General features: G+C 42.7%; 1 protein-coding gene across 1 annotated transcript; it reads left to right on the plus strand.

The window, feature by feature from the left end:
• Positions 1–10208: 10208 nt before the first annotated feature.
• On the plus strand, positions 10209–35463 carry NDP (norrin cystine knot growth factor NDP). Its single transcript, XM_047715222.1, has 3 exons — positions 10209–10514; positions 24788–25171; positions 34895–35463. The coding sequence occupies exons 2-3, from the start codon at positions 24998–25000 to the stop codon at positions 35120–35122; spliced, it is 402 nt and encodes a 133-aa protein (XP_047571178.1). The 5' UTR covers positions 10209–10514; positions 24788–24997; the 3' UTR covers positions 35123–35463.
• Positions 35464–72089: the final 36626 nt, after the last annotated feature.

Here is a 72089-nt window from a genome sequence, read left to right on the forward strand (position 1 = left end):
CTCGAATGCCTTATCACAGCTACAAGGCTCTACATGATTTAGCCTTGGCCTCACTCTCCTCTACTCTTGCTCTGTTCCCTCTGCCTAGAATGATCCTCTCCCAACATGACTCTCTCTTAACTTCACCCATATCTCTGTTCAAATACCTCTTCTTCCTGAGTGCATTTCCTGGATGCCCAGTCTAAAATAGTAGTCCCCCTCACCCTGGATCACCTTATTATTGTTCTGGTTTGATTTTCATCGTTGCACTTACCATCACCTGAAAGTATATAGTATATTTGTTTCTGAGCCTGTTGTCCATCTCCCTAATGGGATTTCTGCTCCATGGCTACTCTGTCTCCAAGGCTTAAAACAGGGTGTGACCCTGCTCATAAATGATCTGTTGACTAAATGATTGAGTGGGACTGAAAAAGAGGTCTGAAAATCCTTTCTCAGAGATCTAGGAAAATCAGAAGACATTTCTAAAAACTAGAAGTATTCACTGATTCAGTAAGAAAGGCAGGGTCTTCTGCACTTCAGAGGTATATGAAAAAGACAGATTGAATAAATAAATGGATAAAATGAAGCTGCCTTTAGTCGTCACATGGAACAGCTATGGAATACCTCTATGCCGGTTATTTTTTCTTCACTCGAATCGCCAAGTGTGTTTCTTAAAATTAACTTTTAATTGAAAAACTCATAAATTCGGGGAAACCGTTCAATATGTGAAAAAATTCTTTTGGGGAAAATAAAGAAGTGTCAAGTATGATGAGTGGTATCATTTTGTGTGTGGGGGGGAGATCAAGAAATATAATCTTTCTTTGAATATCCAGTCGATGATTATTCATCCTTCTAAAAGTATACATTAATTAGAAGCTGTCAGTGCAAACTCTTACAATAATTCCTTCTGTGAGAATGTGACCTTAAGTGAGATTGAAACTGACCTAACGTGAATTTGTTGAGCTACTAGTGAATGTACTTTCTACTTCATCAGTGAGACAAGCAAAGTTAATTAAAAATATATTTCTAAATGAATGTCGCATTTGCTACTAAAGGAAGTGACTGTTCCTTAATACTGTGAAATCTGAGAATTTGAGAAAATAAGATTTGACAGCAGAGTCTCTTACTTTATAGCAAGAACAAAAGAAGTTCAAGCATGACTGAAGCAGTTCAGTTTCATTCTGTAGAGAAAGTTATTACTTCCTAGCCTGCCAGTGGTTTTATAGGCGTTGTAATATGGAGTCAAAGACCTTGGGCCTGTTTATAGCTGGGTCTGAGTTCACTACTTCCTTAGGTGTTCTCTGGCAGGGCAACGACACGCAGCGATAATCTTTGAAATCATGTCAGTTCAATGTCTCAACTAACCTTCACGCCAAGCCTCTTAAATTGTTTTTCTTGACCCATAAAACAGATGAAGTAACTGAGGTTGTAAGAAGTTAACGACTTTCCCCAAACTGCTGAGCTAATGAGATTTTCCAGGCTGGGGCATCTGTGGTGCAGTTGAGTTAAGGATGCCAATAATGGTGGGGCCTCCGCGGATAATCCGTTGTGCTTGGTACCCCAGTGAGGGGAAGGGGGGCAAGGGGATATTTAAGTGGTGATTTTTTGGGACTAGGTGGCAATTCTTACTCTGAAGTTCAGAAACTAGGCTAAGAACAGAAAGCGACCTCGAGGTAACATGGGAACCAGGAACTAAGGTCATTCAGGTGGATGTTAGTGAAGAGCGTTGTGGCCATGAAGGAAAAGGACGCCAGGGTAGGAGTGGATCCTAGAGCACGATGAGGACTGCGGGAAGAAAAATTTTAAGAAAGTGTTGCTCATTTGTGTCAGATACTTATTGAGGGCTCCTGTGGAGTGAGGAATAAGATCTTTGAAATAAAATGGCAATCGAGGTCCTTACCTCTAGCATGGAGCCCTTCAGACCAAACTGTGGCGCATAGTACTAAGCGATGATTTTAGCTCTCTTTCTCACCTAAATAAGGAAGAGCTAATTTTAGAACCGTAATGAAGCAAGATGACACATCTTTTTAGAGGATTTGTTTCCTCTCTAAATATGTCTTTTTTTTTTTTTTTTTTTGAATGTTCTTCGGACTGCTTTAAATCTTTGCATTGCTAATTTTGGGTAGAAAATAATTTTTCATTATCTTTATGGAGTAACTCACAGATAGAACAATGTATTTAAAAAGGACTAGATAAAAATCTTAGTCTTCTTATTGCATTCACAATGTTGTCCTTAAAGTGTTTTATAAAGTTCAAAAGGTGCTTAAATTTAGGGCTCAGAATCTTTTTCCTTTGCCATCTTTTTATAAACCGAACATTGTCCTGATTTATGCCTTTGATGAGCTGTACAGTATGTTGTAAGAAAAAGATATCGTCTCAACGCTTTGAAGATGCTCATAAAATGGTGAAAGAGATGCCAAAAGAGATTATTCACTAAAATTAGTAAACATACCCAGTGGTTCTTGAGCTTGAAATTTATGTTGTGAATTTATGTTTATTGAATTGATTGGGTATTTTTGTAGTGACTGAGGACTGGTCCCTAATTCTAACTGTGCTTTAGAATTGCCTAGGGATCCTTTTTTCGCCCTGAAGCTGTCTGCTTCATTGGATACTATTTTGGGGGGGGGATGGGAGGATGAGGAGGGGTTGTACTGTGTTGTTGTTATTTTTTTTAAATAGACTTTATGTTTTAGAGTAGATTTAAATTCACAGAAGGATTGAATGGAAAGTACGGAGAGTTCCCATATTTCCCCTTCCCCCCCCATACAGGCACAGCCTCCCTCCATATCACCATTTTCACACCAGAGTGGTACATTTGTTATAATTGATGAACCTATACAGTTTTCAAAAAGGCTGACTCTTGGTGCTGGCCATTCTGTGGGTTTGGACAGATGTATATCATTATAGTACCATACAGACTATTTTCACTGTCTTAAAAATTCTCTGTGTTCAGCCTATTCAGTCCTTACCTACACCAACCCCTGGCAAACGCTGATCATTCTACCGTCTCTGTAGCTTTGCCTTTTCCAGAATGCCATATAGTTGGAACCATACAGTATGTAACCTTTCAGATTGGCTTCTTTCACTTAGTAATATGCATTTTTAGAAGTGCAAGTTTTATTGAGGCGTTATTGACATGTGAAATCGTAAAGTCATATGCACTGATATGCTTGATCGCTTGATAGCAAGCATATAAATTTACATATAAAATTAAGTTTTATATGTATTTGTATATAAATAATTTATAGACATAAAATTTGCATATAAATTGCATATAAAATCGTAGAATAATACGCATTATAGCTTGTGAGCTCGTTTTCTTTGAGCACTGACTAGGATTCCACTGTCAGGATATATGACGGTTTGTTTATCTGTTCACCTACTGAAAACATCTTGGTTGTTTCCAAGTTTTGGCAATTATGAGTTAAGCTGCTATAAATATCCATGTGCAGGTTTTGTGTGGACGTAGTTTTCAACTCTTTTGGGTAAATACCAAGGAATGCAACTGCTGGATCATATGGTTAGAGTGTGTTCAGTTTTGCAAGAAACTGCCAAATTGTCTTCCAAAGTGGCTATACAATTTTTGCATTTCTATCCACAATGAATGAGAGTTCCTGTTGCTCCACGTCCTCGCTGGTATTTGGTGTTGTCAGTGTTCTGGATTTTGGCCATTCTAATAGGCATGTAGTGTAGTTCACTGTCATTTTAATTTGCATTTCCCCAATGACATACGTTGTGGAGCATCTCTTCAGACACTCATTCACCATCTATATGTCTTCTTGGGTGAGGTGTCTGTTCAGGGCTTCTCCCCATTTTTTAATCAGGTTGTTTGTTTTCTTAAATTTGAGTTGAAGGCTTCTTCATATATTTTGGATACCAGTCCTTTATCTGATGAGTCTTTTGCAAATGTTTTCTCCCAGTCTGTGGCTTTTCTTTTTATTCTCTTAACACTGTCTTTCACAGAGCAGAAGTTTTCGTTTTAATGAAGTCTAGCTGATCAGTTAATTATTTAAAGAATTGTACCTTTGATATTGTAAGGGAAACTTTAATTTATTTTAGTTAATTTATTTTTATTCCTTCTCTTCTTTTTCTTCTCCAGCTTTGTTGAGAGGTTGACATATAACATTGTATAAATGCAAGGTGTACAATGTGTTGATTTGCTGTACATGTATTGCAGAAAGATCACCTCCATAGCCTTAGCTAACATCTCCAGCAGGTCACATAATTATTCATCTTCTAACTGAAATTTTGTACCTTTTGACCAACATCTCCTCATTTCCCCCACCCCTAGCTCTTGGTAAGCACCTCTACTTTCTGTTTCTAAGCCTTCAGCCTTTTAAAATTCCACATGTAAGGGAAATTATATGGTATTTGTCTTTCTCAGTCTGACTTATTCCACTTAGTATAATGCCTTCACGGTCCATCCAAATTATTGCAAATGGCAGGATCGCCTTCTTTTTCAGGGCCAAATAATATTCCTGAGTGTGTGTGTGTGTGTGTGTGTGTGTGAGAGAGAGAGAGAGAGAGAGAGAAAGAGAGAGAGAGAGAGATATCTTCTTTAGCCATTTATCTGTTGACAGACACTTAGGTTGTTTCCAAAACTTGGCTATCGTGAATAATGCTACAATGAACAGAGTGTACATGTCCTTTTTCAATATCCTTTTTTCATTTCCTTTAGATATGTACCCAGGAGTGGAATTGTTGGATTATACAGTAGTTCTAATTGTAATTTTTTGAGAAACCAAGAAGAGCTTTTTTTAAAAAGACTTTATTTATTTATTTGAGAGATAGAGAGTATGAGCGGGAGGAGGGCAGAGGGAGAGGGAGAAGAAGGCTCCCCACTGAGAAGGGAGTCCTGATGTGAGGCTTGATCCCAGGACTCTAGGACAATGACCTGAGCTGAAGGCAGACACTTAACCAACTGAGCCACTCAGGTGCCCTAAAGAACCTATTTCTTAATAAGGCTACATGCTGAGGTTCTAGAGTTTAGGATTTCTGACATACCGTTTTTGAAGGGGACACAATTCAACCAATAACAAAACTGAAACTCTCTACACTGGCCAGTAAAACTTTATGTGATATATACAGCTCCCCCTCTCATCTCTGAGATATCTCTTACCACTTGCCCCTCTCTCTCTTTCCAGCCACCTTGGCATTTCTGCTTAGCAAGTTTACTCTCAGCATTTAATTTCAATTATCACCCCCTCCCCCCACTGAGAGACCAAGTCTGGTCACCCTATTCACTCAGCTGGGCTAATTCAGTTGACCTTTATCTCATTACTGTTCTGTTTTCCTCTTAGCATATGTCACCCTCTGAAGTCACCTGGTGTGTCTCACTGTGGCCGATGTTACCAGTTGTCTACGCAACCATTGTTCATTCTCTGTTATCACGAAGAATCTGACTATGTCCCATGGGCCATGCTCCCAGCTCGGGGCACGGACCATGATGACACCAAGCCAGTCACAACCACTGTGCTTCCCTTTGTAGAGATCACTGTTGGTGGGGGGGGACAATGTGGCTACATTCTGGTCAGTGGGATGCAAGGGTAGCCCCTGGGGCTTCTGGAAAGATTTTCCTTCTGACTAAAGAAGCAGGCAAAGAGCAAGCTCGTTTTTCCTTTCCTCTTGATTCCTGTCCTGAATTTAGAGGTGATTTCTAGAGCTCCACTGGCTGTCTTGTGTTCACAAATTAACCTGTGGGAGCACAGACACCAACAGTGCTGAGCCTGATGGAAGTGGAGGGAGCTTGAGGTTTTGACGATACTGCGGCCATTGTACCCACCCTAGACCTACCTGCTTCTTGATGAAGGACCATAACTGTCCTTATGTTTAAGCTACTGAGACTCAATCTTAAAATAAATAAATAAAAATAAAAGCTAACGTTCTGGGGGGCATCTGGGGTGGTACAGTCGGTTGAACAGCTGACTCTTGGTTTCGCCTCAGGACGTGGTCCCTGGGTCATGAGATCAGGCCCCGTGTCAGGCTTCACACTCAGCCCGACATCCGCATGAGATTCTGTCTCTCCCTCTGCCCCTCCTGCTCGTGCTCTGTCTTTCTCTCTCTCTCTCTAAATAAGTGAAATCTTAAAATAAATAAATAAAATAAGCTACTGAGACTCAAGGTTTTTTTGGTTTTTTGCCTTGAAAGTGTCTTAACTGACATACTCCTCCACCATTACCATAGAAACGTTTCTGTTGTATCTAGTCCTGGGATCCCCAGGTTGAGAACATCTGGAAGGTAGAAGACGCTCAAAGAATAGTTGTTGGGTGGACATATGGATGGATGAAAGTGCCCATTTTCTATGTACCTTGGAGCCTCTGTCTCTGTCCTTTCCTTTGGTACACATAACTCTTCTTTTGTCCTGGGCTGCCTTTCCATTCTAGTCTCTCCTTCGGGAACTCGTCTGGCCCAGCTCTGAGCCTGCCTTCTCCTCTGTTAACCCTGTCTCCCCAGACCATCACAGCATCAGATTAGGCCCAGCCAAGCTTCTATGTGCTCCTCTACAAACCCACGTTCATTCGTCCTCTGGTTCCCACTTGGTGCCTTCAAAGCCCAGACCCAGTGGACTTCTCCTGGACGTACCACCACCAATCTTATTGTACCTATTGTGGTTTTTTTTTGGCAGCCAGGGTCCCATTCTACCTGGCAGTGTTTTCATAAGCAAACATTTCTCTTTTCCCAGTAGTATCCTAAATGCCCAAAGAACCAAATCCATTTCTTTTTGCTTTTTAAGATTTTATTTATTTATTTATTTGACAGACAGAGATCACAAGTAGGCAGAGAGGCAGACAGAGAGAGAGGGGGGAGGAAGCAGGCTCCCCGCTAAGCAGGGAGCCTAATGCGGGGCTCGATCCCAGGACCCTGGAATCATGACCTGAGCCGAAGGCAGAGGCTTTAACCCACTGAACCACCCAGGCGCCCCCCAGATCCATTTCTTGCTTTGATTTGTACCTCTCACAAATAGCAGGTCATAACTATAAAAACTCTGTTTGGTGAATTTCTGTTAAATGGGGGCAGGATGGCTTGGTGGTTAAGCCATCGCCCTTTGAGGACAGGAAAGCCAGAGCTTGTATCTGCTATTTGCTTTTGCTGTGCCAACCACAGGGAAGTCACCTAACCTCCCAGAGCTTCAATTTCATCATTTATAAGAGAGAATAATAGTATTTACCTGACAGATAAATACGGTGTTTAAGAGAGATACTGTGTATCTCTCCAAAAGAGAGAATACATACAGAATATTTGGCTCAGAGCCCAGGGGAGAGTACACACCCATTAAATAGTTATTATTATTGATAGGTATTTTTGAATGAATGCTATCTATCATATTCATGAGGATGGTAAAATTACTATTCTCATAGATAGTTATAAACCATGCCTAGCAGATTATGCTGGGATGTGGGATTTTAAACACACACACACACACACACACACACCTACCTTTATCCATGCAGATATGATATCAAATGTTATGGGTTTTCAGCGGGTACCTTGATAAGTATTGATATCGACATAAGAACTATGGGACTTGTTAGATGCCCACATAGGAATTTCCTACCTTTGAAATTTTACAACAGAGACTATAGCAGACCGACAATGAATCTGAAAACATTTGCTTATTTAGAGAAAGGAAGTAGGAAGAAGTAAAGGCCATTTGTATGCCAAGGATGTTGGTGTGCCTAAATTTGGAAAATGTAATGTTCAAGTCAGGACTCCTGGTTGCCAGGTTCAAAAAGTGTCTCTAGATCCTGAAAGCAGAAAGGAATTTATTGGCAGGATCTTGGTGGGTATGGTGATGGGGGGCAGTTCACAGAATCACCAGGAAAGCTGAAGATCCAGGCTCATAAAATGGTGAATACAGATGTAGCCCCAAAAAGCAAATTGCTAAGGATGCCTTCTCAGACCCTGTGTCCCCAGGATAACCATCATTGATCACATGGCTGGGCTCTGTGGCCGCTGATGTTGGCTGTAGCATCCTCTGGGTTCTCCATTCCAGTGCAACCAGAGAGAATGAGCCTTGAATGCCTGCACGCCTTGGCCACTGTTCCTGGATGGCACATTCGGTGAGCCAAGCTGGGTTGCGCCTGGCTCTCCAGCTGCCCAAAGTGGAGAAAGGGCATACCTGCTCCCCTCAGTTTCTACAGGGAGGAAGCAGGACCTGTCTTGGGATTCCTCATCCCTTCACGGGTGTTTGGCTGCTGGGAGACTCCCCTAAATTGTCCCTAGAGCTATGAAGAAAGAGAGAGCAACAACCTGAAAGCAATACCCGAAATGAAAGGCTCAGAAGGGATCCCTTCCAGCTGATAGACACCTCCTTCTCTACACAGTGACCTTTCTGCAAAGCATGATGATGTGATGAAAAGGGTTGCTGTTGCCAGATACCTACTGGTAGGCTCAGAAACGGGTCTTCTGGAGCCCGATGGGCGGAGGCAAAGGCTTTCTCTGGAAAGGGACAGCAGATGGTATTCTTTGCCACCCCTGAAAGAAAAACGGCTGGAGGAAGCAGTGGGGCTCCATCTGGGAGGAAGCCTGTCTTCTGTGGCCAAGCAGTCAATGTGTTTGCAATCCTTACACTTTCTGCGGGGTTCTCGCGGAAGGGCAGATGGTAGAAGGCTGAAAAATTGCAACCAGGAAGAACCGTACCTCTTCGCATTACTTCGGAACAGACAAAACAGCTCTGAGAACCTAAAGGCAGAAGATCATAGAGGGGAATGGGGGAACATATGCCGGGAAAGGCACAAATGATTTATTAAGGGAGATGAAAAGGTGGATGGGCATCAGGCTCTGATATTTGAAAATGTTGGTGGCCGAAGAGTTTATCCTGCCTCCCAATCTGACCCACAGGATTGAGCCAGAAAATGTGTTCATGACTGTTTCCATGGCTCTTAGTCAGCTCCAAGTCATTTCCCCTTTCAGATTATTTCCATTTTAAGGCCCAATTTCCATTTGCTGTTTGATCTTCTGCTTTTAAGACATTCAGCCAATATCACCATCGGCCTCGTGCCAGGTTTTCTTGCGAGGCTTTGAACTTGTCCTTTATCCTTTATCCTTGTAGGTGGACTCTGTAACTGTCAGCTCCCAGGTAGGCAGGGTTTCGCTGAAAAGGTGGAGGTCAGACTGAAAACCGGAAAACCCCTCTTCTAAACACCAGTGGCTGTTTGGAATAAAAAGTTCTGTGGCAAAGTAATGATGTGATAATCAATTTATTAATGACTAATAAATGATTTGCTACAGTTGAACATGACAGTTCCAGCATTAACAATTATATGGAGCTCCCGAGAGAAATTTATTCTTCAGTTTTAGAATTATATTTACTCTACCTTGAAATGCCTTTCAAAAAAAATATTCTCAGTTTAAGTCTTCACCAGTATTAATAAAAAAAATTATTCTGGGGTTGGGTCCGTCTGACATAAACCAAGCTATAAATGGTTCAGTGGTTCTTTGTGTCGTCCACCAAAATTGTTCGATGGTTTTCTGCCTCAATTTTCAGCTCTTGAAGGAATTATTTCCCTTTGTATTTTCACAGCTCATAAGGGCATTACTGGCTAGCAGGAGTACTTAACCCCCACCACCGCCCCCCCCTTCCCCAGTGACCTTTGCCACTTTTCTGCAAAACGAGCCATTTGGAGGTGGTTTGGCCTTACCTGTTAGGTTCACCCTCCTCTATTCCAAGGAGTCAGGGACTACACTTTCCCATTGTCACTTTTCCATTGTTTCTAAATCCTAGGGAGAGTTTGATTCTAAATGATGCAGATGACAGCACCTAGTAAAGTGCCCTTGTAGATTTAATCGCGTACGTGCCGCTAAAAATCACATAATGGATGAACAACACAGAAAAAAAGCTCTCGCCACCCACACAGGTCGTGATAAAACAGGGCAGCGTTTTGCACTTGCCTCAGCGGTATAGCCTGCGAAGCCGTTCTGACCCCCATCTTTCTCCCCCTTCCTTAAAATTTCAGCTTCATCTCAGGCAGCTGCGGAATCGTGAAACAGAATGCCACTGTCTCTGTGTTTCCCAAACTATGCGTCTTCACCGCGGACTGCCCATCTCGATGGCATGCTTGCCAAAGAATTAAACCCAGAATATTCATTTAGCCTCTTATTATTTCCCAAGAAAGAAAGAAAGGGAACTTCCTTGCCCTTGCCCTTGTTCCTCTATGCTGTTCCCATCGTAAGATGCTCCGTGGAAGGGAGCCGAGCGGTGGGCAGTGGCTGAGTCCCCGATAAGGAGCGCCTCACATTTCCCTGGCATTCCCATTTGCTAGAGCGCTGCTGCGGCCGCACGCCTGATTGATATATGACTGCAATGGCACTTTTCCATTTGACATTCTCTCTCTCTCTCTCTCCCTCTCCCTCTCCCTCTCTCTCTCTCTCCCTGTGTCGCTTAAACAACAGTCCTAACTTTTGTGTGTTGCAAATATAAAAGGCAAGCCATGTGACAGAGGGACAGAAGAACAAAAGCATTTGGAAGTAACAGGACCTCTTTCTAGCTCTCAGAAAAGTCTGAGAAGAAAGGAGCCCTGCGTTTCCCCCCAAAGGTAAGCAGGAAAACAAGCGCTGACGGCTTGCCTAGGAAATTACTTCTTTCCAAACCGAGCATTTCATCCTCCTCTCAGACAAAGAAAAAAACCTTTAAATACCACTTAAATTTGCATTAATTGAATTTGCATTAATCGGTAGTATGCTAGCTTTGTGGGTTTCTTTTTTTTTTCTTTTTCTTTTTCTTTTTTTTTTTTTAACGAAAGGGTCTTTGAAGTCTGTGACAGAGCAGGGGAGCCTCACGGAGAGGGTGGAAAATCCCTTTGGGTTTGACCGAAAGGGATTTCATTTTCAAACTCTCTGCGTAGTTCAATGTAACTTTGTAATGGTTCTTCTATTTGACCCAGTGAAAGGAAGACTGGGAAGCAGCATTGGACGACATGGATTCCCAAAGCCCCAGTTTCTTCCCCACTGCCCCCATCCCTGTTACAATGGGGGCACTATGAACGCGGGCAAGCCTGAGAGTTTAAAAGCGCACTGTTTACTTTTATTACTACTTCTGTATGCTGCTGATCTCCTGCCAGGGCTCCGCCGGAGTGCTTAGAATGACTTCAAACAATAGGCAACATTTATTTCTAGCTTTCTGTATCACGCTTTGCAGGAATCCTGTTCCTTTGCACTATCCTTCCAATGTGCAAGGACTTCACTTCCATAGACGCAGGCAGGAGCACTGGGGAGAGAGGAGGATGGGTTTACTATAGGATTTTGATTGGGCAAAAAGTCCGAGGAAATGCATGCTGTTTGCCTTGGCCTTATTGCCACACTGTCCAAACGGTGACCGAGAAAGGATGCTCCCACCGGCGCAGAGATGGGGACCTGTAGGAATGACTCCTACGAACACCTGAGGAATATTCGGGCAGGGTGGGGGGGGTGGGGGTTCTTTCTAGCTCCTGAATGCAAGTTCTCTCTTTAACAATTGGGCTGTAGGAGGCCTGGGCAAAACTCTTTCTTGGGGGACGGGAAGTTTGTGTACAGAATGTTAATGACTCGGAACGCCCTGTAACTGAGGCTCATTGTAATTCAGAAGCCCAGATAAACCTGCATGGAAGAGTTGACTCCCTTCTCCACTGAGATTCAGGTGCAGGAAAGGAAGCACTTTGGCAAGACGGGAGTCCCACTTTCTGTCCTTTGTAATTGTCATTGATAACAGATACGGATGCTGCGAAATGTCTCATTTCTAATAATAGTGTATTTTAATGACAAGGACCTGGCATCGGCAAATTGCTCCAACACAGGATATTAAATCCCCGGTGCGTTTGAAAACGTAGAGACGCCTAAAATGCAGTGTGGGCTGTGGGTGTCAACGAATGGGGGGCCCGGGGAGCTGCAGAATGCTTCTCAAGGGGGCCTTTAGACCAAATGAAAATATCGGCCCATTTTATTCTCACCGGTCTGGCTTCCGAAATTAAACTTGAGGGTCTTCTTGACCAGATTTCACTGTGGAGCGGGAACGTGGCTTATGGGGGAACCTTCCTGATCTCCTTTAATAACTAGCCTAAAGGGCATTGTTGAGTGAAAATCCAGCTTTTGAAAGAGTTAATTTACAGCCCCGAGATATTCACGATTTGAGAAAGCCCGAAAAGATACTATGGATTCTATTGCTATGCAATTTTGCAGTGACTTTTTTTTTTTTTTTAAACTCCTCTTTAAAAACTCCTGCTGTTAACAAAGCAGTGGGCTGAGTCAAAGCAATATTCTGGTACTGTTACTCAGATCATTTTACGAGAGTGTCTGAACCCAGAACGCCAAGTTTTGCATCATTTGCTTTAAGATATATTTGGTTCAGATAAAGGGGGAACTTGGTGGAGGACTTCTTGACCCTCTGTGTACCAAGCAGCTGACACCCCCAGATGGAAATATGCCTGTGGAGTTTTCAATCTTAATTCGAGTTCCAATGACGCTGTCAAGGGGAAAATAAATCATTTTTCAATACATTTAACAATTTCCAATTCATTTATTTTCCTGGGCCCTTGAAAAATGTGAATTTCTCGGCATCCTAGCCACCGATGGTGGCCAGCAATTTCTACTGTACTTGAAGGACTCACAATTCAAGCGCTATTATTCTTACTAGTGAATTATTCATGCCATCAACCTTTTAAGAAATGATGCTAGTCCTGCTGGATGTGAAGGTGACTGAGGTATTGTCCCAAGGCCCAGTTCTCGGTCTGTATGCTATCTCCAGTCAGATTTGGGGACTGACACGGACTTTGCCAATGGCTAAACGCGTCCATGACTGCCTTGTTACAAAGGCCCATTTCAAATATCTGCTGAGACCCCAATTTATTTGCAACGACTGTCGCTTATCAGTGGGTTTTCTTTCCATTTGTGACGAAGGGGTTCCCCTGAGGCCTTTATCACCGAATCTTGGGTACACATCACTCACAGCTAGCATAGCGCGGATCTTTCCCTCCTGGGTAGAGGAAGCCTGGAAAAAGGACAGTTTATCCTTTCTCTGTTCCCTTGAGCATACTTGGGAAAGGACCACGTGCTATCTCTATCAGGGATGGCTGTGAGTCACCTACACTCAGCAGCTGACATCAGGGCCACTGGATGAATCACTGAATTAGAAACATGCACAGAGCAAGATGCTATCACTGGCTCCCACCACTTACTTGAACCGCCCCCAGGATCCAAACCAGTGACCTCTGGGTCTGGCTTGAATTCAAGGGGCCCCTGGGAAGAAGATGCCGGAAGTCGTTCCCTAAAACCCAGGTCCCCATCAGAGCCACACACAGGGTTGCTTTCAAATAACGAAGTCTTCTGTTTTCTGGCATGGGTAGGTTACTGGGGGCGTTGGTGGTGGGGGGGGACCCTGAAGACAGCATCACCAGAGTCCTTGATTCAGCCCTTATCAGCAGATAATCCCCCGTGGTTGGATTAAAATGCCTCTGACTCCCTGGGGTGCCTGACTCACCCTAGCCAGCCTCGGCTTCTTGGCCAGCGGCCTTGAAGGCCAACCTCACCTCTTCCCATGAACGTCAGCTCCTGCTACTTTGTCCAGCCCCCACCACCCCCCAAACCCAGCAGGGCCAGTAAGGGCAGAAGGGATGGGGAGGCAGGTGGACAGATAGAAGTACTAGGGCAGAGGCTGGTGGCTGGGTGAGCTCCAGGGCCCAGATCGCTGTGGTCTGCCTTGGCTGTGATCAGCTGTCATTTCCTCTTCGTGTATGACACTGGGGAACATATTAAAATTTGTCTGGGATGGTATGTTTGGAATTCCTCTGATGCCCCACCTCACCAACTTACCCGGACAATAAAAGCAAGGTTGTAAGCCTTTGAACAGCTGGCCGGCTATATATTTCCCCGCTTTCTTTCGCATAATCTAATTCAGAAAAGAATCCAGTGAGACTGGCAGTGCCATGTCTGGGTACTCGCTCCCGGCAAGTTCTTCCTCCGCCACCTCCTTCCTGCCCGCCCTGGAATCTTCCTGGGTGGCATGTGGCTTTTATTTTCTTTGGCTTTCCACCACTCCCTTCCCCCACCACCACCGCGCGCCTGAGCTCCTTCCATTGTGAGCTCGCTCTTTGCTCTGCCTGTTTTCCAGACAGCCTGGGTCCCGCTCCATCCGGGGAGAGTGGCCCGTGAGGTCTCCCCATCTTCATAGTAATCTCAGGATGTCATTCTTGGCAGCGGCTCTGCCGGGGCTGAGAGGATCGGGGGGCTTTCTGGAGCCCTGAGCCTGAACCCACTCGCAGAGAGGAGCAGCCACATGGCTCGGCTGCCCTTCAGGGCAGGGCTGGGGTGACCCGGGTTGGCAGGGACGAGAGCATACCATCACAATGACCCGCGCGTCTCCAGCGCAGGGCTGGGGGTAGCAGAGCTCTGGGAACGCCTGGATGCCCTTCGGCCTACATTAAGAGAAATGTGGTTATTCTCTGTTTCAGGGGAGAGACAAGTGGCTTGCTGCAAAGCTCCCCGGATCCTCAGGCCCTGCTCCGCCCCCTTTCTCCATCCTTCCCACATCCTTACCTTCCCAAGGAAAAAGAAGGACAGACGGGGTTTTGAATTTGGCTAACTGGGGCCTGAAGGTCTTTTGGAAACCCATTTGGGGAGAGAGGGAGACGGGAGAAAACGGATCCTAGCCGGAGCCCAAGTACAAATGTGTGGGGCCGGAAAACTGGGGAAGACTTTTTCTTCCCTTTTTTTCTTTCTCTCAACAGCAGAATAGCCCATTGGTTTAGGAGTTGCTAATGGAAGGCACTGGGACTTCTCCGTTAGACCTTCCCATTTAAGAGCCTGGGGTCACCCGCTCTGTGCGGCATCATTAAAAGATGCCACTCATGTCCTTGGGACCAAAAGGTATCAAAGAGCCATCTACAATGCCGCTTCCTATCCCTTTTCTTCTCCTGGGGGTTTTCGTCGTCTTTTCCGAATTAGCTAAAGTTCATTAAAAGACCCAGAATGAGAAATTTAACACAGCTGAATTAAAATGAGTCTTTTCCTGTTCACTTGACAAGGGCGGGGGCGGGCAGGGGGGGGGAGTGGAGAAAGGAAAGAAAGAGAAGAAAAGAACCAACTCCCCTCCTCTGCCACTTCTTGGGTTTTAATATGAATTATTCCATACAAGTCCCTAGGCTAGAGGATCTATTTAAAGACGCCTGGCAGCATGAAGGGAGAGGGTAAAAATACAACCACTCTTTTGTCCGTCAAAGGTTTTCTTTGGGAGGACATTAAGAGCATTCCTATTTTCCTGTCTGCCCTGCCAGTGGCACCGTTCCAGCCGGTAGCACCCACTCCTCACCCGTCGGATCAGCAACCATGAACTTGTGTGTCTGAGCACCGCGGCCACAAAGGATGCGGAATCCTTCCGCCACCCCCGTGTGTGTGCGGGGGGCGGGGTGCGGGGAGGAAAAGGGGGCGCCGGCTCCGCGGTGCAGGTTTGCGTGCTGCACATTCAGACACCCACACATTCGAGTTTTTGAGGGAGACTGGGCCGATGGTATTCTGTGTGACGCCAGCTGTCCTCACATCTGCAAAGCTTTCTTCCCGCGTGTCTGGCAAGAGTTTGCTTGGGACCAGTCGTGCTTACTGTCCCCTCCATCAGAGGGTCTCAGAGTCTGACGGCTGAGCCTACAAGGCTGAGAAGTCACACCCCCCTAGACCCGTTCTCAATGGTCAGAACGTTAACACCCTGGATGGGGTTCATGGTCTGGAACAAATGCTTTTTTGTTGGAGACAGTGCTGACTCAGAAAATTCAAAGAATGGGTAACTTCAGTCCACAATATAGCCCCAGTGCTTATACTCAGGAATTCATCCAGTTTGAGGTCCTTTTCACCCTCATGTCAAGATCTGCACTTGAACGTTGACTAGTAGCTTTAAACTTGGTTCTATTAGATTTGCCATTGATGTATGTTTCTTTTTTCTTTCTTTTTTTTCTTTGTTTCTACCAAAAGCTAAGAATTTTTCAGACCATTTTCTCTCTTCCAAGGCCTGGCTCAATCCCAGCTTCTCCTTTTAAGCTGTGATCCAACCAGTTGTAATATCCTCTAAAAAATGAAAGGGCAACAGGTTAATACATTCAAGAAAGTTGATGAGCTGTCAGAAAATGCTCAGGGATAACCTTTCTGCAGTGTTGCAAACCAACAATAGCTCTAAACAGGGAGTCCCCTTCCATCCTGCCACCAATAGGGAATACAAATAGGTCACGGGAGAAATGACAAAAGAGAAGAAGGAAGGACTATTTTTGATGTTCCAAATCTGCTGCCACAAATTTTCAAATAGCCCACTTTCAGGAAGGGAAGCTTCCCTTCATTTCACCTGCTCTCTCCCAGGGAGGAGGATTTGAACCCTGAAGTTGCCTTCTTTACTTGGCATTAGAAAAGGAGGTCAACTCCTCCAGGAAAAAAGCATCCCCCTCTCCTCTGCTCCAAGTAAAATGTAGGCATCTACATGCCTAAAATGGACGTGAAGAATCAAAGTCCAATTTCTTTTTTAAACAGGAGGTGATGGTTCAGGATTTGATACATTTCTGTGATTTTTCCTCCAGAGGATGGGAAATTAGTCCTTTTCAGGATTTAAATTTTTCTTTTGAGGTTTGAAGTCCAAGGGCAGCAGAATGGAATGGTGAGAGGAGAACCAACAATCCAACAATGTAGCTGTAGTGTGCGGAGTTTAAGCGAAGCAGAAACGCGGACAGGAGACCAACAGCCCACTACGTTCAGAATTATGAGCAATACAGAGAAACGTATTTCTACATGATTTTATTTTAACCGTGCCCCTTTGACAGAAGTCTGAATCCCCAAGTCTTCTGGATTGCAATGGGATTGAATTCAGTATTCAACTTCCACAGTTGGGCAGAAAAGATGAATTGAATAGAGGCTGAGTTGGTTCCATTGTTTATGCCCCATTTCTAACTAAGGGCCCTACAGCTGTTAGGTGAGATCACTACCCACCATTCCAAAATGCTGTTGTGGCTGAGGATATTCAAATGCAGCTTTGGAAACACTTTGCTGGACACTTTGAAGAAAAGCCAACATACTCATTTGGCCCCAGGGTGAGAGAAAGCCTGTTCCCTGAACTGACACTAGTCACCTCTCTTCTCCTAAGGCCATACCAGAGCCAGCAGTCCAGGGGCAGAGAAAATATCAAGTGGCTTCAGCAGCAGGGTCCCCAGAACACCTGGCTACCTTTTCTTTTCCACAGGGAGAGAATGCATTCATGCTTTGGGGGGGGTGGGAGGGCAGACTGAGTCCCTGGGCTGAGTGGGTGTCTCACAACTCCCCTGCTTCCTTTCCAATGGTAAGTGGTAGAAATGTGTCTCGTCTGTGATGTGAGACCCCCTTCCTGGGAAAGACTGGGTAAAATGAAGGGAACCTTCCCTTTCTGAAATGGGGCCATTTGAATGCAGTGGAAGGGCAGTGGCAGATTTTGAACATAAACACATCCTTCTTCCTTCTTCTCTGTTACTTCCGTTATGGCTTCCCATCACCCTGTTTTCATTCCCTGTTGATGGAAGGATGGAGAGGGACTCCCTGCTTAGGGCTGTCCTTGATTTGTGGCACCGCAGAAAGACCACCGCTAAGCATTTTCTGACAGCTCATCACCATATCAGTCACAGCTCATAGTGGAATGGTAGGCTTACAGAAATAATCCAAAGCCCCAGAGGAAAAGACTTGAGCCGTCTCATGCTTTTCGGCACATGGGTAATCAGACTTCATCACTTCCAATTTATGCAAGGTTTTGTACTCTAAAAGTCAAGCATGAGGAACTCAGAGTGAGTCTTTCCTTAGCAACTATAGAACCCCATAGAAGCCCAGCACTAGATCCAAGAGCCATAACCATAACCAACAAGCAACTCTTATAGACCCAAGTCCCCACCTAGGGCTTCTGGAATGTACCTCCCTTAGCACAAAGGTTCTGTAGATGTTTTACAGAAACATCTGTAAGTTTGTAAGTTTGTAAGCAGAGTGCCTTGCTCTTGACAACTGGGACCTTATCTATTCCGCACCTGCAGAGGAGACAACTCTTCTAACCAATCTCCCTCTTCTATCCTGAACCAGAGTGTGGCCCCGCTAGGGGATGAGGATCTGTGGCTCAAACTCGGTTTAGAATTAAGGTCACTCATGGGGAAGATTCAGGAGGGCTAAATTCCGCTTATATCACTATCATCAAAAGAAAGATGTCTACTTCTACCATGACTGCTCACTATTAGCCTTTGTCCTCTCCCCAAGTGGTGAAGACTGGAAAGAAACACTATACATTTTAAGACAGTTCTAAGAGTCACAGGGACTGCGTAAATATCTTCGCCAGCCACTCCTTATTATCAACAGCATATTCTTAATTTATAACTATATTTGGTAACTTCAGGCACTGAGTCAATTGGTTATTAAGGGCTCTTTTTATTTCAGGCCACCAATATGGCTTCATCAAAAGGGCAGATTGTTATGGCTTGACCTTCGGTTTAGCTTCAGGCACCACATGATGATTTGTTTGGACTTTTCTGCAGTCATTAACTTCCTGAGGAAGAAAGGAACCCTTTCTGTAGTATTGCTTCAGGGAAAATGAAGCCCCAAAGCAGGTGCTGTCCTCTGAGAAGGTAGGAGAGAGCTAGAGAATGTCAGAAATGGGGAGAACCACACAAGCATCTGGACCAATCTGTTCATTTTGTAGATGGGAAAACAGAGTCCCAGAGAAGGCAAGGGACTTGCTCAAGATGGCATAGCCAATGATGGGAAGTGTAGGGCTCAGAGCTTGAGACTCCTCAGATCAGCCGTCCTTCCAGTAGAGCAGGCAACAGTAAAATGTTCTTCAGGTTTCAGAATGCAGTATAATAATTATCTACTATTTCTGACCAATGCGTGCAAAACACTGGGACACGTGACACTTAGCATGGGTTGGACATGGGTTTGGGGAAGAAGAGGTCAAAGCTGTAGGTAAGGGAGAGTTTGAATAACAATGAGAGGTTCTTCTGGATGTCCCGAAAATCAAGATTTGAAGTTTCAGTCAAGTCTCAAGGTCAAGTCCTCCCACACCAGTCCCTCCCAAGACAGTAAAACTATTTAATCCAAGGACACACACACAGGAGGAGCCATTGACATTGGCCCATTCTCAGAAATTACTTCTGTTCCCAGTTCTTCTTTTTTGCACCCTCATTTACTCTGGGGTTGTGATTTAGTGCTTCTCTCCTGGGCTGTATTTCTCCTGCCCTCTTTCTTCCTTCCCCCCACCCCCACCCCCAACCCCCATCGCTTTTCTTCCTCCATCTCCACCACTGCTGAGTCTAACCATGCTTGGCTAGTAATGCAGGCTGGGGGAGCACAGAGCCCTGTAGACTGGAGGACTGCTGTTGAATTGCAAAGATGTCACCTTCTCTCCCTGCTTAGGTGGCACTGCGGGGGCAGGCATGGCCACCTCTGATTGGAGAATGGACACCGTGAGCTGACAGGGGCAGGAGCCGTAGTCTCTCTAGTGACCTTGTGGCTCCCAGCCTTGGTATTGCTGCCTCCAGGTCAGCCCAGGCTTAGGTACTGGGCTGCCACTGATGTGCAGCCAGAGAGGAATAATATCAAAAACAATTCGTTGAGCACATGGGATGCTTGATAAAATCCAACATGCTGTTTACAGTTTATAAATTAAGTTCCTTGGGAAGAGGCATCTGACTTATTCTCCAAGGCATCTAGCTGACTAGATCCAATAGGAATTCTTTGAGTTCCTGAGAAGGGGCTACTTAGCACTTCACACTCTCTGATTAGACCTAGAATTTTTTCTTCCCTAAGCCTCGTGTGAAGCGTTATCTAGTGGCGAGCTTTCTTCCACACTTAAACCTTTGATTTTTATTTTTGGCGATTCCTTGGAGAGAGGTTCTTGGTTCTGCCCTCTCTACCTGACTCAGGCCTGATATGATTGTCTGAAATGAGAGTAAATATCAAATCACTCTTGTCTGTGACGCTGACACCATTCCAAAGTCATGATATTTTATCTGCTGAACTTGATCTTCTTAGAAATGATGCAGTGCATGTTGGATATGAATTAGGTGGTGAGGGAGTTTATCCTTGGGTCCAAAAAAAGTCACCCAGGAAACAACAGGCCAAGACTCTTTGCTTGTAGATGCGGTGAGCTGGAAGAAGGCACTAGAACAGGACCTATTTTTTTCCCCCGCTGACCCTTAACTGTTATCTGCTAGAGCAAAAGGAGACACTTAGTAAATGCTTACGGAATATGTGTTCAATAAATATCTGTAGAAAGAAGCCATGGGAGGCATTACGTGCATGTATTAATACTGAAAACAGCCCAGGGTGGGAATCCGGATACCAAAGCTCCACCCTCCCTTGCCTGGCAAGCGGGGCAAGAATAAGGCCATTCTTGGCACATGCCCCTGGTCTTAGCCTGTTGCTGGAATAACTTGCGTGAAACCAGCACTTTACCCTCTGCCAGGCAGAAGGTCAGCCCACGAGTGAGCTGCTCTGTGGACACAACACCATCTCTCACCCAGGAGGCTGAGCCCGCTATGAGCTCTGCTATATTATTTCCCTGAGGATGACAGGTGGGGAAATCTGGGCACCAGTTGTTCTTTTCCACTGGTATCGTTTGGAGGGTAGCTCCAAAGTCGGGCACGCCGGCCTACGTGCCTCTCCTGCCGGCAGAGGCTCCACATGGGAGCTATGAGAATGTGGGCTCTGTACATCCGCCAAGTCCATGTCTCAGAGGCTGTACCCAGAGCACGGAGCAGCCCTGGAGCTCCCAAGTTCAGCAAGTGAGTTGCTTTCTCAGTCAGACCATCACTGGCTGGCCGAGGTTCTAAGTCTTGATGGGCAGTGTTTGGTTTTTATGATCCGTGACTTTAAAAAAAAATGAAAGCAAATGGGAATTAATTTAATTTTGAGGAACATGCCCGAAGCTCTGACAAGACAAGACGATACCCCTAGGCTGTCATAAGTCGGATCTCAAGTGATGGGAATTTCCTTCATTTTGACTCTCCTCTTTGTGAGTGTTGCCCTCAGCACCGTGCACTTCTCATCTGGGCACACCCCACCAACACCAAGTTCAGATGAATCTGACTTCATGCCACTCGGTTTTCGAGCATTATGCTTATTTCTTTCTTCATATGATGTGAACACTTTGGGTGAAAATCCCAAAGTTAAGTGGCAAGAATTTTACCTTTATGTTTTGAGAGTTCAGTGGTCTGTTTACATCGTTGCTTGAATTCTTATTTCAGAGTTTAATATAAAAACTGAACAAAAAGTACCATGCTTTGTGAGCGTGTTGACCTGAAAAGTGTATTTCTTATTAGCAGTCAAGCAGCATTTTCTCTGACATGTTTTTCTACTTTATCTTTATTACTACATCTGGGTTCAGCTTATCATCTTTAAAGAGAATATCAGATAATAAAGTTATATTTTGTGTGACATTAACTGTCTCTTTATCATTATATGCTTCACAACACTTGTCTGCAAAAGTTTTATTCAACTTTCAAGAAAAAACAAATTCAACTGTGCTTGCAATTCAAGATGTCGCTACTAGGTGGCAGTACTGCTTAAGAATTAAATGATCCACTAGGAAGACAGAAAAGACTAACTAGCATGTCTTCCAAAATTTGTAAGAAATAAAAATATAAATTACTAAAATACTCAAACTGGCACAAACATTCAACATCCATTAATTTAATTAGTATTTTTAAGCCAAGTTTGGAAAGAGAAAGTACAATTTTTTTTTAAGATTCTATTTATTTATTTTTCAGAGAGAGAAAAAGCACATAATGCACAAGTGGGGGTCTGGGGCGGGGAGCAGCAGGCAGAGGAAGAAGCAGGCTCCCCGCTGAGCAAGGAGCCTGACACGAGACTTGATCCGAGGACCCCAGGATCATGACCTGAGCCGAAAGCCGACGCTTAACCGATTGAGCCACGTAGGCGTCCCAGAAAGTACACATTTTTTAAATGAAGTTTTAGACAGGTAATACATTCACAAATTCAGAAATTTACAAATTCAAATGTATGTATACAGTGAAAGTCTTTTTCCCATACCTGTCCATAACTAATTGTGTATCTTCTTGAATATCCTTCCAGAGCTTCTCTGTGTAAATATCAATGAACACAAATATATATTCTTACCCTTCCTGGTATAACACACATCAGTAGAGTTTCTGCACCCTTCTTTATACAGTTGCATAGTATTCCAGGGTATGAGTGTTGTGTAATAGAGATTGGTATTTTGTGCAGTTTCCAATTTTATGCTGTGATGACCAATGCCGAACTAATTAATCACATGCTAGTGGGATTGCACGTGTAGGATAATTCTCAGAGATGGACTATCTGGGTCTAAGCATTCACATATATAGGGTCTTGTTATTGATTGCTGTTGCTTATTTTTGCCATCAAGCTGTATGTTTTCTTTTCATTTGTTTCTTTCATTTAACCATACCTCCTGGCCATGGCTCTGAAGGGGAGAGGGAGGGCCAGGACTGGAATGTCTACTTTTCCCTTCATCCCTTTGCCATTGACTCCTGGGGGAAATATCGATAGACTGGAGTGGTGAAAGAAGAAATCTAATAAATTCCTTTTCTGAGACTAATTAAGGCTTCAAAGACTCAGATAACCACTTGGGATAACAGTCATATTGAAACTCAGGAAATGGTCAGTAATACGGCAGCCTCTGAACATTGAATCCAAGAAAGCTCTGGCTCTTTGAGTTGAAATCTTGGTGAGTTTCAGTGTGATATGCAGCTGAAGAGAAAACAAAGAATACTCTTTGGCATCTCTTGCCAATTTGGAGCTTTAGCTCAGGTTTGACCAATTTCAATGAGATGCTGCAATTAGCATGTTCACGAGGGAAAGTGGTGCAGAGTTGTATGAAAATACGCTCTTAACTTCAGGATTATCTTCTGCCTATGGAGATGGTGGTGACTGGATCCATAAGTACCAGGCGGTGTCATTTTAGGTCAAAAGGGCACTACAGACTCCATCTTTTCCATTTCTCTTATTCTACAGATGAGGAAACTGAGGCCACACCTGTTTAAATGCCGTGAGCCAGGTCTCCCAGTTACTCAAGGGCAGGGCTTGAGCCCAAGTGGGTCTCCTCATTACTGGTCCCTGCTGGTCCTGCAATTTATAGGATTTCTCTGACACATATTCGCTGAGAATTTGCCATTGCCAGGGATGCTCTTGTCTGAAATGGCCCTTTGCCACACTCCATTTTCAGTCTAGGATCCCCTGCCCCACACTCACAAGAAAGCTAACTGAGGTTAAGTGGGTCTGGGGCCATTCTATTGGAACCAAACTAATTGACTTATATGGACTTGAACTTCTTCTCCTCCTCCTCCTCCTTCTTCTTTTTAAGATTTTATTTATTTGAGAGGGGCAGGGTATGCAGAGGGAGAGGGAGAAGCCGACTCCCTGCCGAGCAGGGAGCCCAACTCGGGGCTTCAGCCTGGGACCCTGGGATCATGACCTGAGTGGAAGGCAGATGCTTAACCGACAGAGCCACTCAGTCACCCCTATTTTTAATTTTTAAAAAGAATTTATTTATTTAAGAGAGAGAGTGTGCAGGAGCACAAGCAGGGGGATCTGCAGAGGGAGAGGGAGAACCAGGCTCCCCGCCGAGAAGGGACCCAGACTCGGGGCTCTATCCCAGGACCCTGAGATCAGGACCTTAGTTGAAGTTAGACGCTTAATTGACTGAGCCACCCAGGCACCCCTGGACTTGAACTTCTAATCTTGATCTTATTAATACTTTGCCCCGTTTATTTGGACCGTCCATGAGTAGGAAATTTAAAAAAAAAATGTTGTACAATGAACAGAACAATCAAACTCTTACCTGAAATACTTTCAAAACTTTTTTCTGAGGCTTTAATTATTATCTTCCTTTTGTTTGGGATGCAATGACAGGTCTCCCCAGTTGTCCTAAATGTTTGAAAATATTTGTGACACTCTGTCTTCTGGTGTGATAAAAAGCACCCACGTTGGCCAGGCTTAGGAGGGTTGGTGAGGTGGTGCGCAGCGCTCTCCGCTTTGTCCAAGATGCATATGGTTAAAAGAACAAAGCAGATTTCCAGGCCCCTATCGGCCCTGATCCCATTTTACTGGTAAGTCTTTGCTCTAACCACCACTTCCTTTTTCGAATTAGGCCGCGTGCTCAGGCTACAAGGCTCTGTCGAAATGTGTGACTCTTTGGCGAATACGTACGTGTTGCTTTAATCACACTGGAGGCCAGTTAGCATAATGTGTATTTCAGATGCCGTTTGCCACTGATGCTGGGGGGCATGGGGCTTACACCAAAAACAGGATGAGCCTAAAGCAGGATGAGCCCTAGTGGAAAAGTAGGTGGGTGGGTGGGTGGGTGGGTAATGGACTTGGAAATGGAAAATATACCTCTTTCCCGTGGGATGTGGCTTGTGTTCATTAGCGCTGACCTGTCTGTTTTCTGGCCCTGTGAGCTGATGTTGACACCAGAGATCATTGAGAAACTGAATAGACCCTCCCCCACTGCCAAGCCAGGGATAAAGATGAGACCACCCAATGCAGTTGTGCTGGGGCCAGAACCACATGTCTAATCTTTACCATGAGTTCCAACTCTTCTTGCTCCTCGAAACATGGACTCTGGCAATTAAAGTCAACATGTGCTTCCACTAAACCACGGTGTCCACCTCCGAATGGTTACAAATAAGCTCTGGGGGAGGGAGCGGGTTAGAATGGGCGATGGCCTATGCTAAGGGCGCTCGAGAAACCAACCGCTGTCATTCAAAATGACGTGGAAAAATTCTACTCCATACCCCCTGGGTTCCATTCGTTTTTCTGGGTAAATGTTCCCCGGGGAAAATAATTTCTGTTTTCATTCCAGCTGTGCAGCAGATCTCGCGATGATGGATTGCAAGTGGAAAGAGTAAGACAAGACTCGGGGGGCCTACAAAGGACAATGACAACCAGAAAGCTTCAGCCGGATCCTGCCCTTTGCTCGAAAGGGACTGGATCCTAGGAGGCGAAGGCATTTCCCATTCCTAGTCCTCTGCCTCCCTCTGCTGTCCCTTCTCCGAAGTTTTTCCTTACAACAATGAGAAATCATGTACTAGCTGCATCCTTTTCTATGCTCTCCCTGCTGGCGCTAATGGGAGATACGGACAGCAAAACGGACAGCTCCTTCATGATGGACTCGGACCCTCTACGCTGCATGAGGCATCACTATGTTGATTCTATCAGTCACCCATTGTACAAGTGTAGCTCGAAGGTAAGATCCTGATGTCTGCGAACGTTAGCGCTACTTCGCAGAGACAGGAGAGAAGCCCGCGTTCCTTTGTCAAGGGATGGAGAACTATGACCGTAGCCCAGACCTGAGCTCTCCGGCTGGCCCTGTGGGGCTTGAGGGAGAATCTTGCTCTCAGGGTCTCCCAGCAGGCTTTGAACCTTTGTCAGTAAAGCTGCCTGATTGACCACGTACATAATCCCAGACAGCTTCTCTCTTTTCAGGCTACTCAAAGTCAATAGGAAAGGCTGGAAGGTTCTCATCATGCAATTGTCGCTCTACACAAGACGAGGCAGGTGTGTTTCTTCCTTGGCTGTGAAATTTAGCAGCAGTAGTGTTCTTTATCGAGATAGAAAAGTGGTGTCTACAGGTTCTCGTGAATCCTGCTACCTCCACCAGCAGTAAAGAGGAAGCAGATGCCAGAAATACGACTGAGCAGTAAAATGTACTTGTTGGGGTGGGGTGGGGGGGCTCTTCAAAGAGAATCCTGTTGGAATAGCTGCTCGCTGACCTTGTGGTCCAAGCCTTTCTCCACCTGCCATGCTTACGTTAAAATGATTTCAAAAGATACATGGCAAGTGGATCATTTCCCATTTTTACAGGGATTATCCAAATCGCTCTTGCTTGGAGTAGGTTATATGATTTTTGGGCAGGCAACCTATGCGAGGGATGTCTCAGTGTTGGGACAAGGCATGCGTAGGAATACCATGCTTCAAAGGCCGAGAGCGGCCGGCCACAGGGACCACCCAGAAGGAAGGCCCATAGTAGCGGAAGGATAGACTCAGAATGAGAATCTCACGACCGTCACTGCCCCCAGTCACATGAATGAAATTTGCCCACATTTGGTAAATAAGAGTGTGTTTAGCCCAACCTCAGAGATTTTTCACTCTAGTTCTGAGACCAAAACCACTTAAGCATTCTCAGACAGCAAGTATTTTTTAAATTACCGGTATAATTAAGAAGTTTTTGTAATATCAGCCACTAGAATTAAGACCATATAAGTTAATGTCTCTACCCTCCATTTACAAACATGATGACTTCTGTCTGCCTTGAAAATTTCCATCACTTCTCTGATTACAACTCAATGATAATGGCTTGTTTTAGTTTGGGGGAATCCGAATTTGAGTTAAATCATTTTAACCATTATATTAATAAGATCTAGGACTGTGGGAAAAAATAGGGACTTTCCATTTAAAAACTTTCTGGCTCTTATTTGTACTTGTGGAACTAAAAAAAGGAGTAAAGAGATAAACTTAAATTTTTGTAAGACTGCAATCCCTTCTTAGGCAAAACAAAAAATACAAAAAACAAAACAAAACACTAAAGCAAAGGGAAGGGGGGAAAAAGACGGGACATGTTTTTACCACTGTGATTGCTCAGATATTGTGGGCTTGAGCAATTATTAGTTTCTCCTCCCCTCCCCCTACAGATAGCACTAGTATTTGGTGGTTTTTACTCTGTGCATGATTTCTCCCTCTGCTGAGCTGTTCTCCGTAATCATGATTCTTTAACAAAAGTGGGCATTATTAAAATTATTTCAAGGAAAATGCCAGGGTGATGATAGGAAGGAATAAGGAAATAGGAACATCTCTAAAAACTAAACACAATCCAGAGAGATTTGGTGAAATGTTGGAAGAACATCTTAGCAGCGATTGCACCAGTTAAGGGCAGGTCAGAGAAGAGACCTCGTTAACTCGAGCCCAACAAACTCACGGGGCTTGAGTGCGACTCCTAGAAACAGACTTTAGTCTACCTTTGCTCATGTACGTTCCTTCCAGAATGCCATGGTAAATGGCACAAAATTGTGATAGTAGCAGAAACGTTTATAATTTCATGGGAACAATCTGTTTTTTAACAGCCCAAATGATCTCAAATATAGCAATAGTTTTATGTAAATGGTGCTTATAATTATAAACCTTTCTTTCTTGGCCTTAAGAAGCCTGGCAGAATTTCAACTACCCAGACCTTTTCTGGATTCGATTTTCTCTATGTATCCAAGAACAAAAACTGTTTTTCATTTTTTTTTTAAAGATTTTATTTATTTATTTGACAGAGAGAAATCACAAGTAAGCAGAGAGGCAGGCAGAGAGAGAGGAAGAAGCAGGCTCCCTGCTGAGCAGAAAGCCCGACGCGGGGCTCGAACCCAGGACCTGGGATCATGACCTGAGCCGAAGGCAGCAGCTTAACCCACTGAGCCACCCAGGCGCCCCTGTTTTTCATTTTTAAATAATCTATAATTCTTGACTCTCACAGACTCAGGCTGGTCTTCTTTCTAATGGGTCTCATTAACGAAATTGTTCTTTACGGACTTGAGATAAAACATTTAGCCCGTGTCTAGGAGACAGCCAACAAGGGATTTTACAATGAGGAGACCAGGGTCGATCTTTCCTCTCTGCAAAAAGTTTCCCTCCACATGATGTTCAAAGGCCGTTGTTTACTAGACACATGCCTAACATTTGTCTGTCTGTGGTTAACGCTTCCCGACTTACATTTACCCAGTGTCTGGCCTTGGGAAGACAGGTGTCCGGGAGAGTGTGACCCAGGCTCAGGGGAGGGAAGACATCTGCTTGAACACCTAATATGTGTCAGGCATCTCATAATATAGGATCTAATCATTGCCGACAAACCTGTCTTGGAAGGCATTAGCAGCCCCATTTTACCGGTGGGGAAAACTGAATGCTAAAAATGTATTCAGTATGATTGCTCATTTAGTCCAGGAGTGGCAACGTTTGCCTCAAGTCATTTCTCTTTCAACTACTTGGATCTTCATTTTGGAGAAATGCCGGTAGAATGCAGAAGCCACTATTAGGAAGCCCAGCCTCAACTTCGGATCCACTGGAAATAATGATTTTTACTCAACAATGTTTCTAGAAAATAGGAATTTTTGTGACTGTTCTGTGGGAGCCTCCCATGATACTGTCTGCTCCCCCTAGCCTTGAGTTCCAGGAGCCTGTCACCCATTGCTTAGCAATTCGGGAGAGGGATGAGATGGAGTCAGGTGGAAATGATTGGCCACAGCGGTCCACCAAGGAGGTCATGTGACCGGAGATTAGGCTGCACCCGGTGGTTTTCAGCAGTGACACCTCCTAGGACTGGGTACAAGAGATCCCGGGAGTGGCAGGTTCATTGACAATCTTCCCTGAAGTTCTGAGTGAGTAAAGGCTGTACAGCAAACAGGCAAAAGGCCAGTGGTTCATGAAAACAAGCTGTCTGGAGAACCTTTAAGGCAACTGAGGCATCTCAGACTTCGAAGTGAGAGAGACCTGGTTTCACATTGCAGCTAAACGATGTGCCCAAAGGGTGACTTCGGGAGAAGTGAAATGAGTCTTTGGTGCCTCCATTTATTCCTCTGTAAAATGGGGTGAATGCTGTGTATCTAAAGGTGGGGTTATGGGTATTGGTGATGACATCTGTAAGGCGTTCAGCATGGCGTCTGTCATATAATAGACATTAATGAGTGACATTATCATCTTGATGATGAAGCTATAAACAGGAGAGGTGCTCAGACTCACTTTCTACTTCAGTCACCACAGAGACCTCAATAACGGTTGGGATCTCGTAGATCCTGAAAGGATTAGGAAAATGAACCTCATCACGGTTGTTGTTAAACACAGAGATCTGGCAGCCGTGGGGGACGCGTGCCGAAGGGCAAAGTAAATGTAAGCCATCCTGCTGGGTGTTAAGAGTGGGCAGAGAACAGTAGAAAAGAAACAGAGCTTGCTGCCTTGACCTCCCTTCCCAGGTGAGTGGAGGGAGCAGGAAGCGGGGGAGGAGACAAGTTCTGGATGTAAGCCAGGGAGGAGTTTTCAGGGATGTGGGCTGGGAAAGGGAGCTAATAAGGCAGGCCTGTGAAGTCTGAGTTGGGCAAGGAATGGGGGAGGGAGATGGTGGTCCCGCAGGGACATGGAACCAGGGTTTAGGGTCATCTGAACTCCAAAGGGCCAAGGAGGAGGACAGTTCACGGGATAAAGCCTGGAGAACTTCCCAGAGGATTTAAAGAGGAAGCTGTTAAGATCCCCGAGCCTCTCCTAGGGCTGCTGACAAAGCTCATAGTATGGTAGAAGTGTCAGGAACATTGAACTTCTAATACAATTAACTACTGGGGAGAGATCACTTTTTTCCTTTAAGGAACGAATTTATTTAATTTATTTAATTAATTTATTTATTTAAGGTGCAGGCCCTGTGGCTGGCAAAAATAGCGGGGCAAAGACCAAGTCTTTGCCCTCATAATGCCCGTAAGTAAATGGGAGAGAGAGGGAGCGGAAATGTTCTATGTACAAAAGCTTCGTGTCGGTTTGAGTTGTGACCAGACCGACGGACCAGAGTCCATCTGTCCCCTTGCTGCTTCATTCCTCTGGTGCAATTTTGCTGATGCCCTGAGACTGGCACAGACCTTTTGGGGGTGGACCCGGGTGCCCTGGAGATGAGCTAAATGGTCATTTATTGAGGGTGCTGGGGAAGGAAGGAATGGGTGCTGCCGGAAGGATAAGGGGTACATAGTGTTGACTGCCGAGAAAAAGGCAAAAGACCGTTGCTCATTTAAATGAAGTAAAATGTCCAAACTCCCATTCTAGGATAGGATGTTCTGTGTGCAAAGTCTTTGTTCTGGGTCTTTATTCTGATACCCATGGAGATAGCTAGTCATTCATGGCCTGTGCCAAGAATTTGTAGGGGTCCCCCATGACGGAGGAAGAAAGTGGCTTTGGCAGTGGTAAGAACCTTTCAGCAAGGAGTGATGAAAACCATCTGTGTTTGGGTTTTCTCTCACTCAGAAGATAGCTGTATATTGTAGCAGAAGACATAACTGCCTAGGAAGTATGGTAGGTCACCAGGGGGAGCAGCGGCCTGGGGTCACCGGGGTTAATCTTTGGTCAACATCCAGGAATCACAGCTGGCTCTAACCTTCACAATAGCCTGAACTTGCTTATGACCAGCTTGGGCAACTTAGGAGGATCGAGGCTGACAGTCATGGTTAGGACTGAGGGCTCAGAAATCAAGCTGTCTCAGGTCAGAATCTTGGCCCGCCTTTGGATAATGAAGGGACCTCAGGCTGGTGACTCACCCTCTGCCTTTTCATGTCTTCATCTGTGAAATGGGGAAAGTTTACCTTTTGACATAGCTGTTAAGAATCAGGTTGCAGGGCGCCTGGGTGGCTCAGTGGGTTAAGCTTCTGCCTTCGGCTCAGGTCATGATCTCAGGGTCCTGGGATCGAGTCCCGCATCGGGTTCTCTGCTCGGCAGAGATCCTGCTTCCCTCTCTCTCTCTGCCTGCCTCTCCATCTACTTGTGATCTCTCTCTGTCAAATAAATAAATAAAATCTTAAAAAAAAAAAAAGAATCAGGTTGCATATGAAGGGCTTGGCACAGAGCCTGGAGCCTAGTAAATGTCCCAATACGTGTTCTATATGAACATCATTACCATTCTTTTATGATCACCCAAGGTCCTTTCATTTTTCTTAGCTTCCGCACATGGAAAAAGATTAGAACATGAAGGATCCCATCCCTGAGCAATCTCTGAACCCCGCAGCTCTGTTTGTACTAGAAGGAACTGACTTTCGTATCTCACTGGAGGCCAGTGACTCTAAAGTTGGGGGGATACCAAGGGATTTCTGGAGAAGTTGCCTAACTTCCTGGCATCGGGCCAATTGCTTGGGGAAACCTAAGAGAGCAAAAACTAAACTGGACCCAAAGCAGATAACAGGTATCTGTCACCCACCTGAGCTGTGAGAAGTCCATTATGAGCAGTTAAGTACAAGGCCAAATGCAGAGAAGCCTTTCCATGTTAGTAAGGCCCCACCAGGTCACCCAGGCATGAGGAACGTACGTTGACCACAGACTGGGTTTTGGCAGGTGAACTGATGTTTGAAGGCGAACTGATGTTTGATGACTTGGTTAAGGAGTTAGACACTGTGTGGTACCATCCAAGGAGTTTCTGGGAGTTTCTGGTAGTGTCCAGATCACTGGGGGAAGCACCTGGGGGAGGTCTTGACAGTGGAGGAATTATCATTCAGGAGTGCTCTTTCAAGACTTAGCTCTGCAGAAGCTTGGGGGTGGTGATGATGTATGTATCCCAAGGAGTTCATAAGGAAAAGGTCAGATTTCTATGGTTATGGTATGGTTAGGGTTCCCAGAGGTAAGTCAAAGTAGATTGGAGAAGGGTGTGAGTTGGCTCCTGCTTCAGGAAAACATTTTCATATCAAGAAGCAGGATATACTAGGGATTCAGGCCCGGAGCTTGGCTTTAGGCAGAACTGGGTTTGATTCCAGCCTTGCCTTGTACCAGATACGTGAGTTTGAGCAGGTTAGTTTAACTCTCTAAAACCTCAGCTTCCTCTTCTCTAATAATAGTAGAGATTAAAAGAGGACCTTTAGCATCAGATTGTTATGAGGATTAAATGAGATTAAATGTTGCAAGCACTCAATAAATATCAGCTGCCATTATTATTTACTAAATGATCCCTATCTAGTGATCAACCTAGAGCAGAACCTCTCAGACTTGAACAGGTCTGGAGCCTTACTAATCAATGTGCGGGTGTTAGCGGTACTGACATCAACCAGAGTCTTGTGACAAATGCAGCTCTGGCATCACCCAGAACTACTCACACACGATCTGCATTTTAACAAGTTCCCCAACTGATTTACATGCGTGTTAGAGTTTGAGAAGCTTTGGTCTGGAAGAGGTGAGAAGATGTTCATTAAATCTGTAAAACAGGTGAGGGAGTAAAACAGGGTTGCTAAAGGATGGAATATCAAGAGTGAATCTGGAAAGCAGATATTTATCCCTTCCATTCCTTAACGGCACTCATTTCTAGATCTTCCCTCCCAAACTCCCCGCTGTAGCCCTCCAACACACATTTACAAATCAGAGCTAGATTTTTATGTCACTTTCAGGTTTGAGATGGGATCTGTAGCCTGGAAATCTCCCAGAAAGGAGATTTGCATGTGTGTTGAGAATGCCACAGGTCCTACAATTGTCTCATAGTCTCTTCTTAGAGGAGAAGAACTTGACAATGGAGGATAGCTGGGATTTCATTAAGCAGAGCTAGGAGGAAAGGGCATTCCTGAGAGGGGGAAAGACATGAGCAAAGGTAAGAGGCAGGGAAATTCAGGGCAGTTCCATAACTTTTAAGTGATTGTGCTTGATTAGAATAGGGAGTAATGAGAACTAGAACAGTTGCAATGGAGTGGGTGACAAAAATGAGAACAGTTTTAAGTAAGACTGGAAAGATGTGAAATCCAAGTCATGGAGGATCTTAATACCAATTCAGGATTTTGGACTTGAGTCCAAAGGCATCAGGCAGCCACTGAATGTGGTTTGTGTTTGTTTGTTTGTTTGTTTGTTTAGAATTTATTTATTTATTTGACAGAAAGAGATGACAAGTAGGCAGAGAGGCAGGCAAAAAGGAGGAAGCAGGCTCCCTGCCGAGCAGAGAGCCCAATGCTGGACTTGATCCCAGGACCCTGAGATCGTGACCTGAGCTGAAGGCAGAGGCTTAACCAACTGAGCCACCCAGGTGCCCTGAATGTGTTTATTGTATGTACATGTCTGTGCATTCTCTTTGCCCCAAAAGTCCAGCTCCTGAGATAGAGGGACCCATTGGAGGTGGCCCCAGGGTATTCAGTGAATGAGCTGAAGGTGGAGATTGAGACCCTGAAAACGCTTAGTGAAATCACGATCAGGTCATTCCTTCTATAAATGGCCCAGCATCGCTGACTCAGTCACTTTACGGGCTGTGCTAACTGCCAGGTCATTCCAGGTCTACATCCGGGTCATCTGCGTGTGTATCATTTTGGTGAGATACACCACCATGTCTGTGCCTCTTGGAATTAAGTGTGTTGACACAGGTTCACTATATTCATCTGGACTGAAGCTGGATCTCTAAAGATTTCATTTGGAGAGGTGACCTTTGAATATTGCTTAATCTGTGGAAAAGATGGCCGACATTAGAGATGGCACATTTAACAGTACTTTGAAGTGAGCTGTCAGGGAGCTCTTCTCATAAACCGGCAGGTATAGCGAGAAGGGGCTGGGGAAGACCTTGGGCTCCTTCTCATTAGACGGATGGAGTGGGCGCAGAGGACTGGCCCACGTACTACTGATCTATGGCATAATCTCTCAAAAGCTATTTCAGATCATGTCTGTTTTGCTTGTCCACATAAAGAGCGGGCAGGATAGCACTGAAACCTTGACAAATTCGAAACAGTTCATAGTTGCCATTTTCTCTCTACCTCTGCGATATTTCAAAGAAAATAAATCAGTAGGTCTTACTCCAACTTCACCAAACCTTGCTGGTTCCTCCTGGTATCTCATATCCTATCTTTGGATTCATCCCAACATCTTCTTTGATAATGACGTTAATAACCTATAATGACCAGAAGTCATCTTTTCTTCCTTTAAGAAAGATGAGAAGACCACTTCCTTCTTTTAATTCTTTTAATTATTATTATTTTAATTAACATATCATGTGTTATTTGTTTCACGGGTATAGGTCTGGGATTCATCAGTCTTACACAATTCATAGCGCTCACCATAGCACATACCCTCCCTAGTGTCCATCACCCAGCAACCCCATCCCTCCCACCCCTCCCCTCCAGCAACCCTCAGTTTCCTAAGATTAAGAGTCTCTTATGGTTTGTCTCCCTCTCTGGTTTCATCTTGTTTCATTTTCCCCTCCCTTCCCCTATGATCCTCTGTCTTGTTTCTCAAATTCCTGGTACCAGTGAGATTGTATGATAATTGTCTTTCTTTGATTGTCTTCTTTCACTTAGAGTAATACCCTCTAGTTCCATCCACATCAATGCAAATGGCAAGATTTCATTTTTTTTAAAATATTTTCTTTTTTTAAGATTTATTTATTTATTTATTTATTTGGTTGAGAGAGAGAGAGAGAGAGAACGAGAGAGGAAACACAAGCAGGAGAAGTGGGAGAAGGAGAAGCAGGCTCCCCACTGAGCAGGGAGCCCAATATGGGGTTTCATCTCAGGACTCTGGGATCATGACCTGAGCCGAAGGCAGACACTTAATGACCACCCAGGTGCCCCAAGATTTCATGTTTTTTGATGGCCTTCTTTTAATTCATAATCAAGCTGCCCCCCTCCCCTACCCATAACTGCCACTCCCAGGAAACCCAGATGTATGTATGGGAGACAGAAATGAGCCTCTGCTCCACCCCCTTAAGCTGGAGGCAAACACTAAGTGTTTGCCTATGTCCATTGTTCTGGGGATAACCTTGGTAATTTGCATCTGATTCTAAAAGAAGTCTGTTTACTATAGCCACATTAAAAGCCACTATAAAGAACACACAGCCTCTCTTACTTCAACCCAAGCTTTATTATTTTTTTAATTTATTTATTTGAGAGAAAGGGAGAGAGAGAGACAATGAGCAGGGGGTGGGGCAGAGGGAGAAGAAGAAAAAATCTCAAGCAGCCTCCCCACTGAGCATAGACCCTGAGGCAAGGATCTATCCTGCAACCCTGTGAACATGACCTGAGCCAAAACCAAGAGTCTGTGGCTCAATCCACTGAGCCACCCAGGCACCCCCTGGGTGTCAAGCTTTAAAACTAAGTTTGCCAGGTGATTCTAAGGTGCAACCAGGGTTGAGAACCACTGGTCTAAACCACCGGAAGTCGGCAAAGAGTGTTAGGGTGCCGTGGGACCTGGCTGAGGTTTTGGTCTCCCCACAGGGTAACCCTGTCTCTTCTCTCCCCAGATGGTGCTTCTGGCCAGGTGCGAGGGGCACTGCAGCCAGGCGTCACGCTCTGAGCCCTTGGTGTCATTCAGCACTGTCCTCAAGCAGCCTTTCCGCTCCTCCTGTCACTGCTGCCGGCCTCAGACCTCCAAGTTGAAGGCACTGCGCCTGCGCTGTTCGGGGGGCATGCGGCTCACGGCCACCTACCGGTACATCCTCTCCTGTCACTGTGAGGAGTGCAGCTCGTGAGGCCTCCCACTGAGTGGCTTCTGGATGAGACCACCTTCTCCCTCACCGAGCCAGTTCAACAGGCCAGGGAAGGACTGGCAAGAAAAGAGTTAAGGGAAAGAAAGAAAGAAAAAAAAAAAAAAAGATACAGCGATTCCCACGGGATTCTTCATATTCTAGTAATAAAGACTCTCAGTGCTTGTTGACAGAGAGAGAGATGCTCTGGGAACTGGTCCTCCATCCCTGTCTCCTTTCCCTGGTACAATTTCTTTTGGTTCCTTTTCAGATTCAGGCATTTGCCCCCTTGGCGCTGAAAGTTGTTTGGGTTTCCACCAATTCCAGCCTTAGCAGGGAAAGTGGCGCCCCCTGCCCCCCTGCCCCCATGCCCATGCCCGAGTGGGTCAGGCTGTCACAGTTTGGTGTATCTTAGGGAAGCATTCATTCTGGAAAGCAGGAGAGTCCAACTCTTTCTGTGATACCATCTGGGTTGGTTCGGTTTAGTTTTGATCCTGTCCTTTGGTCTAAGGTTGCCATCGCTGCTAAAGGTGACCGATGGCAAATTCCAGGCACCAAGCAGGTTGGAGACGTGTAGCCAGGCTCACTCACAGCCAGCTAACTGACATTAAAATAACTAACAAATGGATTCTCTTATGTGATGTTGGAACTCCTGATAGCGGTCATTATTATTCAGCAATGACTTTTAAGAAGTAAAAGTGGCATACAGAATTTGCCACCTGAAGGCTCTTGCAGTTAAATTATGGTAAAATTTTGTAAGGGATTTTTAAAGACCTGCACAGATACGGATCCTGCACTGACTTTGAAAGAGGCATATATGTGCTAGTGGCATGGAGAACGCACTATACTCATGCATGCAAATTAGACAACCAAGTATGAATCTATTTGTGGGTGTGCTATAGCTTTAGCCATGTTGCAGGCATCATTGTCTACCATCCACTTGTCCATGTGAAGCTTGCTGCCAAAATGGTGGCCTGGCTCTTCTTCTGAACATTTGGCTCGACTCTATTTTGGTCCTTGAGACTCAAAATTTGAGTTATTCCTATGTTGTGAAATAAAAAGACAGTATCTTCAAAATTGTGGCTGTGTGAGCATTGCATTTTCCTACTAAATATTCTACTATAATGCATCCCCTATGGAGCATGTTGGGGGAGGGGTCCAGAAAAAGAGGGAGATGGGGTTTTTCTAGAATGCATGGTGAGGACATTTTTTTAAATCAATAGACAAGGGTGATGGGGGCTCAGGAAATTTGGTTTTTAGTTTCAGAAAGTAGCTTATTGAATGAGTGTAAAATCTGTTGTATTCTGGCTTCCTTAGGCACTATGGGATGAAATAGAGGTCATCTCTTTTTTAACCTCTTCACTTTTCTCAGAAAAGAGTAAGTATCCAATAATGAAAGACCAGGAGGAAAAAGAATTCACCAACGATGGTTTCTGTGCCATTCATTGACAGTCTAGTGTTCCAGGTCCAATAATATCCCTGGGCACTATGAGGATAATCATGGGGCTGGCATAATGCTATGCCCGCATTAGGCACCACAATGCTACCCTAGGTTGGCGACTCAGTTTCTATGGCAACCTTGACACCATGCTGTCTTGGTTCACCGGAGATGACAGTGCACCCCACTGCTCATATAGTCAACCTGCGAATTACTTTTCCTGCAGAGATGATGGTTTTGTACACTCTCTAGGATATAGCTTTCACACGTTTCTTTAGAAAGCCAGCAGGGTTAAATTTGTATTTGTGACTTTGGGACAGAATAAAACTAATGCTATTCAATCTTGACCTTGATCTTAACCTTCATGGTGATGGATCCAGCTGGTTCACTAATTAGAGGTCTCCCCATTTTGAAGGCAAATGTGAAATGGCAATTTGGATCATTACATGAAGAGAAATTTTGTCATAAAAAAGAATGACATTTAATACCTAAAGTTAAATGGTTATCCTTAACCGATAATGAAAGTAGTAACTGCTGGTCACATTTATAGCTATTCTTTCGTGCCACTAATCAAAGAGTGAAAATAATACTTCTAGCCTTAAAATAGCTCTTCCTGGCTTTGAAAACTCAATTTGCTTTGAGAGTCATATACCCCAAACTCCGGTCTTTATTTCCTTACTACCTTTGGGACTGGAGTGGGTACTTAATGTGACTCATATTTTCCAAATTCCCTGGAAGCCATAGAAAATACTCCCATTGAATCCCATTGCATAGCCTATTGTCAAGGCTTTCCCCATAGACATGAACAGAATATGCTTGGAAGACTAGAAAATCATAGAACAGTGGCAATAGGAGGCATCTATTCTCTTCTCTCCCTAAACAGATGAGCAATTGGAGACCTGCAGAAATCCAGGAATCTCCCCAAACGCACACACCTAGTCTTGGATTTAGAACCAGAACCCGGGCTTCCTGCTCCACAGCCATGGGCATTTCCCTTCCCCCACCTGTGAACAGATTCTCAGTCTTTTCAGGCTCTTGGATGCTGAATATGGTGAATGGACTGGAAAAGAGTAAGAGAGACAGAATAAAGTTTAATGGGGCATATCAAGGCTGAGAAAGAGGAAAAAGAATTACATTTTCCCTAAAGACCTCAAAATAGCCCTGGGAACCGAGAGAATTTGGACATTATTGGATATTGAGTTACTATGGAATTTGTATTATGTCTTTTAGAAATTAAACACATTTAGCCTTATTTTAATGTCTACCCCTAAGGATTGAGAGAGAACCAAATGAAAACATTGATCAGTTAAAAACACTACTCCCAGAATACCTAAGGAATGTTCTGTTCACCCATCTTCCCCATTTGCTATGCATGAGTAAAGGAAGATCAAAATATGTTCTCTTAGTAGCTTACATCTTTAAAATCTGTATGATAATCTACAATGGTGGAGGGCAATCTCTTGTAAGCTGATTTTACCCTCATCATTTATAAGCACTTAATAATAGTTAACACTGCACCAGAAGATAGAGGGGATTATGGACTTGAGATTCGCAGACCAGTGTCTTAAGTCTTATTCACGTAAGCTGCTAAACTTTCCCAGAAGCATAGAATGAAGGACCAATCAGCCCTCCTTAGTCCCAAGGAAATAATGGTTGATTTTCTTCTAACCTCAAGTGCTTGCTAATCCATCTAACATATTATTTTGTATTAGGTAGAGCGGGCTGTGTACATATTATGACTGGGGAACTCTTTGAGGACATTCATTTCTTCCTTGTGACATCAGAGGAATTAAGGTCCAGATGTGCTTTTGGCCCTTCTTCAGGTCCTGCTGAAACATACACACTTGAGCAAGACAGCTGCCCAAAATGGAACACCAAACGCATGGAGGTCAGGCGGTTGGGAAGGCTTCCATCAGAAAGGCAAACCATATCCTGCTGATGCTGCCCCTCTTCGTGGCCCCAGGGCGTGGTCACATCGTGGTGGATAGACATGGTCACTCCTTCCAGGAACTAGAACATTGGAGAGGCTTGGATCTGGGAAGAGAGGCTCTGCACATGGCCATATCATTACACACTGGGAGGAGAGTTTGCTTAGAAATGCCCGTTTTGGTGCACAAACAGATAACCCAGCAGCTACTTGCCAAAGGACAGAATTTCTTAAGAGAATGACATCACATGCCAAGGAATCAATGTCTTCTTTTAAGTCTTCACTATGTTAACGAAGCGTTTTCGTATATTCTACCATAAATCTGTAAGAGCATTGGCCTTTTCTTTAATTCAATTATGAATGGAATTTCCAATTTTTCGTTGAGTAAAGTCATTCTGTGTCTTCAAATACTAATACTGTCTTCTCACGTGGTAGACAGTACCTTTAAATTTGGTGACTGCAGTGAATGTGGACATGCACCAAGGAGGGATGTGTTGGCCCAGCTGTCCATCCCTTCAGGAACCGCCTCAGCTACAGAGTCACCTTGTCCAAGGGCATGTTCTTCCAGGGGTGGCTTAGATCCAGGAACTGATGGGGGTGTCTAAGAGCCTGGTTATCCTGGCCTGATGGAAGATAGCACTAGCAGGCCATCCTGGCTCCAGGACGGGCCACTGGGTTGATGGAGGAATGCCGGCTCTGCATGTCTTTGTGCCCAGGCTTGCTTTCCCACCCCTTGCTTCCACGGCTACTGATCCCTAATCAGTACCTGCACTTCAAACTCTTGGGTACCAAGCCCACAGCAGTAATTTTTACATCTTTTAGTGGCCTGTAAAAGGAGACAAGTGCATTTAAGCTATCTACTCTCATGACACGCCTGGCCCATTGTCTGTAGGGTTGAAATCAATGTTCATGCTTCCTCTGAAAGCATCATTTAAACACATATGCCAGCACCCACTACACATCAGCTAGAATGCTGAATGCTGCAGGAACTGAGGTTAAAAAAAAAAAAAAAAGCCATAGCCTTGCTTTTAATATGCACCCAGGCCAGAGAGAAGTAACTATAACAAGTGATAATCCACCAAGCGGACGATCTTGTGTGCTTGGCTTTAAGGCCGCTGTTTTATTTTGTTTATTTATTTTAAATATTTTATTTATTTATTTGAGAGAGAGAGAGAGACAGAGAGCACAAGCAGCGGGAGGGCCAGAGGGAGAAAGAGATTTCCCATTAAGCAGGAAACCCAACATGGGGCTCGATCCCAGGATCCTGGGATCATGACTTAAACCGAAGGTAGATGCTCAACCAACTGAGCCACCAGGGCACCCGCGGCCATTTTAAAAGTAAGGAGAAATGTGGCTGGAGCTATACCATTAGTATTATACAGCAATTTGCACAGAGAGTCTGCCATTTGGTTCTCAGAATATCCTTATGGAGTAAGTTAATTATTACAGAAATCTCCCAGATAAGAAAGCAGAAGTTGACTTTTGACCTTAAAGTCTGTGCTGTCTTTGCCATTTGCAAACACCCTTTTTCTTCTTTTTTCTTTTTTCTAAAGCATGTGGACAGAAGGAAAGGAGCTCCAAGCCACTTTGTGTCAGAACATGTCAGTTCTTGTTAGGAAATTATGATTCCAGGATGTACACAGAGGGCCCAGGACCTTGACCCAGTACAGCTTCAGAGAATATACTATTCTAATATAAACATCTGGAGAAAATAAACACGTTCCAAATTAAATTACGTGAGGCCAGAGTTGTGCTTGCGACTTTAAAATCCGATCACATTTGGCTGTAATCTTTTGAATACCTTCACTGTCCCAGTGTCAGACGTACATGGTAACTCAAATGTTCTATTTTAAAATTGTTGAGAGTTGGACAGGGCTCCCTAGGGGCAGTTTGGCTCATGTCATCGCTACCATCATCATCATCACCATCATCGTCAACCTTGAAAAACAGCTGATAATGAAGCAGAGACGTGATTAGCATTTTCTCTGCTTTATCTCATTTAATCTTCCCAACCGACCTTGAGGTTAATATTACTCTTATTTTACAGATAGTTGGAATAAGTGCTATGGTTTTCAATCAGTTGGACTGTTTTCTGTGGGTTTTTTTTTTTTTTTTTTTGGCATCCCAGAGTTCTTCATTATCTTCCAAATCATCACCAAAACTAATATTGCCATCGGCATCACAAAATGTATATCAAGTATCTGGACATGCATATGTGCTATGGAAATAAATTGAAAGAGGTAAGTTCTCTCCTTATAAGAGTTGACATTCTACGCCCTGCTTATGGTTTTAAATAACTAAATTCTTCACAATGCGTTCTCTTCTATTTTTGTCTACACCAGCAGTGTGTTTTTCCATAATCCTAACATCCAATTATTTCCTTTTTCGCATCGGGACAATCTCGTTCGCTTTCCCTTATTTGATGCCACAGCTCTGTTTGCGATTCATGACTTTTTAGGTATCTGTGGTGGGAAGAGGCCATGAGACAGCACCCTGCTAACATCAACACCGGTCTGAAAAGGAGCAGGAAGGCATGTGGTTCAGCTCTCCTTTCACAGAGGTTTTTGATTCTGTGTCTTCTGACTTCTCAGCCCGTGCTCATGCCACTGGCCAATGCTGTATGTTCCTGATTCTTCTCACACAACAGCTTCTCATGAATGATGTGAAAGACTTCTTTGCTGTTGTCATTGAAACTAACAGGCCAAGGTTTTGTTTGACTGTGTGCCCACTTTCACTGACTAATTCACAGTGCTCAGCACACGTACTGTTGCATGTGGCAAGAGCATGAACTCTGGGGCCAGACTGCCTGAGTTCACGTTCCTGATCTGCTCATTATGAGCCATGTGAATTTCAGGCAAGTCAGGTGGCCCTTTTGTGCCTTGGATTCCACCTCTGTATGTATGTCTAAACTTCATGATACCATTACAAGGAGTAAATGAGTTATTGGGGGGTGTGGAGAAACCTAGAACTATACCTGACACCTAGTAGCACTCAAAAAGATCGGCAACCTTTCTCACTATGCATTCGTAGTGCGAGCAAGCTGGAACTTCTCAGTGAAGGTTTGGTGTAAGCTAAACATTATTCTTACCTCTATTTTACCCCAGCAAAAATTATGCATTCTTAAACTTTCTTGTTATATGGTTCTACAATAAAAATGTTTTATTATTATTTTTTAAGGTTATGATACTACATTGATAGAAATAAATCAGAGCCGGTTGTTATTTTATTGCTTAATTTTTAGCGTGGCTTTTCTGCCTTAAGATTGCATTCATCCTACTGGCAGAAGATACCTATTAGATCATTTTATTTGCCCTCTTATGTGCTTGGAAACAACCAAAGCAATGAAATGTGCAAGTTTCTCAATACCTTTTCTGGAAAATTTATGCATTCTGAAATAAGTTTATAGTCTCCTTATTCTCCAATTATTCAATTGTTCTTAGAAACTCTGTCCTCGGGGCACCTGAGTGGCTCAGATGTTGAGTGCATGATCCCACGATCCTGGGATCGAGCCCTGCATCAGCCTCCCTGCTCAGGGAGAGCCTGCTTCTCCCTCTCCCTCACCTTCTCCCTCTACTGTTTCCCCTACTTGTGCTCTCTCACGATCTCTGTCAAATAAACACAATCTTAAGAAGAAAAAAAAAGGAAGAAACACTGTCCTCTCTCCCTTCTCCCCTCCACTTCCCACCCCACTTAACAATTCCTCGTACAGGTTTGAGTTGACAAGCCCCGTCTGAAGTACATTCTGAGTGCTGGCTTGCAGAAAGAACCTTCTGAAGACACATTATTTATTAAATTTAAATTTGGGAACACAAGAGAGTCAGGCTCTACCTGTTCCACCCCAAGGAAAGGAGGATTAGGGTAAATCATACAAATTCAAACATCTAAATCATCTATTCCTTATATTCATTTCTATTTTTCAGAACAGCACAACTATTGATTAGCATTGCTTAGTACATCTAAATCATTTATCTCTTACATGAACTCCTGTTGGTCCCAAACAACAGTCTTTCAACCCAAGCCAGACACCTGTGTAGCAAGACTTGCATTTGAACAAAGGATAGGATATCAAATTAAAATTGCAAAATTACAGGGGTGCCTGGGTGGCTCAGTCAGTTAAGCAGCTGCCTTTGGCTCAGGTCATGATCCCAGGATCCTGGGATCCAGTCCTGGGATCAAGCCTCACATCGGGCTCCCTTCTCAGTGGGAAGTCTGCTTCTTCCTCTGCCCTACCCCCCTCCGCTCATGTTCTCTCTCTCAAATAAATAAATAAATAAGATATTTAAAATAAAATAAAATTAGAAAATTTCAATTCTATATCACCTAAGTCCGTGCTGCCTAACAGAAATATAATGTGAGCCACATAAATCATTTTAAATTTCATAGTAGCTACCTAAAGATATATATATACATACACACTTACATACATACATACATATACAGGTAAAATCAATTTTGACAACATATTTTACTTAATTCAATATATCCTGAATATTATTATTTCATCATGTAGTCAATAGGAAAACCTATTATTGAGATATTTTACATTCTTTTTGTTATACCAAGTCTTTGAAGTCAAGTGTTTCTTTTACACTCACAGCGCCTAACAATTCAAACTATATATAATTTTTGAGCTTTCATGGATGAACCGACCGAAACCCCTGAGAAAAATGGCAGATACGGTGGGCAAGTCTAAGAACAAAAGCAGAGAGGATGAATCTGCAAATTATAAGTGACCCAGCTCGGAGGCTAGCACGGAATAGTTCCTCGGACATTTCCGAGACTTTATTGTCAATGTGACTTTGCCCAGCAGTACCCTAGGAGTCAAGAAACCTGAATGCGTTCCTGGCTCTCCCACTAAACCAGCTGTGTGATCCAGTGGGAATCACTTATGCTTTCATGTCCTCAGATTTTTAGATCAGATTATGAAAATCTGTTCCCATATCATGAATATTCTAGCTTTATGCGCATGCGTCTTTGCGTACACACACACACACACACACACACACACACACACACACACACACACATACCCTAACATGTACACACACCCCTGCTCTAACACTTACCTATTCTCAAGGTAAAGGAGATTTTTTTTTTAATTGAAGTATAGTCGACACACAATGTTACGTTAGTTTCCGGCATACAGCACAGTGATTTGGCAGGTCTGTATGTTATACTGTGCTCACCACGAGTGTAGCAACCATCCGTCTAAAGGAGCTTTTTAAAAAAATCTGTCTCTGTTGTATTTGCACGACTAAAAACACCTTATATATCCTTGCTCATCGAGTTTCTCCATTTTGCCTTCTCTGCAAGAGTTGTACATGGTGACGTTTTATATAAGTGATTAAAAATCGGAGCGAGCTCATTAAAGTATTGCTTTGAGTAATATCTCAGAACATAGTGAATTGCTGATAATGCATCATTCATTTTGAGAACGAAAAATTTTGTTAAGTCTGGTGTATTTCATGCAAAATGCATTACACGTCTCCTTTTCTTTTCCTCCTAGCTCGCTTTGCCTCTCTTCCTTTCTAACAAAGGCCGTGAGCCGCAGATGGATGGGAAGAGATCGGGGGTCATTCGGTGGTGGGTGGACGGGTCAGCCACCCTTTTGCTTTTGTGCTTTGAGGCCCTGGATAGATGCCAAGGGTATTTGAGGAAACAAGAGAGCAATGCAGGCTTTTAGGTGGAGTGCTCATTCATAATTAAGTTGTTAAGTTGCAGGGCCGTCAAAAGGCAAACTTCAAATACCCTGACAGCAAAGCCACCTATGCCAGAAGCAGAAGCAGGATCGAGCAGGGGAAAGGCAGAGCCCATGGCAGATACTCAGGAAGCCCTGAGCCGAGAGGGACATTTTAAAATACAAAAGCAAGAGGCTGAGTTATGTGTCAGAGGAACCTGGCATGAATTTGTGAGGTCAGAGACGCAGCATCTACCCCTGGGGCCTGTACCGATAGGCAAGAAGCCTGAGCCTGTCTTTGTGCATGGTGTTGTCTCAAACCAGAGAGTGATTTCCTAATAATAAGCCAGTGACATCACTCGTGGAATATTGATTCCACTTCGAGTATTGTGCTAGACGGGATGAGCGCTGTATCTAATTGAATCCTCTTGCTAACTTTGTCATTAGCTGCATTTTGCAGGCAGGGAAAATCAAAGCTCAGAGAGGTTGAATGATTTGCCCTGAGTCTCACGATCAGCAAGGGGTGAGGCGAACTGAGCACAGATGTCTGCCTATGAAGCTTGAGATTCTTTTTCTTTCTGTTCCATCCCCCCTCTGTCCCCACACCCACCTACGTTTGACCCTCTGGCCTGATACATTCACACTGAATGACTCATTAGAGAGTCAGGATCAAAGATCAACCTATTCTAAAAACCTCCTGCCCCTCAAGTCTTTTTAAGACCCGCCCCTATTCCTAAAAGGTCCTTGGGAGCTTCTAGGGAATCTAGGGACTCCAGCTAACCCCTGGGGACCTGTAAACGTGCCAAGGAAACTTGAGGTCAGAATTTCCTTGGCCTTGAATACGAAGGATTTGGGTGAAACTCAGCTGGGCTTAAGAACTCTGTAACAGAAACTTGCTGGGATCGTTTTATTTGGCTCCCTGCAAAGACATGAAGTAGAGGTATGGGGCCAGGCCAATCTTCTATCACCTTCCCAGAACCCAGGGCCACACTGATGGTAGAACAGGAGAGACCTCTAGAGACGATGTAGTTGAAGGGCCTTGTTTTATGCATGACAGGCTCAGAGAAGTTTAGGTCACAAGCCTAGCAAACAGCAACGTGGGACTGGAGCTCCCGTGGCTCCCACCAAGGCTAACGCGGCTGCTGGATGGCGACTCCATCCACTCCCCCTAAGCCTACCCTCCCCACCCACCCAGTGCTCCTGTTCAACACCAAGTTCAGCCGAGGCCCCAGGGGGCAGGGTGAATTTCCCTGAGCTAAAGAATAGCAGGGAATACCCACATAAGCAAGCCAGCGAACACAGATGCTGATAAACGTGGTCCCCTTTTTCCAATAAGTAAGCATGACAGATCGCATGCACTCTCCAGGAATGTCATTGTCACCCCCCACAGAGCCTGCGACAGGGGCCTCGTGCTTTATTCTAGGTTAGACAGAATTTTCCACAGCAGGAGTCCCGCAAAGAATGAGGTCCTGATAGCAAACAGCATCGTGAGGACCATTCACAGCAGGAAGACATTTGGTATGTAGCCTTTAGGTGGTGCTAATGTTCTACTGTAACACAGCCCTGCCAAGAGCTGGAGGCCCAGAAATCAAGGCAGTGGAAGGCCGCTCAAAGGGCTAGCTGTATTTCAACCATCTTATGCCAGGCCCTAAAAACACTCCCCCCCGCCCTACATAGTTTGGGAGGTATCTTGATACACATTTCTGGGATTTTCAGTGCCATAGCAAGGTCTTGGCAATGCTGACCGTGCCAGACTATTCTAGGCAGGTCTCACGCCATCCAGGAAGCACCAACAGTCAGCACGTTACTAATTTTTTACAAGGCTTTATTTATTTATTTGACAGAGAGATAGAGATATCAAGAAAGAGAACACAAGCAGGGGGAGTTGGAGAGGGAGAAACAGGCTTCCCTGCTGAGCAGGGAGCCCGATACGGTGCTCAATGCGGGGCTCGATCCTAGGACCCTGGGATCATGACCTGAGCCAAAGGCAGATACTTAATGACTGAGCCACCTAGGCACCCCAACAGTCAGCACTTTAAATGTGAGTGCACATCCTCTGAATTAGATTCGTCCTCTGTCTTTGTGCACCCACCAGGGTTTGGGGCAATCTCAGTTCCTAGGGTCTGATTGTGTCCCTAGATTGGATGACGGAGCCATTCATTTTGTGCAACACAGTTCTTCAGGAAACCCTCATACATTCACTTAAGAAAGGGCTGGTGAAATCTACCATCATTCATTTTTTTTTTTCCTGGCTCTGAAAAGAAGGGTGAGGAAAAACACATCACCCCAGAGCAACCTTTTACAGCAGGCTTTTATGTCTTAGTTCTCTTTCCACAAACTGTGAGTTCCGAAGGCTCTATTTGTCTCATAGTGCCAGCAAAAGGGACAGTGCTTTGTTGTGCAGTTTTTCTTTGTCAGAGCAGCAGTGACAGGCTGTGTCACAGTCCCACTGAGAAGTCCTAGACATGGTTGAGGTTCTCTTTCTTTCTTCTCTTTTCTTTCTTTCTTTCTTTCTTTCTTTCTTTCTTTCTTTCTTTCTTTTCTTTCTTTTTTAAGATTGAGAGAGAGCGTGAGGAAGCATGAGAAGGGAAAGGGTCAGAGGGAGAAGCAGACTCCCTACTGAGCAGGGAGCCCAATTCAGGACTTGATCCTGGGACTCTAGGATCATGGTCCCAGCTGAAGGAAGACTCTAACTGAGCCACCCAGGCACCCTGGTTGAAGTTTTCTATGCAGAGAAGAAGATAACTCCTTTCCCATTCACATGAATTGTTCTACACCTGTGGGAGCTGATAGGGGTTTCCAAAATAGGACGTCACACTTAGTATTTACACACAGGGTGCTGGTGTGTGTGTGTGTGTGTGTGTGTGTGTGTGTGCACGCGCACGCCCACCTTGAGTACAAGACTGGGAATCAGGGAGATATGAAAGTCAGGAGGGAGGTAAAATTCCCATCCATAGCATCTTGTGAAAAAAAATTTGGGAGAGTCATGATACCATTATTCTAATGGTATCCATTATCCTATTACCTTTGGAGGGGGGGAATCAATTTATCCAGAAAGATCATATAAGGAGCAGAATTATAACCAAAGAGATGGAAATTGTTGGAACATAGATTTCAATTAGATTGCAGCAACAACTTTTTTTAGTTTTGAAAATTAAAAAAAAAAATTCTAACTCACAAAAGCATTCCAAGAAATGTAGAAAGATTGCTCAGAGGCTGTTCATCTAGATTCTTCAGTTGTTACTATTTTGCCACATTTCATTTCTCTCTCTTTCACTCATACATGTTGATATTTTCCTGAACTTTTTGAGAGTAAATGGCATTATCATATGCATATATTCCTAAATATTTCATCATGGGATTCCAAAGAATAAGGACACTGTCTTGCATAACAGAGTAAAATGATATGCTCCATATTCACATTTCAGCAAATGTCCCAATGATGTCCTTTGTAACGTTATGTCTTCCACTGATTCAGGATCCATTAACATACATTACTGGTGTCGTTAATAAGGATGAACTTTTTAAGATTTAAGACAAAGAAAAGCAAAGCTGGAGGCATCACAATTATAGATTTTAAGTCATATTACAAAGCTGTAGTCATCAAAACAGTATGGTATGGGCACAGAAACAACCACATAGATCAATGGGACCAGATAGAAAACCCAGAAATGAACCCACAATTATATGGTCAATTACTCAAACCAGACAAAAATTCCTGCCCTTGAGGAGCTTTAATTCGGACGAGGAGACAGACAACAAACAAGACACCTAATAAATAAGTTAATTGGACATTGCAGCCACAGGTGGTATTATGGAAAAAAGAAAAAGTAAGGCAAGGTCTGGGGCATTGGGAATGATGGCAGCGGTGTAAGAGAAGTTTGAAATAGGGCGGATAGGGGAGCCTCACAGGGAAGGGGGCTTTTGAACAAAGGCTTCACTGTCACTAATGGAGTGAGATGATCATATCTGATGATCAAGGCTATGGTTCAGGTTAAATGAGGCACAGCAGGAAGAAGAGTAGGGAGAGAAGGGACATGTGACCCGCAGATGAGGGGAGACATTTAGATGTGGAGGGCCGTGCCGGGGTGACCTGTTTGTGAGTTGACCTGCACATTCTGCAGGGCATGGGGTCCTGAGCCCTTAGAAGTGCTGGGCTGGGCTGGGCAGGATGAAGGTCAGACGCAGACACGTGTATAGCAGTCTTCATCCCAGAAGTGATGAGTGGAAGTCACGAGAATGAGCAAACTTAAAAGGAGAGCCTGGAAACATCCATATTTAAGGAAGAGGTTGAAAAGAGGAAACCAAAGGAGACATCTGAGTGGTTTAAGCCTAGGATGCTGGGGCAGAACTAAGGATTGAGGAACAAAAGAAGTGGAGATTGGAGAGGATCCAGGGGATGGGGAGAGGTACCTCCCTCCCCACCCTACCAAAGATTGCATGAGGACAGAGAAGTTTGGTGGTGTCACAGGGGCGGCCTTTTAATATAGAGTCTGTAGGCGAACTGTTGTGAATCTACAAGGATTCAGGAAATATTATGCCCATGGACCCTTTCTGAAAAATCTACCAGACAATAAGCTTCAGAAAACCAATTAAAAAATGATCTAAGACTAAAATTGTGGTAACAAGGGAGAAAGCAGGGTTGCCTGGGTGGCTCTGTCAGTTAGACATCAGACTCTTGATTCTGGCTCAGCTCATGATCTCATGGGTCATGACATCGAGCCCCACATCAGGTTCCACACTTCGTGAGGAGTCTGCTTGAGATTCTCTCTCTCTCTCTCTCCCTCTGCCCCTGTCCCTGCTTGTACATGCTCTGTCTCAAATAAATAAATAAATACATCTTTAAAAAAGAGGGAGAAAGTAGTTTGTAATGGTTATGCCTGACAATGTAAATACAATATTCAAAAAAATTGAATGAAAAAGAACAGAGTACATACCAAGCAGAATAAATTTGCTCATCGCCTTATGTAAATTGGGATCAAAAGAATGTTACTTAAAAATTATACCCTAGGGGAGAGAAGAGGGACAGAAAGTGTTTGCAAACTGACTTCAACATTGCTCATGGTCAATAGTATAAAAGAAGAAGGAACTAAGGGTGTTTACAGAGGCATTAGTATATAAGTAACCATATGAGTTTCCTATTGCTGCTATAACAAATTATCACACATGCCATGCTTAAATGATACAAATTTGTTATCTTACAGTTCTGAAGGTCTGAAGTATGAAATGGGTCTCAATAAGCTAAAATTTAGGTCTTAGTAAGTCTGCATTACTTTAGAAGGTACTAGAGAAGAATTCATTTTTCTTGCCTTTCCAGCTACTAGAGAACACAGCATGTGTTGGCTCTTGGCCCCCTTCCTGCATGTTTAAAGTATCACATCACTCTGATCTTGCTTCCTTTATCAAATATCCTTCTCACTCTGACTCTTCTGTCTCCCTCTTCAACTTTTAACGACCCTTGTGATTACATCGGGGTCATGCCAATAATCCAGCATGATCTTCTTGTCTTAAAGTCAGCTGATTAACAATCCTAATTCTGTATTCAACCTTAATTCTCCTTTGCTACACAACAAAGTATATTCATAGGTTCTAGGAATTAGGACATGAGCACCTTTGTGGGGAACATTATTCTGCCTGTCACAATAACTAGGCTCTAAGAAAAACATAAAACTTCCTAAGTTTCAAACTATATCCTCCTTCCCAAAAAGAAAGTGCAAATAAAATACAAGAGTGGAGAGAAAGTCGTGGCTCCAAGGTAAATAAACTAATAATTTGTAGCTAATAATATCTAAACTCAAATGTAGACTATTTGACTCCAAATGTCTTGCTTTGTATTGCTTCACATGATCAAGTTCAGATTCATCTCTTAAGAAGTGGAACAATGGTTTTCGTCTGGTCCTTATAAAGAAGGAATGTCCAAGGATGAGGAATAAATAAATAAATAAATAAAGATGAAGACAGATATGATTATGATCAAGATTGTCATTCCCAAAAAATGCAAAAAAAAAAAAAAAAAACCTCATTAAGGATGGTGGAGGAGGACAAGAGGAGCCAAAGGGATAATTACTATCTTGAAATATATAATAGGATTTTTCTGGGGATGAACTGGGTCATTTTTCTTTATTTTTTTAGGAGACAGAAGGACAGAATAGATTTAAGTTAAAACTGCAGGCATTTTAGGAGGAGGAGTCAAGATGGCGGAGAAGTAGAAGGCTGAGACTACTTCAGGTAGCGGGACATCAGCTAGATAGCTTATCTAAAGATTGCAAACACCTACAAATCCAACGGGAGATCGAAGAGAAGAAGAACAGCAATTCTAGAAACAGAAAATCAACCACTTTCTGAAAGGTAGGACCTGCGGAGAAGTGAATCCAAAGTGACGGGAAGATAGACCGCGGGGGGAGGGGCCAGCTCCCGGCAAGCGGCGGAGCAACGGAGCACAAAATCAGGACTTTTAAAAGTCTGTTCCGCTGAGGGACATCGCTCCAGAGGCTTAACCAGGGTGAAGCCCATGCGGGGTCAGCGTGGCCTCAGGTCCCACAGGGTCACAGAAGGATTGGGGGTGTCTGAATGTCGCAGAGCTTACAGGTATTAGAACGGGGAAGCTGGCTACAGAGACAGAGCCGAGGAGTGAGCTCTAAGCTCAGGGTTACCTTGAACCGGTCACAGGCTCAGTCAGCTCGGAGCGCGGCCGGAGGCCAGGGTGACGGGAGTCATTGGGTGCTGTTCTCTGAGGGCGCACTGAGGAGTGGGGCCCCGGGCTCTTGGCTCCTCCGGGCCGGAGACCGGGAGGCCGCCATCTTCATTCCCGTCCTCCGGAACTCTACGGAAAGCGCTCAGGGAACAAAAGCTCCTGAAAGCAAACCTGAGCGCATTACTCAGCCCCGCCCCTGGTAAGGGCGGTGCAACTCCGCCCGGGGCAAAGACACTTGAGACTCACTACAACAGGCCCCTCCCCCAGGAGATCAACAAGAAACCCAGCCAGGACCAAGTTCACCTACCAAGGAGTGCAGTTTCAATATCAAGGAGAGCAGTGGAATTCCAGAGGAGGAGAAAGCAAAGCACAGAACTCATGGCTTTCTCCTCATGATTCTTTAGCCTTGCAGTTAATTTAATTTTTTTTTCTTTTTCAATTTTTTTTCTCTTCTTCTGCTAAATTCTTTTAACTTTACCCTTTTCTTTTTTAACGTTTTTTAACTAGTTTATCTAATATATATATTTTTTTCCTTTTTATATTTTTTCTTTATTGGTTTTCTTTTTTTAAATGTTTCTTTTTTTTTTCTGAACCTATTTTTATCCCATTTCTCCCCCCTCACGATTTGGGATCTCTTCTGATTTGGCTAAAGCATATTTTCCTGGGGTTGTTGCCACCCTTTTAGTATTTTACTTGCTCCTTCATATACTCTTATCTGGACAAAATGACAAGGCGGAAAAATTCACCACAAAAAAAAGAACAAGAGGCAGTACCTAAGGCTAGGGACCTAATCAATACAGACATTGGTAATATGTCAGATCTAGAGTTCAGAATGACGATTCTCAAGGTTCTAGCCGGGCTCGAAAAAGGCATGGAAGATATTAGAGAAACCCTCCTGGAAGATATAAAAGCCCTTTCTGGAGAAATAAAAGAACTAAAATCTAACCAAGTTGAAATCAAAAAAGCTATTAATGAGGTGCAATAAAAAATGGAGGCTCCCACTGCTAGGATAAATGAGGCAGAAGAAAGAATTAGCGATATAGAAGACCAAATGACAGAGAATAAAGAAGCTGAGCAAAAGAGGGACAAACAGCTACTGGACCACGAGGGGAGAATTCGAGAGATAAGTGACACCATAAGATGAAACAACATTAGATTAATTGGGATTCCAGAAGAAGAAGAAAGAGAGAAGGGAGCAGAAGTTATATTGGAGAGAATTATTGGAGAGAATTTCCCCAATATGGCAAAGGGAACAAGCATCAAAATCCAGGAGGTTCAGAGAACCCCCCTCAAAATCAATAAGAATAGGTCCACACCCCGTCACCTAATAGTAAAATTTACAAGTCTTAGTGACAAAGAGAAAATCCTGAAAGCAGCCCGGGAAAAGAAGTCTGTAACATACAATGGTAAAAATATTAGATTGGCAGCAGACTTATCAGAGACCTGGCAGGCCAGAAAGAGCTGACATGATATATTCAGAGCACTAAACGAGAAAAACATGCAGCCAAGAATACTATATCCAGCTAGGCTATCATTGAAAATAGAAGGAGAGATTAAAAGCTTCCAGGACAAACAAAAACTGAAAGAATTTGCAAATACCAAACCAGCTCTACAGGAAATATTGAAAGGGGTGCTCTAAGCAAAGAGAGACCCTAAAAGTAGTAGATCAGAAAGAAACAGAGACAATATACAATAACAGTCACCTTACAGGCAATACAATGGCACTAAATTCATATCTCTCAATACTTACCCTGAATGTTAATGGGCTAAATGCCCCAATCAAAAGACATAGGGTATCAGAATGGATAAAAAAACAAAACCCATCTATATGTTGCCTACAAGAAACTCATCTTAAACCCGAAGACACCTCCAGATTTAAAGTGAGGGGGTGGAAAAGAATTTACCATGCTAATGGACATCAGAAGAAAGCAGGAGTGGCAATCCTTATATCAGATCAATTAGATTTTAAGCCAAAGACTACAATAAGAGATGAGGAAGGACACTATATCATACTCAAAGGAACTGTCCAACAAGAAGATCTAACAATTTTAAATATCTATGCCCCTAACGTGGGAGCAGCCAACTATAGAAACCAATTAATAACAAAATCAAAGAAACATATCTACAATAATACAATAATAGTAGGGGACTTTAACACTCCCCTCACTGAAATGGACAGATCATCCAAGCAAAAGATCAACAAGGAAATCAAGGCCTTAAATGACACACTGGACCAGATGGACATCACAGATATATTCAGAACATTTCATCCCAAAGCAACAGAATACACATTCTCCTCTAGTGCACATGGAACATTCTCCAGAATAGATCACATCCTCGGTCCTAAATCAGGTCTCAACTGGTATCAAAAGATTGGGATCATTCCCTGAATATTTTCAGACCACAATGCTCTGAAGCTAGAACTCAATCACAAGAGGAAATTTGGAAAGAACCCAAATACATGGAGACTAAACAGCATCCTTCTAAAGAATGAATGGGTCAACCAGGAAATTAAAGAGGAATTGAAAAAATTCATGGAAACAAATGATAATGAAAACACAACGGTTCAAAATCTGTGGGACACAACAAAGGCAGTCCTGAGAGGAAAATATATAGCGGTACAAGCCTTTCTTAAGAAGCAAGAAAGGTCTCAGGTACACAACCTAACCCTACACCTAAAGGAGCTGGAGAAAGAACAAGAAAGAAACCCTAAACCTAGCAGGAGAAGAGAAATCATAGAGATCAGAGCAGAAATCAATGAAATAGAAACCAAAAAAACAATAGAACAAATCAATGAAACTAGGAGCTGGTTCTTTGAAAGAATTAATAAGATTGATAAACCCCTGGCCAGACTTATCAAAAAGAAAAGAGAAAGGACCCAAATAAATAAAATCATGAATGAAAGAGGAGAGATCACAACGAACACCAAAGAAATACAGACAATTATAAGAACATACTATGAGCAACTCTACGCCAACAAATTTGACAATCTGGAAGAAATGGATGCATTTCTAGAGACATATAAACTACCCCAACTGAACCAGGAAGAAATAGAAAGCCTGAACAGACCCATAACCAGTAAGGAGATTGAAACAGTCATCAAAAATCTCCAAACAAACAAAAGCCCAGGGCCAGATGGCTTCCCGGGGGAATTCTACCAAACATTTAAAGAAGAATTAATTCCTATTCTCCTGAAACTGTTCCAAAAAATAGAAATGGAAGGAAAACTTTCAAACTCATTTTATGAGGCCAGCATCACCTTGATCCCAAAACCAGACAAGGATCCCATCAAAAAAGAGAACTACAGACCAATATCTTTGATGAACACAGATGCAAAAATTCTCACCAAAATACTAGCCAATAGGATTCAACAGTACATTAAAAGGATTATTCACCACAACCAAGTGGGATTTATTCCAGGGCTGCAAGGTTGGTTCAACATCCGCAAATCAATCAATGTGATACAACACATTAATAAAAGAAAGAACAAGAACCATATGATACTCTCAATAGATGCTGAAAAAGCATTTGACAAAGTACAGCATCCCTTCCTGATCAAAACTCTTCAAAGTATAGGGATAGAGGGCATATACCTCAATATTATCAAGGCCATCTATGAAAAACCCACCGCAAATATCATTCTCAATGGAGAAAAACTGAAAACTTTTCCGCTAAGATCAGGAACACGGCAGGGATGTCCGTTATCACCACTGCTTTTCAACATAGTACTAGAAGTCCTAGCCTCAGCAATCAGACAACAAAAGGAAATTAAAGGCATCCAAATCGGCAAAGAAGAAGTCAAACTATCACTCTTCGCAGATGATATGATACTATATGTGGAAAACCCGAAAGACTCCACTCCAAAACTGCTAGAACTTGTACAGGAATTCAGTAAAGTGTCAGGATATAAAATCAGTGCACAGAAATCAGTTGCATTTCTCTACACCAACAACAAGACAGAAGAAAGAGAAATTAAGGAGTCCATCCCATTTACAATTGCACCCAAAACTCTAAGATACCTAGGAATAAACCTAACCAAAGAGACTAAGAATCTATACACAGAAAACTATAAAGTACTCATGAAAGAAATTGAGGAAGACACAAAGAAATGGAAAAATGTTCCATGCTCCTGGATTGGAAGAATAAATATTGTGAAAATGTCTATGCTACCTAAAGCAATCTACACATTTAATGCAATTCCTATCAAAGTACCATCCATTTTTTTCAAAGAAATGGAACAAATAATCCTAAAATTTATATGGAACCAGAAAAGACCTCGAATAGCCAAAGGAATATTGAAAAAGAAAGCCAAAGTTGGTGGCATCACAATTCCAGACTTCAAGCTCTATTACAAAGCTGTCATCATCAAGACAGCATGGCACTGGCACAAAAACAGACACATAGATCAATGGAACAGAATAGAGAGCCCAGAAATAGACCCTCAACTCTATGGTCAACTCATTTTCGACAAAGCAGGAAAGAATGTCCAATGGAAAAAAGACAGCCTCTTCAATAAATGGTGTTGGGAAAATTGGACAGCCACATGCAGAAAAATGAAATTGGATCATTTCCTTACACCTCACATGAAAATAGACTCAAAATGGATGAAGGACCTCAATGTGAGAAAGGAATCCATCAAAATCCTTGAGGAGAACACAGGCAGCAACCTCTTCGACCTCAGCCACAGCAACATCTTCCTAGGAACATCACCAAAGGCAAGGGAAGCAAGGGCAAAAATGAAGTATTGGGATTTTATCAAGATCAAAAGCTTTTGCATAGCAAAGGAAACAGTTAACAAAACCAAAAGACAACTGACAGAATGGGAGAAGATATTTGCAAATGACATATCAGATAAAGGGCTAGTGTCCAAAACCTATAAAGAACTTAGCAAACTCAACACCCAAAGAACAAATAATCCAATCAAGAAATGGGCAGAAGACATGAACAGACATTTCTGCAAAGAAGACATCCAGATGGCCAACAGACACATGAAAAAGTGCTCCATATCACTCGGCATCAGGGAAATACAAATCAAAACCACAATGAGATATCACCTCACACCAGTCAGAATGGCTAAAATGAGCAAGTCAGGAAATGACAGATGCTGGCGAGGATGCGGAGAAAGGGGAACCCTCCTACACTGTTGGTGGGAATGCAAGCTGGTGCAACCACTCTGGAAAACAGCATGGAGGTTCCTCAAAATGTTGAAAATAGAACTACCCTATGACCCAGCAATTGCACTGCTGGGTATTTACCCTAAAGATACAAACGTAGTGATCCGAAGGGGCACGTGCACCCGAATGTTTATAGCAGCAATGTCTACAATAGCCAAACTATGGAAAGAACCTAGATGTCCATCAACGGACGAATGGATAAAGAAGATGTGGTATATAATACACAATGGAATACTATGCAGCCATCAAAAGAAATGAAATCTTGCCATTTGCGACGACGTGGATGGAACTAGAGGGTATCATGCTTAGCGAAATAAGTCAATCGGAGAAAGACAACTATCATATGATCTCCCTGATATGAGGGAGAGGAGATGCAACATGGGGGGTTAAGGGGGAAGGAGAAGAGTAAATGGAACAAGATGGGATTGGGAGGGAGACAAACCATAAGTGACTCTTTTTTTTTTTAAAGATTTTATTTATTTGTCAGAGAGAGAGGGAGAGAGAGCAAGCACAGGCAGACAGAATGGCAGGCAGAGGCAGAGGGAGAAGCAGGCTCCTGCTGAGCAAGGAGCCCGATGCAGGACTCGATCCCAGGACGCTGGAATCATGACCTGAGCCAAAGGCAGCTGCTTAACCAACTGAGCCACCCAGGCATCCCATCATAAGTGACTCTTAATCTCACAAAACAAACTGAGGGTTGCTGGGGGAAGGAGGGTTGGGAGAGGGGGGTGGGGTTATGGACATTGGGGAGGGTATGTGCTATGGTGAGTGCTGTGAAGTGTGTAAACCTGGTGATTCACAGACCTGTACCCCTGGGGATAAAAATATATGTTTATAAAAAATAAAATTTAAAAAAAAAAAACTGCAGGCATTTTAGATCTCCATTAGAAGGAAAGACTCTTCTTTTAAAAGCAAAAAACACCAGACGAGGCTTCCAGCGAAAAGATAGGGACCCTCTACTTCGGAGACCTTGAAAAAGGATCAGAATAACAATTTGAGAGAGGTTGGCATGATTCCCCAGCCTTGAAGTGAATGCCAGGCAAGACAGTTGATTTCCTAGGATCTCTCCCAATTCTAATAAGAGATGACAAGATTCTGAGCACAGAGTAGACAGTGTGCCATGGGTCATGGTTCAAACCCCAAATGGCTGTTGTTTCTGACAGTCCCTGGGTAATTGGGAAAGCTCATCAGGCCAAATGCGAAAGAAAACTTGGGTATCAAGCATTTGGAAAGTGAATGCTTCTTGCTCTGAAGGGATGAGACAACATAATGGAAGAAACGCCCATGTGATTTTTCCAGTCTTGAAGGAAGCAGTTGGAATTGTCAGACCATGTTTTGCATTTCTGTTCTCATTCTGTCATGTACTAGCAGAGTGACCTCAGGCAATTTACTGAACTGCTCAGAACCTCAGTTTTACCATCTGTAACATGGGCATAACAATACATCTGCCAAAGGGTTTTTTAGGAAGGCTAAATGAGGGACTGTAAGGTGGGCCTACGCATGATAGACACTCAGTTAATGAGAGTCTCTGTCATCCAAGCAAACTATGAAACTGCCTGCATTTGATCTGAGATGTTTTCATGCTGCCACTAACTGGCCTGAGTGACACCTTCCTAGGATCTACCTTTTCTTTTTAAGATTTTATTTGTTTATTTAAGAGAGAGAGAGTGAGCCTGAGATGGGGAAGTTCAAACGGAGAAGCAGACTCCCCGCTGAACAGGGAACCCGATGTGGGACTTGAGGCTGGGACTCTGGGATCATGACCTGAGCTGAAGGCAGACCTTATGGTACCCTTAGAGTCATAATGTGCTTGGCAAGGTGGCAGGTGGTCAATCCGAGCCGTAAGTTGAGCTTTCTGTTGGCCTGGCTGCACTTTGATTATGGGGTTGCTCCTGGGGACAGGTGTCTCCCTATTGTTAATTCCAAAGGAGTGGCTCTAATGTTACTGGTAGTAATCGATGGTTTGGGGCTCATTGGGCACTTTCTTATTCTCAGATTGCCCTATTGGCCCCTTCCTGCACATAAGATGCATAAGGTGGCAATCTCTCCAAGGCCATCTAACCATTTTATCCTAGAAAGAAGCATTCTAAGAGATTTTGTGAATTCCAGTAGAGGGAGCACCCAGGGGCCCAATGCTGATGTCTGGCTCCTGTAGCTCTCACTGTGTCTTGGTTCTTTAGTAGACATTGTGGAAGATCATTTAGATATGTGACTTACGGTTGGCTGGGAGCTAAAAGATCACGAATTCTTCCCCTCCCATCAAGAGCTGTAGTCTATTTTTGCACACCTTGAATTCGGGTTGGCCTTGTGACTTGCTTTGGCTAATAGGAAGGTAGCAAACAGCATGCATAAAGAAGCTTGAAGTGTGCTTGCTACTTCAGCTAACCCCATTCTAGACCAGCCAGCCCACAGCCAACCAGCATCTGACCCTAGACCAGGGGTTGGCAACCACAGTTTGCTAGACAGCTACCTATTTTTACAAATCAGGTTTTATTGGAAAGTGGCCATGTTCATTCATTCCTGCACTCTCTATGGCTTCTTTAGTCCTATATTGGCAGGGTTGAGTGGCTGTTACAGAGACTCAAGGACGAACAAAACCTAAAATATTTACTATTTGGCCCTTTTCAGAAGAAGTCTGCAACCCTTGCCCTAGACATGTGAGAAAGCCCAGCCAAGTCCGGTAGAAGAACTTTCCCACCCCATCCTGGCCCAAATTGCCAATCCATAAAGATTTTTATTTATTTGAGAGAGAGAGTGAGTGAGCATAAGTCAGGCAGAGAGGCAGAGGGAGAAGCAGGCTCCCCTCTGAGCAGGAAGCCCAATGTGGGGCTCGATCCCAGGACCCTGTGATCATGACCCAAGCAGAAGGCAGACGCTTAATCCGCTGATCCACCCAGCTGCCCCTAAATAATGATTGTTTCAAGCAACTTCATTTTGGAGTAGCTTGTGGTGTAGCAAACACTGTTACAGTCACGTAAGGGTTTCTTCGAAAAGTTTGAGAACTACATGTAGCTGAAGGAAGGCTCACAAGTAAGATGAAGCCAGCACAATATTTTCACCTTTAGGCTTTGACAGTGTTTTGGAGGAGGAAATTGATTTACTTTCATAATATCCCTGCACACATATATGAACTGAAAACAGAGCAATTTGTCACAAGGTTTATACCTACAGTTCTACACCTATCAATCTATTAACATCTATCAATCCATCTCTGCCGTGTGCTGGTCGCGATCATAGACAGATTAAATAATTGGATGACACAGCCATAAGAGATAGCAGATAATTTGCAAATAAAGACCCTCGGATATTAAATTTTGACAAAACTTTTGTTAAAACCGGTAAGACTCTGGTTTTTCTTGATAACTATGAATATTGAGATATTGTCATTAGAATGCATTTACCCCCAAACAAAATAAAGGCTGTTGGGTGGTTTTTCTGTGTGTCAAGGAAAGATCGTCTGTGTTGTAAGAAAAATGAAGATTTTTAACTCTCAAAAAGCAGATGCATTATTTCTATTTTAGCAAGTAGGACTTCCCTGACCCTATGTTCCAGGCCCCTCAAGATTCTCGCATGTAGAATGCCTTTGGGAGAGAAAATCAGTTCATCATGTCTGCGGGCAAATTACTTATTCTTAATAATTTTTTTTAAAGATTTTATTTATTTATTTGACAGAGAGAGAGATCACAAGTAGATGGAGAGGCAGGCAGAGAGAGAGAGGGAAGCAGGCTCCCTGCTGAGCAGAGAGCCCGATGCGGGGCTCGATCCCAGAACCCTGAGATCATGACCTGAGCCGAAGGCAGCGGCTTAACCCACTGAGCCACCCAGGCGCCCTCTTAATAATTTTTTGTGCCTGCTTTGAAAAAGTTCAAATAAACATAGAGACCTCCTGTACCTAGAAGGCCTAAAATAACCAAATATTTTTGGCCAGTTGACTGATTTCCTAAACCAACATTTGTCAAGATTTTTGTGAGAAAATAAGGAATTGTCATTCCCTCCATTGTGTGAAGGAATAAAGCCAAAAGTTACATACAAACATCCAATGAATTATCATTAATTCTAAGTCTGGTACTCATGACTCCTGGCCCCCAAACCCAAAGTTAAAACTTCTGCTTATCAATTGGGAGGGGAACATAATTCAGCCCATAAGAACATGCTATTGTAGGGACATCTGGGTGGCTCAGTCAGTTAAGTGTCCGACTCTTGATTTCAGCTTGGGTCATGATCTCAGGGTCGTGAGATGGAGTTCCATTTTGGACTCTGTGCTGGGCAGGGAGCCTGCTTCAGATTCTCTCTCCCTCTGCCCCTCCCCCCACTCATGCATGTGTGCTCTCTCTCTCTCTAAAAAGAATATGCTACTGTAGATCGGTGTCACTCTAGAACCAGGTAAAAAGACTTTATGTGTGTAGTATTTCTTCTTTTTTTTGTTTTAAAGATTTTATGTATTTATTTGACAGAGATCACAAGTAGGCAGAGCAACAGGCACGGGGGTGCAGGAAGCAGGGTCCCGCTGAGCAGAGAGCCCGATGCGGGGCTCGATCCCAGGACCCTGAGATCATGACCTGAGCTGAAGGCAGAGGCTTAACCCACTGAGCCACCCAGGCGCCCCAGTATTTATTCTTCTTTAGCACCATCACCACCACCATTGCCACCATCTTCCTTCTCCTCCTCCTTTTTCTCTCCCGCCTCCTTATCATGGAATTTAGTATCAGGCAAGGTGAGACTGGGATGCAGAAAGCCAACTCTGGCTCTAATCCTACCTCTGACACTGTACCTTTGGCTCACTGGGTCTTGATTTCTCTCTCTATAAGTGTTGGTGGAAAGGAAGATCCTCGAGACTTCATCTGTGCCTGAAATTGCACAATTCCATTATTGTATTTATGGCCGTAGACAAAGTAAGGAAGATTGAAGGTTATCCCAGGATGATTCTTGGTGCTCCCCAATCACTCCCTAGCTCACTTTGTTACACTATTAAATTATGCTTAGACATTCCTTCTTGCTAAGGGAAAGAAGCCAGACACAGAAAAACAAGTTCTGCATGATCTCGCTTATAGGTAGAATCTCAAATCGTCAAACACGTAGAAGCAGAGAACAGCATGGTGGTTGCCAGGGACTGGGTGGAGGGGGAAATGGAGAGGTGTTGGTCAAAGGGTACAAAGTTTCAATGGTGCAAAGTAAGCTCTATAGCTCTCTCATACAACATAGAGTTGCCTCAGCTGCTGCTGCTGCTGCTGCTTCTTCTTCTTCTTCTTCTTCTTCTTCTTTAAAGATTTTATCTATTTATTTTTTATTTGTCAGAGAGAGAAAGAGAAAGAGCAACAGGCAGAGGGAGAAGCAGACTCCCCACTGAGCAGGGAGCCCAATGCGGGACTCAATCCCAGGACCCTGGGATCATGACCTGAGCTGAAAGCAGACACTTAACTGACTGAGCCACCCAGGCGTCCCCATAAAGCTTATTCTTAACAACGCTGAGCTGCATACTTCCAAATTTGCTAAGAAGGTGGATCTTACATTAAGTGCTCTTACCTGTTCAAGGAAAAAGAAAAGAATAGAGTAGGAGGAAACATTCTGAGGTGAGGAACAAGTCTATGCACTAATAGTGACAGTGGTTTCCAGATGTGCACCTATGTCCAGACACATCAAGTTGTGTACATGAAATAGCTACAACTTCTGGTATGTTCATCATTCCTCCACATAGTGATTTTTTTTTAAAAGTGCTTTCTTTGGGTGAAGACTGTGTCCCTCTAAGTATCTTTTCTTTTTTCTTTTTTTTTTTTTAAAGATTTTATTTTTTTGACACAGAGAAAGAGAGAGAGAGAGAGAACACAAGTAGGCAGAGTAGCAGGCAGAGGGAGAGAGAGAAGCAGGCTCTCCGCTGAGCAAGGAGCCCAATGTGGGACTCGATCCCAGGACTCCGGGATCATGACCTGAGCCGAAGGCAGCCACTTAACCAACTGAGCCACCCAGGCGTCCCCCTCTAAGTATCTTTTTAAAAATATTACTTGTGGGAGGAACAAGTACGTAAATAATAATGCACAACTGTACACACCAGATCACTTTGCTGTTTTTCCAAAGAGTGTAACTGAGTGCATAATCCAGTGCGTACCTCTTCTATTTGTCAGTAAGAAACATCTAGTTAGCCCTGACCCTAGGCAATATTACTACTAATAATTGGTAATAGCTACAATTTGTTATTTACTGTCTCCATTTTGCAGGTAAAAATCCTGAGACCCAGAAAAGTTTATTAGCTTTTCCAGATGTACAGCCAGTAAATTTAAATCCTGGTCTACGTGATAACATGTGTCTCTAATGTGGCATTATTTTAGAACTGATTCTAACAAAGATTTTACTTCCCAGGACCTTGCAGACTAGCAAATGAGCTACAAAAATAGAAATGAAGTAGGAAGAATAGAAATGAGTGAAGAAAGAACTCCTTCCTGAGAAGTAAATTACTGCCCCAACATTTTATGACTAATGAGGTTTTATCTTCAGCTCCAGAAGGTGATGAAAATATTAATAATGTTAACAATAATGATAATGCTCATACCTTATCAGTAAAACTACCCAGAAAACACCAAGCATGACATCTATTTTAAAGTAGACCTTTTAAGAAATTTTAAAACCACCTTAAAAACTGGTATTTTTCCATCTTAACTTTTTGCTGATTAAAAATCCAATACATGTTCATTGTTAAAACTGGGGAACTGCAGAGAAATGTGAGGAGAAAAACACAGTAGTCTATATTTTTACTTCCAGTGACAGTAACCGATAATATATTTGGGAATATCATCCTGGTTGTAAGTTCCATGAAATTTTCATATGGTTGAATAGTTACTATATATTTGATTTTGCTCCTGTTTTTTAAACTTAATAACTATGCTTATCCCTAAATTCTTTGTGAACATTATTAATGATAGCATACCATTTTATTATTTAGATATATATAATTTTTAAATCAATATTGGACTATTTTCAATTTCTTATCATTTGAATTTTTCCATGTACAAGTAGATGTTTGCATTTACAATTATTTTTTATTAAGGGTGCTTTCCCGGAAGTGGAACTACAGAATCAGAAGAGAGGAACACTTTTAAGACTGTTGGTAGAGGCCCAGGTGGCGCAGTCAGTTGAGCTTCTGACTCTTGGTTTTATCTCGGGTCATGATCTCAGGGTTGAGATGGATCCCAGCCTTGGGCTGTGTGCTCAGCACCCAGTCTTCTTGTCCCACTCTCCACCCACTCCCCACCTGCCCCCTACTCATACTTGCCCCCCCAAATAAATAAATAAAATCTTTTTTAAAAATGTTGATAAATATCGTCAAATTGCCCTCACAAGGAGAATTCTTATTTTTGTTTTCACTGGCAATACAGATACACACTCATTTGATTTCGTCCACCTTGCCAACTTTGGGTTTCATCTTTTCTTAATCTTCTTTAATTTGATAGATAAAAATAGATTCTCATTATTACTTTTAGTTTGCAGTTATTTGATTTCAACCATTTTCAGTAATTTATCACAAGCTTACTCGGTAACTGAATTTAACATTTTGAGGAATTTATACTTGGAACATGGACTCATTTGTATTTTGGGGTTATATTCATTTTTCTGTTAATTTCAATTTCTCTTAATTTACAAAAAGTTATTAATACTGTTGATAAATGTTTGCTGAAAATAGTTTTCTCAGCCTTTCTCGTTTGCATTTAATATTTCTTGAAATGCAGGGTTTTTTTTTTTCTTCAATCAGATCTACTATTCTGTGTTTCCTAAACATTTTTTTTAAAGATTTTATTTGTTTATTTGACAGAGAGGGATCACAAGTAGACAGAGAGGCAGGCAGAGAGAGAGAGAGAGAGAGAGGGAAGCAGGCTCCCTGCTGAGCAGAGAGCCCGATGCGGGACTCGATTCCAGGACCCTGAGATCATGACCTGAGCTGAAGGCAGCGGCTTAACCCACTGAGCCACCCAGGCGCCCCTCCTAAACATTTTTTAACTTAAACTTAGAAAGTCTGTGCATGGAGGAATTAGACAAGTATTCATATCTGTTTTTGTTGTATTTGCTTTCTGTATTTTTTTTCTATTTGCTTGTTTTTGATTTATGGTTATTTTTTTGTTCCAACTGACATTTATTTAAAGTATTCTGTGTGGTGAGGCTATAAACTGATTTTGTTCCCAAATAGCTAAGTCATTTTCCAGTTCATTTTACTGATTGAGTTCTCCTTTTGGTCATCATATTCTGTAATTATACATTACATAAGTATCTGATAATGATATACGTATTAATTGATGGTCAAGGAATTCTTGCATTAGTTGAAGGAAGGTTTAACAACTGCACCTGTGATAATGCATACTAAAAATTTTTATTTTGGTGAATTGTGTAAGACTGATTATTCACAGACCTGTACCCCCAAAACAAATAATACACTATATGTTAATTTAAAAAAAAGAAAAAAATGTTGATTTTGGATTTCTGCTTCCAATCAAAATGGAATAACAGGGCCATAGAACCATTTTTTAATGGAAAAAATAGATGAAACAACAGTTTTCAAACATGGGACATCAGGCAGGCAGGGTGGTAATTCCTGAGAGATGGTAAACAAATGAGTTGAGTCCTATGACTACCCCAGCTTGCTACTTGAAGAGAATATCCTAGAAGCAACATAGGGAGACAGAACCCTGATGAAGCCTGGTGATCTCCTTGAGTTGAGTTTGCAGGACAGAGTACTGAAAAAAAGAGTTTTCCAGAGATCTGCACAGGGTTCCCTTGACTCTTCAGCTGAAGGTTGATCCACACAGGTGCAAAAGGGAACTACTGGAGGCTGGGGAGAGAACAAGAATAGTTTGTGTTCCTACCAGTCAGAGAGGCATAACTCATAATACACGGGACATCAGAGAGAGTAATTATATGGATGTTGACAAAATCATGAGACACAATGAGAACTACATTAAAGGCTACTTAGGTCTAACAAAGCTTAAAACAAAGCCTCAAAATAATCAACTGTTTCCAAGTAACTTAATTACATCCCGAAACAAAGCACACAAAATTTGTCTAGGAACACAGAAATATGCAACCACTAACAAGGTAAAATTCACAATGCCTAATAACAACCAATCAAAAATTATCGGGCACGCAATGATGCAGGGGACTATGAGCCAAAATGAGGAGAAACAGAAACTAAACAAAACATATCCACAAATGGCGAAGAAGACAGAATAAGTAGACAAGGACACTAAAACTATTATAGTTATATTCCATATGTTGTAGAAGTTAGGAGATGACCAAGCATATTAAGTAAAGATATAGGGGTGCCTGGCTGACCCAGTCCGTAGAGCATGTGAGTCTTGTTCTAGGGGTCATGAGTACAAGCCCTGCATTTGGTGTGGAGCCTACTTAAAAAAAAAAGAAAAGAAAAGAAATACATCATTAAGTAAAGATATGGAAGAAATAGAAAAGACTCAAATGGAATGTTAGGGATAAAAATGGAAATATTTGAGATGGAAAATATGTCTGCACAGGATTAATAGCACATTGAACTTTGCAGAGGAAAAGGTTGGTGAACTTGACACACAGCAATAGTAATTATGAACAAAGAAATAGTGAGAAAATAGACTGAAAAGATAAATAAAGAGAGGACCAGTTGATGTGGGGCAGTATCAAGTGACCTAAGTCTAATTGGGATCTCAAAAATAGAAGAGAGAGAAGCGGACAGGAAAAAATTAGAAATACAAAAAAGGGGGCGCCTGGGTGGCTCAGTGGGTTAAGCCGCTGCCTTCAGCTCAGGTCGTGATCTCAGGGTCCTGGGATCGAGTCCCACATCGGGCTCTCTGCTCAGCAGGGAGCCTGCTTCCCTCCCTCTCTCTACCTGCCTCTCTGTCTACTTGTGATATCTCTCTGTCAAATAAATAAAATCTTTAAAAAAAAAAAGAAATACAAAAAAGGCCAATTATAAGGAAAACGATAAACCCACAAATTCAAGAAGTTCAATGAACTCCAAGCATAAGAAATGTTTAAAAAACTACAAAATTTAGAACATAATCAAATCACTTAAAACCAGAATTCTCATTCTTCTCATTATCAGCTACACTTTATTACTCAAATAATAAATAAGAATTATATAAAAGTATGAAAATTTGGGGTGCCTGGGTATCTCAGTCATTAAGTGTCTGCCTTCAGCTCAGGTCATCGTCCCAGGGTCCTGGGATCGAGCCCCGCATTGGGCTCCCTGCTCTGTGGGAAGCCTGCTTCTCTCTCTCCGACTTCACCTGCTTATGTTCCCTCTCCCGTTGTCTATCTCTCTCTCTCTGTCAAATAAATAAATAAAATCTTTTTTAAAAAAAGTTCTGAAAACTCTAATAATAAAAAAAAAGAATTGTCGTTTTCATTAGGTATGACAAATGTAGAAGAAAGAATTCTTTTGCATTCTCTTTATTGATCTCTTGCAATAAATTCACTCATTAATTATAATAATTTTCCAACTGATTTCCTTAGAATTTTCAGGAAAATCTTATCTAGTCTCCCAATAGTGGTAATTTCAAGTTTTTTTCATTAGAATGCTACCTCTCTCTTTTTATTTTGTAAGTATCCTTTTATGGCAGCTACCCTGACTAGAATTTAAACCAGATATTCTCAACCCTCTTTTTCCAACCAAAAAAAACTTAGAGGTATGTTCTTTCTCTACTTTGAACATCATAAAAGGGAACCTCTTATCTTGTATAGTCTTTAAAATTTTTTGGCTATTTTTTTTCCTGATTCCTTCTTTTGTCTTCTTTTTCACTTTTTCTCTGCCACCTTTTTACCATTGCATCAGTTTCCTATTGCTGCTACAACAAACTTACTGGCTTCAAACAACACAAACCTCTTGGAGTTCTGGGAGTCAGAAGTTCAAAGCCCCCTAAATCAGGCATGGGTCAGGGGGTATGGTCTACCCTGGGGCAGAATTTCTCTGCATCTGTGAACCTGTGAAACCAGACAACAAGCTAAGTGCTTACAAAAGACAATAATAGGATAAACACAGGCTAGACATTCCCATTCCAAAAGGGAGAAATTGGTGAAAGGATAAAGGGGATCATTCGTCCCAAGGGAGTTTAAAATCCAGCAGGAAAAATTCCATAAGATTTCAAGGCCTCAGAATGATTCTCTGTAGCTCCATGCTCTGTCCTCTCTGCCCATCGGGACAGCCCTGCCCTGGGTGACAGTCCTACCCATTGACCCGGAGTGGTCGCCCCGTGCTTGGAAAATGAGGAAGTCCCATTGATCCAGGCCTCTGTCTCTGTGGCTTTGCCCTTATTCTTTCATTTTAGCCCATCACTTTATCTTCCATTCCAGGCTGGCAGAGTTTGTGCTGGTTTAAAATTGTCTAGACTTTCTTCTAGAAAGAGGGTCCTCCACAAATCTTTCTGGGACAGCTGCATCTCTCATCCTGGTTTGTAGCGAAAGGGTTGATTGGATTCGTGAGTTACACAGCAAATTTCTTTAGCAAGACCAGTTGCCCAGCCAGATGCTTGGCCTTGTTTTCGGAGGATGTTAACTGAATAGCCCGAGAAGCTTCCAAATCATCAAGTACGTACTGGTTCCTATTTGCTTAACAGTTAATTCCTTGGTTTATATCTGTTTATTATAAGCAGCAAGCCAAACCAGACTATACCTTCCACACTTTGGCAGTCTCCTCAGCTAAATATCTAAGTTCATTGCTTATGAATTCTTTTTCCTAAGACTTGATTTATTTATTTTATATGAGAGTGTGTATGTGTGCAAGTGGGGCAGGCAGAAGGAGAGAGAGCATCTCAAGGTGGCTCCATGCTGAGTCCAGAGCCTGATGTGAGGCTTGAGACCTCAACCCTGAGATCATAAGCTGTGTTGAAACCAGGAGTCAGACACTTCAGTGGCTGAGCCACCCAGGTGCCCTCATTGCTTACAAATTCTACCCTCCACCCAACAGAAGAACACATTTCAGGCAAATATTTTTGCCACTTTATTAACTGTTCAAAAGCTTTTAACACTTTCTTCCAGAGTCTAATAACAAGCTCCTTACCCCACCAGAAGGACCTTTAACATTGCTATTTCCAGTAACATTCTGTGTATGGTAATAGACATATTCTCTAAGGTGATAGACATAAGACGCTTTCTTTGCTGCTGCCCTCTCTACTTTCAGAGTCCTCACCAGAACAGTCTGCAACTTCCATGTTTCCACAAACTGCCCCTTCAAGGCAATGGTAAAAAGCCTACAGACAACATCATAATCCATTAAAAATATTGCATATTTTACCCTTAATATTGGCACTGAGATAAAAATGCTCTTGCCACTTTGATTCACCATTTAACTGGAAGCCCTGGCTAGTGCCCAAAGAAAGGAACAAGAAAACAATATATAAAAATATGAAAGAAAGGATTAAAGCTGCTTTTATTTGCAGATGACATGATTGCTTGGTTGTGTATGCAGCAAATTTTTAAAAAATTTATTTTTAATTTTGTTGGTATTTTTTATGTATAATAATTTGTATATAGCAAATCTTAAGGATTCTACAAAAATATGATTACAACTAATGTGACTTTAGCAAGGCAAGGATAGAAGGTTAATATAAAATCATCAGTTGTATTTTCATGTATTTATAACAAACACTGAAACACAAAATTTAAAAAGAACAGTTGGAGCAATGTCAAAAACATAATATGCATAGAAATAAATTCAACAAAAATATGGAAGCCATCTATGCCACAAACTATAAAACACTGCTGACTGAACAATCTAAAGAAATAGAAAACAATATGTTCACTGAAGAGAAAATTGGATATTTTTAAGAGGTCAATTTCTTCCAAATTGATTTATAGATTGAATGCAATCTCAATCATAACATGACAGGTTTCCTGTTTTGAGTAAAAATGGACCAGCTGACTCTAAAATTTACATAGAAGTGCAAAGGACATAGAATAGCCAAAACAAAGTTTTTTAAAAAAATTTTTATGAAAATTCAATTTAGTTAACATATAGCATATTGTTAGTTTCAGGGGTAGAGTTTAGTGATTCATCAGTTTCATACAACACCCAGTGCTCATTCCATCAAGGGCCCTTCTTAATGCCCATCACCCAGTTACCCCATCTCCCCACCTACCTTCCCTCCAGCAACCCTGTTTGTTTCCTAGAGTTGAATCTCTTATTTTGTCTCCCTCTTTGTTTTCATCTTATTTTATTTTTCCTTCCCTTCCTCTATGCCCATCTGTTTTGTTTCTTAAATTCAACATGTGAGTGAGATCAATGGTATTTGCTTTTCTCTAACTGACTTACTGTGCTTAGCATAATACCCTCTAGATCCATCCATGTCATTGCAAGTGGCAAGATTTCATTCTTTTTGATGGCTGAGTAATATTCCATTGTGTATATAGGCCATATCTTCATTACCCATTCATTTATTCATTAGCTAAAGCAAGTTTTAAAAATAAAAGAAAAACGGAGAACTTAATACTGATTTATTTCAAGGCTTACAATAAAGCTCATAAAGTATGGTTTAGCATAAGGATAGATAAATACATCAATGGAATATATAAGAGTTCAACAATAGGCTCATACCTACATAATCAAGTGCTTTTTCAATAAAAGCACTAAGTTTTTTTAATGGAGAAATAAAGTATTTTTAATAATTTGTTCTTAAACAATTGCATATCTGTATGGAGTCAAATGAACCACATCTTCTACCTCATCCCATGCCTAAAAATTAATTTGAGATAGTAATAAACTGAAACATAAAATCTCAGGCCATGCAGTCTCTAACACGTAAGAGCATATCTTCCCAACCTTAGGCTAAGCAATATTTCTTAATGAGGGCACAAAAACCACTAGCCATTAGAGATAAAATTAATAAATTGGATTTTATCAAAATTTTACAACTTTGGCTAATCAAAACACACCATTAAAGGAGTGAAGAGGTAATTCATTGGGAGAATATATACATAATACATATATATGATGAAGACCAATATTCAGAATACGTTTTTAAAACTCCTAGGAAATGTAATATATTTGATTTAATTCTATGTATCCAAAATATTATCATTTCAACCTATAATCAATATAAAAGTCATTAATGAGAAATTTCACACCTTTTTTGTACAAAGTCTTCAAAATTTAGTGTGTATTTCCCCTTTACAGCATGTCTCTATTGGGGCTATCCACATTTCAAGTGCCCAATAGCCACACGTGGCTGGTGACAACCATATTCAACAGTGCAGATCTAAGGAATAAAGACATTCTTACTCAAGACTTGAAACTCAGAAACCACTGAGCACATGATAGATAGTTTGACTACATTTTGGGACAAATGTTACCATAAATAGTTAATAATGAAATTGGAACAAATATGTGTGATTCAGAGGGCAGATAGAGGGTCAATATCTGTTACAAAGGGCTCTTATGATTGGACAAGAGGAGTAGTCAAGGGATATGAATAGACAATCGACAGAAGAGCAAATACGAAGACCCAACAAATACATGAAAAGATGCAAATTGAATTAACAATGAGATTTCACTTTATTCTATCATATTAGCAAAAGTGAAAAGGATTAATAACAGCTACTGCTGGCAAGAATTCAAGGGGAAAGATTCTGTCATACACTGCTGTTCAAAATATAAGATTAAAGTCATTTTAGAAAGCAATCTGGCAATGTCTCTCAAATTAAAAAATGCATGTGCCATTTGACTGAATGCCTTAGTCTTGAAAATATCTTCCTCAAAAATAAATTACCAGGGGCACCTGGGTGGCTCAGTGGGTTAAAGCCTTTGCCTTCGGCTCAGGTCGTGAGCCTGCTTCCCTTCCTCTTTCTCTCTGCCTGCCTCTCTGCCTACTTGTGATCTGTCAAATAAATAAATAAATCTTTAAAAAAATAAAGTAAATTACCAGTATATAATGATATTTGTACAAGGAAGCTTATTGCTGTATGGTTGATTGATAGAAAACACTGGAAACAAATTAAATCAAAAGGGGAATGGTTAAGTACATTACGCCTGTCAGCTACAGACTATTATCTCACCATTAAGAAGAAGGTACCAGTTGATTTGAAGAGACTTTTATAGGAATGTAGGAGAAAAGATGCAAAAATAGGAGTGTAATATGATCCAGTTTTAGTAAATAAATGGTGACAAACACACAATTGTGTGTATGTGTATATATGATTAAGTTAGCTTGGTAAGAAATATGGATAGATACATACTAAGTGGTCAACATGATGTGTGTGTGTGTGTTTATGTGTGTTTGTGTACATAGGAGGGATGATTGTGGGTGAGGGTGAACAAAGGAGATTGATAGAGGTGTCAAGCAAAAAATGAGAAAGGGAAAAAAAGTTGGCATTAATAAAATACATGCATATGAATACATATATGAATTCACATAAAATTTTAAAATATATTTTTCGAAGAACGTTATAAAGTTTTGCATGCTTCATATCCCTACTTAAAACATCTTTGGAATTTGAAGTTGACTCCTACAGATAGATGTCTTTTGTTTTGAGAGACTTGAGCTAAATAAAGTCCTTCCTTCTAGGAAGGACTGCAGGACCATGTTGTTCATAACCTATGATCTTACTGCCAAGAAAATATCAGAAACTCAATCTATGAAATCCATCCTTTTTTCTATATCCACATCCACCATCGTCCCCCGCATTGCCTTGTTTCAGGCATAAACATCAGGCCAACTTATTTTTAAAAATGTCTGTTGTTGGGGCGCCTGGGTGGCTCAGTGGATTAAAGCCTCTGCCTTCGGCTCAGGTCATGATCCCAGGGTCCTGGGATCGAGCCCCGCATCGGGCTCTCTGCTCGGCAGGGAGCCTGCTTCCTCCTCTCTCTCTCTCTGCCTGCCTCTCTGCCTACTTGTGATCTCTATCTGTCAAATAAAATAAAATAAAAAAATAAAAAAAATGTCTGTTGTTGTTATGAAATGAATTAAATATTCTATGATTGTTACTGAAGCAACTAGAAGATAATATAATGAAATTTGTCCCAGATAAAATTTTTCAGGGTGCCTGGATGGCACAGTCGGCTAAGTGCAGGACTCTTCGTTTTGGCTGTGGTCGTGATCTCAGG

This window comes from Lutra lutra, chromosome X (genome assembly GCF_902655055.1).
Source record: "Lutra lutra chromosome X, mLutLut1.2, whole genome shotgun sequence".
NCBI lineage: Eukaryota > Metazoa > Chordata > Mammalia > Carnivora > Mustelidae > Lutra > Lutra lutra.

Coding starts and splice junctions, on each gene's coding strand:
- NDP (XM_047715222.1), top strand. CDS start 24,998: ATGAGAAATCATGTACTAGCTGCATCCTTTTCTATGCTCTCCCTGCTG. Junction 25,172..34,894: donor TGTACAAGTGTAGCTCGAAG/GTAAGATCCTGA, acceptor TTCTCTCCCCAG/ATGGTGCTTCTGGCCAGGTG.